The 62,684-nt window shown below is 30.8% G+C and overlaps 7 protein-coding genes across 10 annotated transcripts; 3 read left to right on the top strand and 4 right to left on the bottom strand.

Annotated features, from left to right (window-relative positions):
- Positions 1-3,067: 3,067 nt before the first annotated feature.
- On the top strand, positions 3,068-7,461 carry LOC113872907 (UDP-N-acetylglucosamine--dolichyl-phosphate N-acetylglucosaminephosphotransferase). The gene is made up of 11 exons (XM_027510787.1): positions 3,068-3,438; positions 4,414-4,501; positions 4,623-4,714; positions 4,820-4,938; positions 5,170-5,285; positions 5,359-5,486; positions 5,580-5,666; positions 6,277-6,337; positions 6,435-6,475; positions 6,565-6,685; positions 7,206-7,461. Exons 1-11 carry the CDS (start codon positions 3,086-3,088, stop codon positions 7,263-7,265), a joined length of 1,266 nt encoding a protein of 421 aa, XP_027366588.1. The 5' UTR covers positions 3,068-3,085; the 3' UTR covers positions 7,266-7,461.
- An 11,822-nt stretch (positions 7,462-19,283) lies between these two features.
- LOC113872547 (U4/U6 small nuclear ribonucleoprotein PRP4-like protein) lies at positions 19,284-25,308 on the bottom strand. Its single transcript, XM_027510176.1, has 6 exons — positions 25,125-25,308; positions 22,640-23,540; positions 22,080-22,533; positions 21,769-21,966; positions 21,571-21,652; positions 19,284-19,870 (listed from the first exon to the last, which is right to left on the bottom strand). The coding sequence occupies exons 2-6, from the start codon at positions 23,533-23,535 to the stop codon at positions 19,776-19,778; spliced, it is 1,725 nt and encodes a 574-aa protein (XP_027365977.1). The 5' UTR covers positions 23,536-23,540; positions 25,125-25,308; the 3' UTR covers positions 19,284-19,775.
- A 3,130-nt stretch (positions 25,309-28,438) lies between these two features.
- On the top strand, positions 28,439-34,607 carry LOC113872956 (probable inactive purple acid phosphatase 16). 3 transcript variants are annotated; one of them, XR_003505925.1, is made up of 5 exons: positions 28,439-28,813; positions 30,845-31,069; positions 31,913-32,186; positions 32,398-32,690; positions 34,298-34,410. XR_003505925.1 is itself a non-coding variant. In XM_027510865.1 (5 exons), the coding sequence occupies exons 1-5, from the start codon at positions 28,531-28,533 to the stop codon at positions 34,505-34,507; spliced, it is 1,155 nt and encodes a 384-aa protein (XP_027366666.1). In that variant the 5' UTR covers positions 28,439-28,530; the 3' UTR covers positions 34,508-34,607. The 3 variants fall into 3 exon arrangements, 2 of the variants coding, with proteins under 2 accessions (XP_027366666.1, XP_027366665.1); XM_027510865.1 differs by having other exon boundaries at positions 30,845-31,057; positions 32,398-32,572; positions 34,298-34,607; XM_027510864.1 differs by having other exon boundaries at positions 32,398-32,572; positions 34,298-34,604.
- Positions 34,608-39,394: 4,787 nt separating this feature from the next.
- LOC113871433 (protein IQ-DOMAIN 14) lies at positions 39,395-42,370 on the top strand. Its single transcript, XM_027508530.1, has 6 exons — positions 39,395-39,406; positions 39,784-39,912; positions 40,010-40,294; positions 41,015-41,245; positions 41,511-41,642; positions 41,906-42,370. Exons 2-6 carry the CDS (start codon positions 39,847-39,849, stop codon positions 42,368-42,370), a joined length of 1,179 nt encoding a protein of 392 aa, XP_027364331.1. The 5' UTR covers positions 39,395-39,406; positions 39,784-39,846.
- A 753-nt stretch (positions 42,371-43,123) lies between these two features.
- On the bottom strand, positions 43,124-48,120 carry LOC113873886 (eukaryotic translation initiation factor 3 subunit E). 2 transcript variants are annotated; one of them, XM_027512245.1, is made up of 9 exons: positions 47,915-48,120; positions 46,999-47,411; positions 45,896-46,123; positions 45,672-45,793; positions 45,237-45,456; positions 44,951-45,093; positions 44,436-44,573; positions 44,168-44,275; positions 43,124-43,166 (listed from the first exon to the last, which is right to left on the bottom strand). In XM_027512245.1, the coding sequence occupies exons 2-8, from the start codon at positions 47,359-47,361 to the stop codon at positions 44,176-44,178; spliced, it is 1,314 nt and encodes a 437-aa protein (XP_027368046.1). In that variant the 5' UTR covers positions 47,362-47,411; positions 47,915-48,120; the 3' UTR covers positions 43,124-43,166; positions 44,168-44,175. The 2 variants fall into 2 exon arrangements, with proteins under 2 accessions (XP_027368046.1, XP_027368045.1); XM_027512244.1 differs by lacking the exon at positions 43,124-43,166 and having other exon boundaries at positions 43,904-44,275.
- A 1,984-nt stretch (positions 48,121-50,104) lies between these two features.
- On the bottom strand, positions 50,105-54,206 carry LOC113873887 (eukaryotic translation initiation factor 3 subunit E-like). Its single transcript, XM_027512246.1, has 8 exons — positions 54,143-54,206; positions 53,503-53,899; positions 52,103-52,330; positions 51,879-52,000; positions 51,459-51,678; positions 51,174-51,316; positions 50,651-50,788; positions 50,105-50,511 (listed from the first exon to the last, which is right to left on the bottom strand). Exons 2-8 carry the CDS (start codon positions 53,863-53,865, stop codon positions 50,412-50,414), a joined length of 1,314 nt encoding a protein of 437 aa, XP_027368047.1. The 5' UTR covers positions 53,866-53,899; positions 54,143-54,206; the 3' UTR covers positions 50,105-50,411.
- Positions 54,207-56,289: 2,083 nt separating this feature from the next.
- Positions 56,290-61,828, bottom strand: LOC113871432 (probable calcium-binding protein CML49). Its single transcript, XM_027508529.1, has 5 exons — positions 61,567-61,828; positions 57,716-57,762; positions 57,442-57,617; positions 56,972-56,990; positions 56,290-56,394 (listed from the first exon to the last, which is right to left on the bottom strand). The coding sequence occupies exons 1-5, from the start codon at positions 61,826-61,828 to the stop codon at positions 56,290-56,292; spliced, it is 609 nt and encodes a 202-aa protein (XP_027364330.1).
- Between the last annotated feature and the right edge of the window lie 856 nt (positions 61,829-62,684).

The raw sequence follows: 62,684 nt of genomic DNA, 5'->3' as shown, positions 1-62,684 counted from the left end.
GGCCTTCTTTGAACATCTGTCCATCCATCAGAAACCAATGTAACTCCTTTTATAAGCCATAAAGATTTTATAGGTTGGAGCAATATTTCAATATGAGATCTCTCTTGTTATAAAAGACTAGTTCTTAAAGCATTATAACTAGGAGGAAAGAAACCACGAAGTTTATGGTTTGTAGCAAATGAATAAGAGCTAACATAGTAAGGATTTCTAGCAAGATGAAATGATAAGTCAGCTGAATAAAACATTCTTGCTATCTTTGCTCTAAGTTGATTTCTTTCATCCAAATTGAAAGCCCTTTCTAGTGTACCACTTCCTATTTTTTTTCTTTTCTAGGATAAAGTTGTTGAAGCTGCTGAAGGTAGTGGAATAGTTTTGGGCTTAATTTTATTCTTAGCTTCTTCACAAATTCTCTTTAAATCAGCCAAGTATTCAGGAGTGACCTTAGGACAAAAAGCAACACCAGCACTAGATATTCTAAGTAAATATGTTTTCACTCTTAAGTATGAACTTTTGACCACTTTGTCACAAAAATTACAACTCCATAACTTGTTGCCTCCTCCATCTCCTAGCTTATCCTTTATAGTGACAAATGCCCAAAGTGGAGCATGATCATCTTGAAGTTCTAATGAACCAAAGTTACTTGGAATTCTAAAATTTGAGCCAGAACTAAAACTTATTTTTTGTCATCAAACACAACTGTGAAAAAATGCAAGAATAACAATTTTACTTTATTGCTATAAAATGAATAGAAAAGAGGAGATTATGAAAGAGGAAGTTTGTGAGATTTTACTGCCACACCAATGGAGAAAGAATGTTAAAATTGTTGAAATCTAGAGAAGAGAGAAGAGGAACAAAGTTTAGAACAATGAGAACACACCCACTGTGACTTGAAGCTCGAAAATCTCCTTTACGAGAATGAGGAACTCAAGGTCTCCAACTTTTCCCTCCCTACCTTGCCGGAGCAGCGAAGATCCAACAGGATGCTCCTCACGCCATACGGAATGTCAGCTTACGTGGCGCCGGAGGTGTTGAAGAAGAAAGGATACGATGGGTCGAAGGTACCTAGTTGTGTGGGGTTATCCTCTTCTCTTTACTTTTTGGGTACCTTCCATTTCAACGCTAATATACGGCTCCAAAGTTCAGGAACTGTGAAGCCCGGAATCGAACCTCAAAACAATGACAGAAATGGGGAAATTGATGAGTTCTGAACCCTATCTGATTTTTTATTTTTCGATAAGTTTTGGTTTCATTCCTAACTCATGAATAATAACGGAAATGGAGAAATGAAAGACGGATTGAAACTCTCCATTTCAATATTGTTAATTCACTCAAGCTGACCATTGTTTTTAGTCAAGCCGATTTGGAGTCGTTTCTGAGTCATATCAGACTATTTATAGCTGTATCCCAACCGTATCGAGTTTAAATTTAATTTTTAAAAATAAATTTAATTTTTGATACTTCTTAAATATATATCTAAGTGTATCTGACACGTAATAGTATTTTCAATAATAAAAATATAGTATAATTATTTTTAAATTTAATATATTTTATTAATTTAAAATTAAATATTTTAATTTTTAACAAGACATATATTATTATATTAAATAAGATTAAATTAAAAATATGAAGATTTTAAATTAAAAATTAAATTTAAAATTTAAATTAAGATCGAATTTACAAGATAAATGATGTAAAAAAAACATAATTATTAGAGAGAGATAATTAGCTTTTAAAATTAGAGTTAGAATTTATTGACATTTAATGTCAAATTTGGACAATTATGGATTATTTAATAATTTTTTATAAATGTGAGATTAATTAATTTAAATATAAAATCATCCTGATTTAATTTTATCATGTATATCAAATTTTATATAATTTAATATTTAATTATATTTTAAAAAATATTACATGCAAAAATAAACTAATATGATTAAATATGTATTTATTTTGTTTTTGAATGGAATAAAAAAAATATTAATGAGTAGATCTTAACTCTTAAAATTACTTATATTTAAGATAACTCATGAAAATACTTTTGCTTAAAAATTTAGATTCACACACACACACACACACACACATATATATATATATATATTAGTTTTTTAAAAATTTTGAGCTTTTACCTTTTAGCTAACCTTTTAATCTTTAGTGAACATGTTCTTAATCTGTTTCCAAAATTTCCTGTTAACAAATAAAGGTCATTATAGTCATTCTCATCTACACACACACAAGCAAATTGATTCGAAAGGCTTTTCTTTAATGGCTTAAAGTTTGATTCTTTTAGTTAAATTTTTTTAAGAAGTGAATCCTTACCATATTTTATATAAACATGTTAATAATATGTCTAGGACATTTGCTAATTTTTAGGTTTCCAATCATTAAATGATATATATTTTTTATATAGTATACATTTCTAGATTTTTTTTAACAAATGTTTTTAAAATATTTAAAATATTCTTTTACGATTTCCATTAAACAAAATTTAGGTATGGGAAAATTTTAACACGGACCACAACATATAATTATTTAATTAATTGGCTGTATAGATAGTTTATCAAATAATTTTAATAATATAAACAACTTTTTTTATAAGTTCATAACTTACTTTCAGTTAATTTCATAGTTAAATTAAAACTTAACTTATAAACAATTTTATAAATTTGCAACTTTTAACTGGTTTTATCAAACATAACTTAAGTTATTAATTAAATAATTAAAAATTAAAAATTTTAATAAAAAAGTTGTTCATGCACCTCAATTATGATTTTTAATATACATTAACATTATTTATACAAAATTACTTATAACTTTTCGAACATCTATTAACAGGACACTAATTAAAGTAACCATGCTAACTTACTAAAAATATAAAGTAAAATTTTAAAAACAAATATTGCTCATGCATATGTATAAATTTATGTTTAATTTAAAAAGAATAAAGTTTCCACGTTGATCACTCTCGATGAAATGGCATCACCCAATTGGTTCTATGACGACCGTAAATGAAGAAAAGAAAAGAGAGAAGAATCAAAAGCAGTCCTCAAATAAAATTGAAGGTCACTCCAACCTCTGCAAAACAACAATGGCAGCACGAAAGAGACTCTCATCAACAGAACCTTCTTCTGCTGCGAGCGAAAACACACAGCGCAAACCCGACGAAAAGCCAATTACTTCTGACCCCCCAATTGCACCTGCCAAATGGGGTCTTCTTCTGAAGCTCTCTCTCTTCTCTCTCCCTTACTTGTATCTCATCTTCTACCACTACGCCATAGAACCCGAACTTCGAAGATCCATCATCATCAACGCCGTAATGAGCCTAGCAGCGCTATTCATCACTATCAGAATGATCCCCGTGGCATCCAGATACGTTCTCAAACGAAACCTCTTTGGATTTGATATTAACAAAAAGGGTACCCCTCAGGGAAATGTCAAAGTGTGAGTTTTTCTCTCAATGCTCCATTGCTTTTTATTATTATTATTTTATGAAATGGATTTGCGTTGGATTTTGTTTTGAAGATCTGGTTTTTTTTTTTTTTTAATATTTATAATATGGGTTAGCTGTTTTTTTTTTAATTATTATTATTTATATAAATTGAAGTCATAGATTGAGCATTTGGTTGGATTTTTATTTTTATTTTTTTTGGGGGGGGGGGGGGGGGATGTTTGATGTATATTTTTTTCTTTCTTTTGTGATTGAGCTCTGTTCTAAAATATTAGACATATGCTATTCCATATGATCGTTAAGTTTCTTTTTAATTCTATGCATGTTGTTCATGGATTGTTCATCACATCTTTCGAATTATTTATTTATTTATTTTTGTATGTTGATGCTGAGTAGCATGAGGTTCTCTGGTTGGAAACTTTTAACCTTTATGATATGATTATATGCCAGACTTATACGTACATTTGATAAAGTTGTAAATATGGATGTATAAATTGTAGCCATACGGATTGTTTTCTTAGTTCTACATTTTGAGTTGTTGAATTGATTTTATGTTATTTATATCCTTTGCTTATTTCCTTTATTCCTTTGTTAATGGATACTAGAATTTGACATTTTCAGTTTAGATTTTAGGTGGTGTGTGTGATAAGAATGAGGATGTTACAAGTTGCAAATGGGTAGTTCTGCTGATGATTTAATTTAACAAGCAGCATATAGAGATTAAATTTTTCAGTGTACAAAAGTGACAAGAAAAGGTTAAATTGAATAGAGTAAGAAGACTATTGCTGTACCGTATTTAAAGTTATGAAACATTCATTTACAAATTTTAAGTGGAAAATAAAACCTTGGAAAGGATTTATTTGGTATTATATGAATTATGCAAGTAGGTATGTCATGTATGCATAGGAAGGATTCTGATCTGCTATCATAAAATTACTGGCTTTTCACTGCTACAATTTTCTGTGCAGGCCTGAGTCATTAGGTATAGTTGTTGGTATTGTCTTCTTGGTTGTGGCAATCTTATTTCAGTATTTTAACTTCAAGGCAGATTCAAATGTAAGTATATGTTTCAAGTTATTAGTATGGTAATTTGACTCATTGATTCAAACTAATAACCTGGGACTGATATCAATAGAAGAATGGAGCACTTTATTTATGAACACTTTGGATTTTGCAGTGGCTTGTTGAGTACAATGCAGCATTAGCATGCATCTGTTTCATGACATTGCTTGGATTTGTTGATGATGTCCTTGATGTTCCATGGAGAGTGTGAGTATACAGGTTTTCATTATTTACCTCTTAAGTCTTGTGCATGCCAACTAATGTAGACTTAGAATAATATCTTTTTTGATATTATGTCCTTGTGAAGAACAGAAAATTACTACTCCCGTCAATTGCTGCACTTCCTTTGTTAATGGCATATGCTGGACACACTACTATAGTTATCCCAAAGCCACTTGTCCCACATATTGGGATAGAAGTTTTGGATCTTGGTAAGCTTTTCATACCTTTATGCAAATGATAAAGAGGAGTGTTAACAATACACTTTAATATTGGTTGAAATTTATTGGAAACTATGAAATTATGAATGGTGCAAATTTAATTAGGAGTAAGATGCACATAATTTTGTAATTCTCAATAAATTTTAACCAATAATAGAGAGTATATTGCTAACATTTCTCTACTGTAAATAATCACTATTTTGACTACATTTTATGAGGCAGGATGGATATATAAACTGTATATGGGGCTATTGGCTGTTTTCTGCACAAATTCCATCAATATACATGCTGGAATAAATGGCCTTGAAGTTGGGCAGACAGTGGTTATCTCTTCAGCTGTACGTATCAAAGCTTGTAAAAGTTAACCCAGTCCACTTTGGTCATGAAATTTACAGTACTGTGGATGTGCAGATCCTAATACACAATATTATGCAAATTGGAGCATCAACAGATCCTGAATATAAGCAAGCACATGCATTCTCTATTTACTTAGTTCAGCCCTTGCTAGCTACCTCTTTGGCTTTACTTTCTTACAACTGGTATTGAATGATTTATCTATATCATTTTGTTTCAAACCCTTTTTTTGCATCATCAAGAGCAGTTTTACTAACAGTCATGCGTTCTTATTATAGGTATCCCTCTTCAGTTTTTGTTGGTGATACATATACATATTTTGCTGGTATGACTATGGCCGTGGTTGGCATTTTAGGTCATTTTAGGTAGGTATATCCTTACTTTTATCTGACAAAAAAATTAATATAGGGTAAATTTTGCACCCCTAGTCTTGCTATCTGTTCTAAATGATCAATTGTCGTCATGTTGTGTAGACAAATCTATGGTCAATCTTCATTTCATAAGTTGAAACTTGCTGATAAATGTTTCTTTTTTCTGGTCTCACTTCAATCTTTCCAATTCTGTACAAAGTAATTGGGTGAGTGATTTTGCCTAATTTTATTAGAAAACCTACCATTTTTCAGTTTTTCATCAAGGAATATTCCTTTCCGTCCTTAGTGAAACTACTTCATTTTTCCCTGGGGACTCCTCTTTGCCTTCCCGTCATACTTCAACCTTTTCTCCTTCCATGAAGTATTTGTAAATATGGTTCGTGATTAACATGACTTTCTGAGCTTTGTCTCAAACTTTGCAATGTAAGCCTTTAGCAGATGACTTGATTGGTCATCTGCTAGGATTTGGAAAGAGAGAAACAGAAGTATAATGCTGAATGCTAACGCATTTGTGTGCATTCTTTCCACTGAGATTTAAGAACTCGCATTATTGTGATTATTGATTGCCTTGTAATAATTTTATCTCTTTTACTTTTTGCTTCAGTGAAACTCTCTTGATTTTCTTCCTGCCTCAAGTTTTGAACTTTCTCTTGTCACTCCCCCAGGTTTGATACTTGACAGAATCACTCCATTCACTTTTTGAATTTGTGAGATATTTAAACTCTTCCAAATATGTCTAATATAGAATACGTTTTCCTCCAGCTTTCTGGCTACATTCCATGTCCACGTCATCGTCTGCCAAGGTAGGCTTTGAGAGATGTATTCTGGTAATGTTTCAGCATCTTGCATATATTTGTTTGGTTGAAATCTTGTGTATCATCTACCCATTCAGGTTTGACCCTCAAACTGGACTCCTGACCGGGACAAATGATGGGACACTTGTTAACTTCTTCTTAAGAAATTTAGGCCGGAAGTCAGAAAAGACTCTTTGTATTTATCTTCTTGTTTTCCAGGTGATTTATTTTTTTTTACTTTTTTTCTTGTAGTCCCTGTATCTTTTTAAATTTTTCTTTTATTTTTTTGTATTCTATTTCCAAATTGAACTTCTGTAAGGGTTAAGTTCAACATATGTTTGTGTGATTCAAGCAAACCAGTAGTGGTTCATTAGTCTTCCTAATCCGGGGTGAACTGCTTTATTTTTTATTTATTTTTTTGGATTTGGCTCTTTAAATGTGAGGAGTACACTTTAGAAGAGAATGCAGGGTTATAAATATTGATTAAAAAGATCTAGGGAGTAAATTTTAACACCATAATTTGTTGTATCTGTACATATATTTTATTGCAAACTCAATCATAATATTTCTGATTTTGGATTGGATGATTGGTTGAAATGATGAAAAATTTTAACCAGTTTTAACCTATTTTTGTGATATGGATACATTATGCATGGATTTTCAGAGGATACTACTTCAGTTGGAACATTGATATGATATGATGTATTAGGCTTATATCCTTTTACCTTTCTTTGGACAGGCTTTTGCGTGTGGTTTTTGTTTCATGCTGAGGCATTTCCTTGCTGGTTGGTACAAATAAAAGCACGAAGCTGGTAAAAGTAGGATATGGATGAGAACCCCCCGAGAGGCTAAATTTGTTGTATAATCATTTTTGTAGAAAAACTGTTTCTAGCGTGAATATAGGGATATAGCTTTTGATGGCGAAGGGATTTCTTTTTTGTTATTTGAATTTTTGTACTAACTCAGAAATACACCAATTTAATTTCGTCTCGGACCTTGAACAACTAACATTTTTTATATGTCATCCCTTAACAAGATAATTGTTTATTGGGATAAGTTATGTTTTAATCCTTATATAAGACCAATACCAATTTTTGTAATTGAATCTTTATTGGTAAAAAATTTATATATTAGTTTCTATATAAAAATTTATTTTCAATTTTGTCTTTATTGTTATGATATATTATAATGTCGTTTAATTCTCTCATTTATGTATGTAGCAAACAATTATGAAATGTGGTATATAAATTATTTTTTAGTTTTTGTACACAATCTAATTTTATAATTTCGTTTCTATAAAAAAAAAAAAAATTGTATATCAATTCTTATACGAAAGTTATTTTTAATTTTGTTTATATTGTTACGGTGACATTTTTAAATTAATATTAAATGATATTTTTTAAAATATTTTTAGAAGAGTATACTAAATTCATCAAAAAAATTTGTTTTATTTCATATATTTTTAATTTATAACATCAAGTTTCATTATAAAAGCTAATATTTTTTTGCTTTAAATCTGTGTTAGAATCATATAGAGAAGATTTCATATCTCTGTTTCATCAAATATCATGATTTATTTATTTTATAATAATCTTATAATAATTCTTATTTTTTTCTCTTATTATCCTATTGCTATTTTTTTAACATAATTAACATGTGGTTGCTGAAATCAATCAATAAAAATGATAATGGTAATTTAAACAATAATTTTGATTTTTTTACATATGAAATTGTCACTATAATGATAGACGAAATTAAAAATAAGTTTTCATACAAAGGTTTATATACAAATTATAAAATGTGATATAATTTTATTTTTTTTTACCTTTAGGACTAAATTATATATTAAAAAAAAAGTCTTGTATAAAAATTAAAAGATAATTTAAATTTATCACATTAGATAGTCATTTATCATGTAAGAGTTAATATTGTTATATTAAATTAAAAATTAATTTTTTTACATGGATTAATATATAAATTTTTTAATTATAAAAATTAAATAACAAACAAGAGTCAGAGACTAAAAGATCATTTATCTTAAACTAAATTTTAGTAACAAATATCTTTAAAATATTACTAACAATAAATTAGGCCAGAACATGGTCCAACCTTCCATTGTAAATAAATTTTAACCTACTTGAATAATAGCTAGTTCCAACCCAAGATATAAACATGTAAGTTAAACTTAATTTTGACATTCGACCAAAAAGAAATATTCTTTTGAGCAAAAATAAAACTTTATCCATTACTTCTTTCACAGAGTTCTAACATTACCTTTCACTCTCAAAGTAACCATCAGCACCAACCACCAACTGGAGTCTGTGAAACTATCCATAAACTTCTTCAAATCAAATTGGGTATCTCAACCTTCTCTCATTCTTATGAAATTATTCTCCAATTTCCCTCTCCATTCTCGACCAGCACCTTATTAGGTGTAGTAAAGAAAAATAATCACATGATATGATATGAATATATTCACCTGATTGCAATTTTGTTGTGACAATGTTCACACTGCCCTTCCATAATAAGAATCAACTTTTCAATTCATGTTAGATAGGGAGAATTCTTTGATATTTTACAACGCTATTTTCACAAGATGAAACAAATGTGTGTGTGAGCATAATCTATACTAGCATAAGGCATAAAATCCTGAAGGTCTATTCTAACTAGTGTATTTAGTACATTAATTTGCCTGTTTACATACGTAGGCAAATCTTACAAACTAAATAGATTTTAGAGTATTCCTAATAGAATTGATCACGTGAAAAAGAGGATGAAAACAATTCTAGATATTTAGAATCAAAGAAAGTGCATCCTTATAGTCCCTCTCAAATCTAATATTACAAATACCATTATGAACAATAAGTTTAACTCCAAAATAAATACCCCGTTGTTCAACTATCAAAGGAGAACAAAATCAAGTTTACTTATAAACGCAGTAATATTGTGGCCTTGATCATCACGAAGCAATCCTCCACAAGAAGCGGTTTTACTGGTAGAGGAAGAGGAATCGTCCTCATTCTAAGGGTTATTAAAAGTATTTTGAATAAATTTAAACAAAAAGGGAGGCATAAAACTCTATTGATTGTTTTAAAACATCACAAAAGTCGTTAGGTCTGAGTGATTTGAAATTATTGACACTGAACAATACGGCCTTAATTTTATCCACAGAGAAGTCAGAATATAACAATTCCCTTTCTCTATCCCTAAGAGGAAGAATAGTATTCGGATTAGGATCATGATACAAATTTTTAAAGTAAGTTAAGAGCAATCACTTTAATTTTAGCAAGATCATACTCCTAATTACGATTCTCAACCTTCAAGGCTTCAATTGTATTTTTATGTATATGAAACACAAGTCTATGCAACAATTTAGTCTTCCTATCCCCTAAGGTTATCCATTGAGCCCTGTTATGGTACCAGTAGGTTTTCACCAAAAGTCTCCTAAGATTGCCTTATGCTAGGAAAAGTACGTTCCTTAAACCCCAAGTTTTGCAAGCCATATTGATCTTAACACAGCAAATTTCTGAAAGGAAAACTAGTTAACAAGACCTCCCATCTCCCCTATTTTTTTCCAGATTCTTAGAGGACTGAGTTAAAGTCCTCAGCCGTGTACCCTGAACTATTTATGAAATTACTGAACTCAATTAACTCTTTCCAACATTAAGTTTTAGAACAATCTTGATAACTAACATATACTATAGATAGAACCCCAATCCTCTTAACCAACCTTATTGATTTTCAGATGAATAACAATTTTAGTTTTCAAAAAGAATAGAGGCTATAATTTCATTAGAATCCAGAAGACACCAAATCCGTCCTAGAAATCCTATTACATTTACTTTCTCAACCTCATTTAAATTGATTTTTCTAATTATACTATCATCTTTTTTCGTACTAACTCTAGATTTATACGTAATAAACAAATCATTAACTAACCTAAAAAAAATTTACTTTCTACACCCCTAGAATTCGAGAGAAAAAAACAATTCATAAAAAAATAAAAAAGATCAGGTTGCATCTTGAGGATGCAAGGTGTTCATAGGACTATCATTCTTATACATAATTTCATCAAAAGATACAACTTGCTTATTACACATAACACCCTTGTCCAAGTTAATATCAATATCCATATTAAGCTTAATTAGCATTTGGTGGTCTGTTAGTAAGTTCATTTACTAGACTAGATTAGGCCTGTCATTCATTACCAAAATCCATTCCTAACAGTTCTTTAAAATAGGCTCCCTCATCTAGTTGATTTTTTATATCATAATGTAATCTACTCATTAGAAAAATTATTTCTTTATCCTTCTGCCTACCTATAACATAACCATTCCACTCATATTAAGAGTATCATTACGGCATAAAAGAGTTTATGGAGTCCAAACTTGGAGAGCAGTTGGACTTTTTTGCCCGCATGGGGTTAAAGGAGAAACAATTTCTCCATGTAGAGTGGTTTCATAACAAATGTCGTGTCTAGGGTAGTATAAAAGTGTCGTAAAATGGCCTGACGAAACAATATAAAGTGTCGGCCACAAAATTACTGACACTAAATTTAAATATTGTCACGTATTATATGTGTCCGGTCGTTTTAATCTGACACGTGTGTCGGTTTTGTTTTTGGCGACACTTATGTGTCGGCTAATAGAATGCCGACACGTATGTTGTGTCAGTTGCTTTGACGCCGACACTTCTACTTTCCACCCCATTATCCTTTAGACAAAACAAGAGACAGTTTTTTATCCCGCTGTTTTTATCCAATTAAAATGCATATATAAAGGTAGACAAATATGCATTGTTTGCAAAAAATTTGAAAGAAGCTGTCGAGTATAGAAGAATCTGAAGGTTAGAATGTTATTAATTTATTGTTTTAATTTTTTAATTATCGCAATTAAGTTTAAATTAATAATTTTAATATTATTATGAATTAATGAAATTAAAAATATTTGTAGTAATTAATTAAATTATTTAATGTTAATAATATTATTAAAAATAGAAATGTAAAAAATTTTTATTTTAATATTTTTGTAATATTTTTTGTTACTATTTATGTAGGTATACTTTCGTAATTTTTTTACTATATTTTTTAATTTGATATACAGAATGACTGAAATTGTGATTATTTTATACTGGAATGGAAGAGTGTACGAAGGAAATGAGGGTATCATATTTGAAGAAAATAAGAAAATGATTAAAATAGAACATGAAATTACTTTTGAGATATTAAAAAAATGAATACATACAAAATTGAGATTGTGCAATAGTAATGTAATTTGTAGACTGATTTCATGAATTTTAGTTAATGTAAGAAGTGGAAACTACACAATTTTAGATGTATGTGATGATGAAGATATTGATTGTATGATAAATGCTTGTCAAGAACGACATCAAAGAAATGTAATTGAGTTATATGTGGATATTGCGGTTGGTGAAACTTCTCATGTAGGTGAAACTTCATTATGTTTAAATTTATCACTCCCAACTGTTGTTAGTGACAATGAAGAAGAATATGCAATTGGAAGAGGTAATGTATAATATGTATTTAAATTATATGATGTTTAAAATTTTATAATTTATTAATAAATATTTTGCTGCTGCATCTACAGATGAAGAAAATGAGTACAATGATGACTATGAAGATGAAGGAGAAATTCCTTTAGATAGTTCTTCTGATACTGATTTGGATGATGGTTTCGATTCAATGATAAATCTTCCAAACACTGAAAGAAATAACGATATGCAAGGACAATCTACAAGTACAATTTTATATAATACAATAATTGTAAACTATTTTTAACTAACATTAGTTGAGTTTAATAAAGATTCTATAACACCTTTTTGGAACATAAGTTCACACTACATTGCTATTAATTGGGAACATCCTGATCAAGAATTGGGTTTTTCTGAGTTGCATTCATCAAAATCATGGGTACAAGGTGATACATTATTGGTTGGACAACTCTTTGACTCTAAAGAGGAGGTAAAAATGGCAATAAAACATTATACAATGAAGAAATATCAAATATTTTTTGTGGTTGAGTCAAAAGCATCAACTCATTTTGTGAAGTGTGTGAATCATAATTTTGGATATCCTTGGAAAGTAAGAGCATTGCTACCCAAAAATTCAAATAAGTGAAAAATTATGAGATGGGGTGGTATGCATACCTGCATAAATACTATGATTTTTCAATACCACAAAAAGTTAGATTCAAATTTTATTTGTTCATACATTCTTTTTTCTTTTTTTTTGTTTATGGTAAAATGTTTTGAAATGATCATTAGTTGAGACTTATTGTTTAATTTTATTGACAGACATGGTCAAAGAAGAACCTTCAGTTCCTGTTTCATTAATCCAAGAGAGAATAAGTGGACAATTTGGGTATTCAATTTCATACAAAAAAGCATGGAAAGCAAAGCAAAAAGCAATTGTGCCAATATTTAGTGATTGGGATGAATCTTATGCAACATTACCAAGATGGTTAGAATACATGCAATTACATGCTATGTATTATGTGAGAGGTAATGTAATGGATAATAGATTTAGAGTCTTTCATCAATTATTTTGGTCGTTTAGGCAATGTCGTGAAGCCTTCCAGTTTTGTAAGTGTAATGCCCTAAATTTTGGTGATATTAATTATATATATATTCATATGTGTGTTGATTTACTTAATAATGATGTTTATGTTTATTAAGTACATGGATGTGTGTAATTATGTGTATGCATGATTGGATAGGGCTAAAAGTGGGTTCAGTGCCTAAGTGCAAGGTGTAATACTAGGTTGTTCTCGCTATAGCAAGAAGGCCCTAGGAGGAAGGACCGAAACTGTCGCCTTCTCGCTGTAGCGACAGAGCAACAGTTTGGAGTACATTTCTTGGTGCAGTCTTGCTGTAGCGAGAGGGTCTCGCTGTAGCAAGGTTCTGCAGAAATTAGGATGCAATTTCGTCTGAGATTTTCGCTGTGGCGACAGAGGGCGTTACTGCAGTGAGAATTTCTCACTGTTAATTCTCGCTGCAGCGAGAATGTCACGATCTAAGGGGTTTTAAAAGGGGGTTTAGTGTTTGAGAAATCATTTCTCAAAATCCCTTTGAATCCCTCAACCCTTAACTCTTTTCTACCAATTACACTGCCTCCAAAGCCGTTCGGGAGCTTGATTAAAGGTTGGATCCGTGTGGGGAACGCTTGGAGGTGAGTTTTAATGATTAGAGTTTTCATTTTCATTCCCTTTCTTTATTTTTGCAGTTTTCTTGAGTTCTCATGGAGTTTCTCCATGTGTTTAGGACGAAATCCGTGAAGGGGAACATTTCTTGGTGGATTTAGCGTGTGGATCTTCAATCCAAAGTAAAGGAGGACTCTATCCTACTCTTTTTATATGTAATTGATTGAATATGGAGTTATGGCTGAGTTAGAAAGTAGAAAACATGCAGAGAATGAAAGTTGATTGAGAAATGAAATGTGGGTCATGTGCATTGATATGTGAACATTGTGTGTGTTTACCCGAAATGGATGAATGTAAATTGTATGCTAGATGTTGCATGATAGAATGAATATTGTGAATAAATGTGGGCCCGAGGGCCGTGTAATGTGAAATGAATGTGGGCCTAGTGCCGTGTATTTAAATGCAATGTGGGTTGTGTGCTGTGTGTGAGCATGATCATTGCATGCGTGAATGAAATATGTGTGAATGAGCATGTTAGCGCCGTTGTAATGTGTTGTGGATGCTTTAGCGATACACTGGGGGTGTGAAAAATGAGGACGGTAGAAATACCTTGGGGAAAAGGGAGTGGTGGTGACGCCGACTGTGGAACAGGTGCATCACAGGCCACACACTCTCTTCCTGACTAGACCTCTGACCACTATCTTTGTTGAGCGACCCGTGACTGCCCACGTGGTATTCGTGAGGCGGGAGTAACCGGCGACTATTCATAGTGAAAATCTGTTATCACAGTGCCACAGTGAGTGTGGCTGGTGTGCGTATGCACAAGTTTGTGTGTTGTACTTATAGATGTGAAATGCTACCGATGCCGTGAGTGCATCAGTGTTAAATTGACATGAACTGTGTGATAATATTGTTTGTGTATATGTTTAATGTATTGGAAGTATGCTGGAGGTGAAACTCTATGTTGACTGTGTGTTTTTTGGTAATGTAGAGTACTCACCCTTACATTCATTTTTCAGGTAATCAAGACGATCAACACCGAACTCAGTGAAGGGGTGGATGGAACTACTATAGGACTTAGGATATTATTTTGAAAATTGTTGTGTTTGAATAAGTCCTGTAGCAACTGTTTGATGTAATTTGTAACCCCTTTCTTTATTTGAAATGATTGATGAAACATGAATTGAAAATGAAAATTTTATTATTTCAAAAATTTGCGAAGTTCCTTATTTATTGAAATTAAATTTAAGGTGTTACAGTAAGCCTATAATATAGGTAGACGGTACATTTTTGTATGATAAGTATAAGCAAACATTGCTAATTGCTACAAGTCAAGATGGCAATAACAGTGTGCTACCTATAGCATTTGTCATTATTGAAGGAGAAACATTATCAGTATAGGAATGGTTCTTAGCTATGATCCGTCTAAATGTTACTGATAAAACTGGAATTTGTTTGATATCTGATTGTCATCAAAGTATTAAAGGTGTTGTGTCTAACCCACACATTGGGTGACAACCTCCTAATGCTTACCATGTTTATTGGATTCGTCACATTGCAAGCAATTTCAATAGAAGATTCAAAAATTCCACCTTGAAGAGTATGCTTATGAAGTTAGGTAAGTACAACATAACTATTAAATTTTACATTATCAATGAATATATACTTATTTTTTACCATAAGCCTTCTTAATTTAAATGTAGCATATACACCCTGCAAGCAAAGATTTGAAGCAAAGCTTAATACATTTTGTTCGCATTCTCCTAAAGTTCAAACATGGATTGACAACATATCAAAAGAAAAGTAGAGTTTGGCTTATGATGATGAAGGGCAGAGGTATGGTCACATGACGACTAATTTGTCAGAGTCAGTGAATAAAATTTTAAAAAGGGTAAGAAATCTCCTAATTACTGCCCTTGTCAAAGCAACCTATAGTAGATTGGTCGAATATTTTGTGAAGCGAGGTGAAAGCGCAATTAATGACATGAACAATGGTAAAAGGTATTTAACTTAAAACTTTATATATTTATTTTTTTTTACTTAATTCCTTATTCTTTTACTCTAAATTTTTTTCAAATTAATTCATTTTATAATTAAGTGATGAATAACTATATTTTTTTCTTCCATAATTTTAAATTATTTAAAATTTCTTAATTATGTGACATAATATTTATTTAAATATTATTACAAATTTAACAACTTCATTCTTTTAAATGTAAATTTATTAATTAACATATTTCTTTCTTATTATTTCAATTTTATTTTGTTTTAATTATTTTTTTTATTTTAGTAACATTCTAATAATCACATATAATTCTTCCTCATATATTTATCTAATTTAATTATTTTTTATTTTTTATTTTATTTATATTTCTCAATTAATTTATATTTATATATGTTAAAAATTTTGTTATTTTAACATAATAATATTTGTATAACTAAATAATATCATCATTATTTTTACTTTTAAATACAATTTCTACATTAAAAAAAAATATTCTAAATTTTAATTTAAATATTTCCTATTTTTCTATTTTTATCTTTTTCTTATTTTCTTATTTTTTACATGCACAAAACAACAAAATAAATTATAATCCTCATTTTCACTAACCTTTTAACATGAATGGAAATGGTGGACCACCCGAAAGCCCCTTTCAATTTTGCAATCTTCCTGAAATGGATTCTGCAACAAAAACCAATAAAAGAAATTATTTTAAAAAAATATATATTTATATTTATATCTAATATATGAAAAAGTCATTTATTCTTACCTTACAAAATTTAAAAATAGCAAAACTTCCACCCCTCTGCATTTTCATTTTTGCTTTCTTGTCAATTTTTTTTAAGCTCTTCAATTACTGAACGAAGAAGATGAAGAACCACAGACCAGAAGCACCAAGGGAGAGAGAGGGATGGACGAGCGACAATGACCTCCTGCAGCAATGGCACGTGGACTAATCATATGTGTGTCGGTCCAGAACATATCAGCACTTGTGTCGCCAAATGCAGTACCGACACTAAAGTCAGATCTGAGCCATCCGACACACTGGACAACATCCACGTCTTTGGTTTAACACTGTAGATCAATATTTTAAAAATCTGTCTGTTAACTTTGTAATAGTGTCAATTACAATTTGACGACACTATTAATTTTTTTAAAAAAAATTATGTCGGCTATATATCTTCCAACACTATTTCCACGTAAGCCCTAGAGACAGCATTTGTTATGAAACAACCTTATTTGGAAAAATTGTTTAGAGAGCAGTTAGCGTAGTAAGAAAGGGAACATTTTTTTCAACCAAAGAATTAAACAGGAAAGAAAAATTAAAAAAAAATACTAAGAATTCAAAAACGTCAAAGAGATCTATCAAAACATAATGGATTCAGGTTAGTACTCTCTAAACTTTTAACTATATAAAAACCTATAAATTATGTGAGAATCATGTAATTCAAGATCAATAAAAAGAAATTCATAATAGTTATAGCAAAAATAAAAAATTACAGGACATAATAAAATTTAACAGTCATATCGTTAGAATAAAATCTAATTGTCACATCATTGGAATAACTAAAATTTTATTTATAATAAAAATTAACTTAAATGAGTCATCACATGTAAAAGCCTTTTCACCATTGCACTTTTTTGTTCGTTCCTTTCAAAATTTTCTTTCAAGAATACTCATATGATTTCTAAATTTATAAAATCCCTCCCGCCCCCGCTTATTTAATCTTTTGGTTCTAATGCAATTAAGTTACGTTCGTCTAAATTTTTTTTTCCTATGAATCTTCCTAGGTGTCTTGAAGCATCAAATTGATGCTTTATTTATAATCCTTTCAGGTGGTGTATAATCTATATTTGTGGGGAACTTGCCTGCTTCTGTCTCACTGAAGCTGAGATTGGATGGGTGTTTAAGAAATTTGGCAGAATTAGCCTGGTGGTGTATCTATTAAGGCCCAGGTAAGCTTCTTTCTTATATAGATTGAATGCCTATATAGTCAGGGAATTGGAGTTGCCTATGCTTTTGTGGAATTCATACACACTTTCTAAATTCAATTAAGGTTTGAAGTTATTTTATTTACTGTTAATTTTCACATTAGACTTGTTCTTCTTGTTTGATGATCTAAATGTTCAATGGAAAAAAAAAAAGTTTCAGAATTTGATGTTATATTTGTACTTTGTAATTTCATATTATTTTCTTATATTTTATGCTTCAATTCCGTCGTTAATATTCCGAATAACCAGGTATTAAAATTCCACTACAAGTGAAGCAAAGTATGATATCTTATGTTTTGTAATTTTCATATGCAAACTCAAGCATCATCAATTTTCATTATATGTTTTAGTAATTCATGCCTTCAGATTATTTTCATTTTGTATAAATATAAAAATGTGTATGTCATTGTAGGCTTCTCCCTTTCCATTTGCTGGAAGACGAGTATATATAGAGGAACGAAAAATAAGAAAGTGACTTGGCACCTAAGAGTATCATCACCACTCTTTGATTCAAAGAATAAAGAGATTGCACTTATTTCATGTCTGCCACTACAAAATTGAGTGTCATCACACGTCCATGGATTTCCTGCACTGTACAAAACAAGTGCATATCAGTTAAGACCCATATCATCATATAATAGGAAGACAGGTAGAAATTGATACAAACACAACATGTTAAACATAAACGATAATCAATAAAGTATATACAGGGAACTCTGAGAAAAACAATATAACGTTAAGGCAAATTGTACACCTTGTTTTGTTTACTGAAATGACCAAATAAATTGGGACATTAATTTTTACGCTTTTGCTCCTACTCTCACTGTATCCATATTATTATGATCACTGCGTCCAGACACAAGTCCAATATTTTTGAGATTGCATCTTATTACGAACTTGTAATAGTTTATACATCAAAAACAAAATTTCTTATGCTATTTACTTATTTCTCCACGCGACTGACACTCCTATCAATGGTCTATCTAATGTCCATTTAATGATTTTATACTTTATTAAGAATATTGTGAGAATTGACCAAAATCACATTGCATCGATTATTGTTTGACTTTCTTAAGTTTCATAAAAAATCAATTCGTACCATCTAAGCAACTTTTAGAGGATAAAAGATAAAAATAAAATTTAAAATATTAAATCATAACACATTAAAATTTAAAATATTAATTTTATTTAAATCTAAAAAATAACATTTAATAATATATTTCCTTAGACTTCTTTTATATGACACATCTATCTAAAGGCATTGGATCTAAATCCACTATCAATATTTATTTTTTGTTAGTATTTATTTAAATTTTTATCAATTCTATTTTTTTCTAGTCAACTTGGCTTAGCAGTCCCAAAACAAAACCAACTCAAACTCCTAAGAGTCTAAATGTCAAGAGCTTATAAACTTAAATGAGAGTACAAAATTTGGGAGCCGAATCTAAACTAATTTATTAGCACATTAATTTGCCTCCATACATATGTAGACAAATCTTACAAACTAGCCCGATTTCAAAGTATTGTTAAACTTGGTCATGCAAAGCAAAAATATTTACAGTAACACATATTCCTTTGTTGAAGAAAAATAGAAAAACTAAGAATTAAGGAAATGCATAAAAATAGCAACAACAAAAAATTGAGCGGAACAAAAACTTTCGAACAGGAACTAAAATACAAATATTTTACTTATAAAGACAAAATCCGTTGTTTATTCTATTACTACTGGTTGGATGACAAGAAATTAATGTCAATGAAGATTAACTGCTATTCAAATTATGCCACGGCCTTGTTTCTCCTTTTGGTAGTGGGAGGGTATCACCAACCAAAGCAATACCCTCAGTTGAATCATCTAAATTTAAACATGCTAGTGTAACAAGGATTTAGAAAATAAATAAAAGGGGAAAACAAAAATAAAGCACCAGAAATACAGGATGCCCCAGAAAAAAGAATTTTAAAAAGATCCATTTACTCAATTGTGAAATCAGTTGGGGAACTTGACGTGATACAACAGGCAAATAGCATCTTTTCAATCTAATATATAGTTACTATAAATCCAACCTACTGAGTCAAGCTAGGCTGTTGTTTCTAACAAAAATGATTAATCTATTTTGCACCACCAAGGTCCTTTCAGAAATCGCATCCCATCAAAGATGGCTTAGTCCACATCCATAGCAGCTTCTTCACTAGTCATATTACTAGACCACAGCTTTATGGTGCGATCATGAGAGACAGTAACGATATAACCGCCATCTGCAGCCAATAACAAGATATGCCAAAATCAGAAAAGATTGACAAGGTAGACAAATAATATTGACACAACCAACAATGCTAATTTCTAAACAATGGACAAGTTACTGCACTGTTGTTTTAACTTCAAAGCTTTTACACCATATTAAAGGAAACCCGGTATCTTGGTAACAGCTTATTTTATGGAAACATCATATTTAGCAATCATTATTCTTTGGAGAAATAATTGCTCAAGTTTCAAAATCTCTCTAAGAAAGCTGATAAACAAAAGTGATTATTTTTTTTAAAATAAGCTGCACCAAGCATGTTATACATTAAAGCATGCAAATCATGCTATATAACAGTTCACAAGCAACTAAACGTGCACAAAACAAATATATTTGGAATATATTTTCTTTGCTAACTGTTCTAATTTCTTCCTTTGGTAATGTTAAGAAACTTAAACCTAACTTACTCTCAAAAGCTAGCTCTTAAGAGGAGGACTGCCCTAACTTTTATAAGGAGTATTCTGATTCTATTCCTAACCAATGTAGGACATCTTAACACACTCCCCTCACGTTCAGGACTGGACATCTGGTGCGTAAAATTTGCAGGACTGAACATCTGTACGGGTAGACCCAACAGGATTGGACATTTGTGAACAACCTAATATTTAAACTGAATAGGCTCTGATACCATGTTAATAAACTTGGGCCTAACTTACTCTCAAAAGCTAGCTCATAAGAGGACTGCCCTAACCCTTATAAGGAATATTCTGACTCTATTCCTAACCAATGTGAACATCTTAACACACCTTCCTTAGGAAAAAGACTACCCTAGTCCTTATAAGAAGTATTCTAACTATATTTCTTACCATGTTAAGATATCCTACATTGGTTAAGAATAGAGTCAGAATACTCCTTATAAAGACTAGGGCAGTCCTCCTCTTGTGAATTAGCTTTTGGGAGTGAGTTAGGTCCAAGTTTTTTAACATGGTATCAAAGCCTATTCAGTTTAAATATTGAGCTGCCCACAAATGTCCAATAAAATCAGAATATTCCTTATAAGGGCTAGGGCAGTCCTCCTCTTATGAGCTAACTTTTGGGAGTTAGGTCCAAATTTCTTAACAGGTTATGAAAATGTTTCAAAACATTTATTCTCAAACTTATATGCCCTGTGAGAAGGCTGCTATTTGTAAATAAAGATTGACAAGTCTTCATCTTTCAATATTTGACCAAATATAAAAGGCAAAGAAAATGAAATATCAACCATTTTCATTCATTTCCTTTAATTTTGGCAACACATTGTATAAGAAGGAAGGAAATGAATACACAAGGAAAATCTAAGAAGCAAATAACAAAAATATTTGCAGGATTAAATCTCAGCAAAGTGTGAATAAGGTTTACATTTGAGGAGTTCCATTGAAATTTCTACAAAATTAGGGGTTTTTGTTATCTACTTATGGCAATTGCTCAAAGCATGTGCCCAAAAAACTCATTGCCGCACATCATTTGCTTATCAATTCATAACAACTATTCAGAGATATTCATTATCATTTCAAAACACTCACTAGCTACTTTTTATCATTTACAATTTGAGGGAAGGACATAGCCAGAGTGAAACTGACATATCAATTACATAATGGAATCACACATAAAGAAGCAAAAAGAGATTTTCAATCAGAGCCTTTGATGTATAATTCCTTTCTAAGATAGAAATCCTACCTCCAAGAACATCCACAGAAGTAACTTTTGCTTCATGGCCAGAAAGTGTTTTCACAGGCTTAAAGTCACGGGCTGACCAAACCTAAAGTTAAACCATATATATAAATAAGTATACTGACACGAAAATAAATTACTAAAGAATCTCAATACTTGTCTACAAAAAACCATTGTTGTTTTAGGTAAAACTACTATATATACCTTAGCTGTCATGTCATATGAGGCAGTTACCAAAAAGTAACCCTCTTGTGGCTCAAATTTAACTTGTGATATTAAATTAGAGTGAGCAGGAATTGTATAAAAGGATTTCTTCTTCCTCAAATCCCAAATGCGACAAGTATTGTCTTCACCGCCTGTGGCTAGATGATATCCATTTGGTGAAAAATTGATGCCAAGAACCTTAAAATGAAATACAATCAAAGTCAACCTTATGAATTTTCATTCTAAAATTGTGATTTTGATTGAGAAAGAGAAAGAGAGAGGGAGGGAGGAGGGAGTCTTCAATGTCTTACCGGCTTAACATGACCTTCCAATGCAAGAATACTTCTACCAGTTCGGAGGTCCCAAACACGAGCCAGAGCATCCAGTCCACAAGATGCAGCTAATGATCCATCATGGTGGAAAGCTAAACCATATACACTTCTACTATGACCTTCTTGAAGAAGCAACTCCTCTCCTGTTTCTATGTCCCATAATCTCCATGTCTTGTCAAAGCTAGCAGTGCCCAGGTACTTCCCTGATGGATGGAAGGCAATGCGTGCAAGACGGTCAAGATGACCCTCAAATGTCTTCAAAAGAGATCCTTGATCATTCCAATACCTTGCTGTCCGATCAGCAGAGGCAGTTGCTAAATGATTATGCTTAGGAGAATAAGCAACATCAGTAGCACGTTCTGTGTGCCCCTTAAAAGTGGAATACTTCTTTATTTTGGGCATGCTCCACATCTTGGCAGCCCCAGTCAGAGAACTACAAAATCAAAACAATCAATAGTAGATTAGACAAGAATGGTTTCACAAAGCAATGAAGGGTAAAACGTAAGGCTTAAGCTGCACAACTTGCAACAACAAGATACCAGGTAGCAAGCCATTTTCCATCTCTTGAGAAGGAGCAACCAGAAAGCGGCCGATCATCTCCAATTTCACTGAATTCAAGACTTAAATTCCCAGCCTGCTTCAATGCCCAATCCATCTCTGCATCCATGTCTTCATCTGGATCATCCCTTCTTCTCTGTGCACGTTGAAGCCGTGATGCCGCCCTCGACAAAGAATATTTAGCAATATCAATTCTGGCATCCAGAAGAGACTTTGACCCTTCAGTGTAAAATGGATACTGCAGTTCTTCCTCAGCCTCATCCATTGGAACAGAAGCTGCAGCCTCTTCATCCTCATGAGCTTTCATCAGCTTCTCTAGCTGGCCTTCAGCATCCAGCTTTGCCATTATCATCCTCAACCTGTCCCGCCTCTCCATCTCTCTCTCACCAAACAGAGTTATTGGTTCGCCAAGATGGCGGAGCCGAGCTCGCACAGCCATATCATTTGTAGGGACAGCAAGAGCAGCAGCACGCCTCTTCATCATGAGTTCCTGCATTGCCTTTTCCTGCCGCTCTCTTACCAGTCTACTCTCTTCAGATATCTCATACTCCCCAGCACCCTGGTTGATTCTTGCATTCGATTCATCATTATCTGAATCGGAGTCACTTGATCCAACCTCGCCATTTTGTGGTACAGGAGGCCTAATGACTGGTGGCCGAACTGGGAGTGGTGCCAGTGGGCGAGGCGGAGGAATTGCAGGAATTGGAGCTAAAGTAGGTACAGCAGAAGGAGCAACAGCTTGTGGAATAGCAGGTTGTATTGGAGGGGTAAGAGATGCACTAGCAGAAGAAACAGGGTTTGGACCATCAGAGGCAGGTACAGAGGGTTCTGTAGTAACAGTTGAGGTTGAGGGTGTATTTTCCTTCTCCACTTCCATGATTCCTAGGCAAAAATGGGGAAAAAAAAAAAAAACAATACTTGAAAATTTTAGACAGAAAAATCAAATTCAAATAATCATCATTACAAAGAAAAATAATATAGCTACACACAAATGTTAAATGTAATTGTCAATTTGCCATGTTTTTAAAAGAAACACAAGAACAAATGTGCTGAGGGCATATAATAAAACTAAAAATAAAGCATCTAAGAATAAAAGAACTCAAATATCATAGACATAGAATTTATAGGTAAGGGAGTGCATGGATAGGTTCAGCACAAAATCAAACCAAATCTATTTATAAACCAATTATAAGGATTGGATTTCAAACCAATCCACTTCATTACAAAAGTGGATTGGTCAAAACTAATCCAGTCTTGAACTGGTTTTAAAACCATTTTTCTTTAAACATGAATACAATCCAGTAAGCCTTTTTCCTTAAAAATTCCAATTATAAAACCAGTTTTGATTATTGTGATATACGGACAAAGGCATTTGTTGATTATCGCTTGCATCCTAAAACTAAAATAACCAAGAGATCAAAACACATTTTTACCTATTGATCATATTTAAGATAATTCAAGACATGATGCTGATCAATGCATAATAAACAAGTGGTTTTTTGTATTTTAGACAATTTACTCAGTCTTTGATTTTCCTTCAGTCCAAATGGTCAAGTCTCAGCCGGAGAGCCTAATCAAAAGGCATTTTATTCACTGGTATTCGTGGTCTTCTTATCATTATAAAAGTTGACGGTCCTAATTACTTTTTATGGTCTACCACTGTTAAACAGAGGTTTGTGGGACAAGGTAATGAGGAGCATCTATCTAGGTCAAGTGATAAGGCTGAAAAAGCCCTAATTATTTTTAATGTTCTGTCTCATATAATTTCCCTTCCTCTTAAAGTCAATTTTTGTATAGAAAGATGGTTTCTACTTTTCCCTGAATTATTTAAACGGCGCTTGTGGGTAGAGACGTAGTGTTATATTCAACAGATGTTGGCAAGTTACAACATTGCTTGATTACTTTGAGCCTTATCAGAGTCAGACCAGAACATAGTTCAGATATCAGAATAACAAGAATCAAGCACTATATAGCTTAGCTGACTTCAACTCCATTTAAATTATAGAAATTAGAAAATCCTATTTGTTAAAAAAAAAAAACTACCTCTGTCTTTAAATAAAGGCACGCCCTTAAATAAAGAACCAGCAACGAACAATCTTAAGCAATCAAAACTAACATTGAAAGTAAACAAACAAATCACATGGTATGAGACCTAGCTCAGTGCAAAGTCTTTCAAGCTTTTTATCAAACACGTTGTGTGCAGTGGAAGGAGTACCGAACAACATGCCACAGCCTCAGCCTCAGTTATCAATTTACCACTTGAAGTTTATATTTAAATTAATAATGTGCCGCGTGCAACAATAATAGTTGTGAGTTTATCACACATTTTTCGAACGGGATCTTATTTATCAAAGCACGAACACAATTATAGGGAGCTTAGTGAGGCTGTAGGGTATCAGAAGAAAGAAAGAGAAATCGGAGTGAAATATGAAATGGATAGAGCAATTGAGAGGGTAGAGAAAATACCTGAATCGTTATTGGGTTGTGGAGTACTCAACAGATTGAAGAAAAATTGGAACCTGTGTTGTTCGCTATTCACTGATATAAAACATGCAAAGAAAGAAAGCTTCGAAATGCTGCTCGTTGCTTTTCCTCACTCCGCTGCGTCTTGAACCCCAAAATATTTTACAAGAGTCCGGCGGAGTAACATGTTTTTTTTTTTTTTTAAGGTTTAAGAAATTTATAATAATATCTTTTTATCGAAAAAAATTATTTATTATATTTTTATCATTTTAATATAACAAATATTTTGTAATAAAAAATATATTATTTTTACATATTTAAATTCAGTCTTAAAATTTGAAGTTAATAAATTTCTATTTTTAATTAAGATTGAAGTTCCAATGACTCATGAAAAAAATGTTAAAAAAATATCACTATATAACACTGAAATTTTACTCAATATTTTATTTAGTATAATATATTATTTAGCATTTATTTTTATTTTTTCAAACTATTAATTATTTTATTTTTTATTTTTTTCTCAATTTTTTTATATTTTACTGTTTCTTTTCTATTTATATTGATTTTTTTCATTTTGACATTTTAGTTACTTATATTCAAATCAATTAGTTTCAAACTTGTTTAAAGATTTGCTCTTTATAAAGTGTTTTTCACTTAGATTTAAGTTACTTATTTTTTTTTAATTATTTACCAAATTAACTGTGTATATTTTTTAAATATTTTTTGTTTAGTTAATTATTAATTAAAACAATATATTGAACAAATAGATATTTGCTAATACATGTAAGGTTTAAATACTATTTTGATGCCTATATAAAATCTATCTTTTTATTTGGTATTTATTATAAAAAAAATTAAATAAATTATTAAATAAAAAATCTTTTAAAATCTTTTTTATTTTTATTATTTGTTTGATAATATTATTCGTAATTAAACATTTTTATTTTTATTTTTATATGTATCACATTTTTTCATTATAGTCATTACACATTTTGATCTTTATTGTTTAAAATAGATTATATAATCTATCATAAATTATTATAATATTTTATAATTTGTATTTTGTGATAAAAATTGTTTAAATTTATATACAAATTTTTTTATTTTAGTCCATTTATGAGACATATTTTTCTTTTAATTTTGATCTCTAAATTGAATTGTTTTTGTCTAAGGACTATAATAAAAATTACATTATATATGACAACTACGATAACAAAAATATTATGTACATGAATTATAATAAAATATATATAAATATAACATGATAATTTTGTAATAAAAAATAATATAAAAACCTATTTTAAAAATATTATTTCATTCAGAGACATATACAAACTTTCTGTGTATAAAACCTAAATAAAAAAATAAAGTTGGTATAAAAATCAAAATAGCATTCAAACCAAAAATATATTTAACCTTATGAGAAGCACATAAAGATTATATTCCAGCATATTTTGAACTCTCTTTTCTTATTCGCAGTGCAAATGTGCAATTACAAGAAGCGGCAATTGCAATGTGATACGTTTTCTTCATTTCGTTTGTACACATGCCAATTCAAAAATGCTTCATACCTGCACTTGCTTGTTTTTCGTACTTTGTAAACTTCATTCTCGTATTTTCCTTTCTCTGCTACAACAGAAAATGTGTCCAAGTCAGTGGATGACGATTTTACCCTTCTTTCTTCTTTTTCTCTTCACCGTTGGATTGAGTTTGACGCCAAATGCAGGGGCAGTGAGGCAGATTCAGATGCGGGCAGGTGCACCATTCAAGATGGCTATGTTTGCGGACTTGCATTTTGGGGAGGCTGAGTCCATGGACTGGTGCCCACTCCAAGATGTAAACTCCACTAGGGTCATCAACACAGTGCTCAACCATGAAATCCCAGGCATGTTCATCAACCTCCCTCTCTTTTATTCTTTTTATGTTTACTTCTTCATTAGAAAAAGGAAATTATTTTCTGATCTTTAAAACGCAAAATTAATAAATGTAATATATGATATGATGTATTTAGAAGAGAGAGAATGCTAAATGATGTTAACTTCAATTTTTAAATCTGAGTAAAGTTTAACAAAACCAATAAATAAAATTAAAAAATAGTGAGATAGATTATCGTGGTGATTGATCCAATAAGTTAAGAGAGAGAGTGCAGGCAACGTCTTCTTGAAGTTTGCCCTTTCAAATAGTAATTTTAAAAAATTTAAAGTACAAGGACATTAATATGATTTTTAAATAACACAAATAAATACTATCAATTTTAATAATTTTTTGTGAAAAAATATATTATAAAAGAATTTAACAAATTTATATTACTTTTTATTATAAACAAGCTAAATATTTAAATTTAATCTTTAAAATTATTAATCAAATTAATCTCAAACTTTAATTTGTGTCGAATAAGTTAAATATTTTTTTTTAATTCACAGGATAAATTTAAACTTTAAATACACCACTGGTTCATTTATACCTCCAGGTGATGCAAAGAAACCTTAAACTTCACCATTTTAAAGGATAATATTTCTTGATTCTACTTTCCATTATCTCCCATCGAAGATAACGAGGAATATGCCAACCTAAATTTTAAAATATTAACGTGATTTTCTAATAATTTATGGAATATACTGTGGGATCTTCTCGAATGTTGTTGTTGTTTTATGTGACACTGACACCAGAGCTATAATCCATTGCATAATTATTTTGAGTAAAACTTTTTTCTGTATTTATTTCTTTATTCACAAAAATTAATTTTAAAATTTATTTAAAAGACAAAATTATTTATTTTGTATTATTAAAATTCTTTAATAATGTTCTAATTATATAGATTTTCAATTACAATAAAATTATATATTTTTTACGAACCATCAATACAGTTCAAATTACAATAATTAAGAAAATAATTATTGTAAGGTACATATTACGTAAAACTCACTTTTACGGATATAACAATTCACATGATTGTTATTACCGTCAAATTATCTTACTCTCATAAGTATTTTTATAAGATATTTTAAATTAAACTATACATATTAATAAAATAATTTTCATTTTTAAAAAATATCATAACATTATTTTTTTTTAATACCATTAAATAATCCACATTTAAATTATTAATTTTAACTTAAGTCTGAGATTCTTAGAAAAATAAACAAATGGAGTACAAAATTAGGGAAGGGAGAAAATTGCTACGGTGATGCTGACAAGAAAGTAAATGAATTCAACTCACGAACGGCGAAACCAATCAACGAGCAAGGGTGTTTCCGTCACTTCAACATTGGCACCAACAAAATTCCTCACGACGATACCATAATAATGCAGTGGGTGCTATGCACTATGGTGATCAGTGCTCACCCTCTTTCTTTCTAATCAATTCCTCAAACTCAGTGGTTTTGTTGAGTTTTTCGTCCTCCCGCAAATGGAAATGTACACAAGGCAGTGGAAGACGTTATTACCCCTACTGTTTCTCTCTGCGTTCTCCACCGTCGGATCATCGTCCCATCTTGGACGATCTGCCATACGATTCAGATTGGCGCGAGATGCGGCGGAGAGGCAGATTCCGACGCGGGCAGGTGCACCGTTCAAGATTGCGCTGTTGGCGGACCTGCATTTTGGAGAGAACGCGTGGTCGGATTGGGGCCCCCTACAAGATGTAAACTCTGTTAAGGTGATGAATACGGTGCTCCACCATGAAAACCCAGGTTTGTACGTAGCGTCGTTAAATTAGTTATTAGCTTTCTGTAATGCTTAAGCAAAGCCCTAACTATATCCTAATGCCTGTTATTATATTAATAGAGAAAAGTGCAGCCCCCTTATTTTAAGGATAAACTTCTGTCTTAATGTCAGGTAAACTTCAACAGAAGCAGTAATAGTATAAAAAATAATAATTTTTTCTTATAAATTAAAATTAATTTATTACTTTTAATATATTGATTTTTTTTTTCTTATAAATACTCTTCTAAAAATTTGTCAAAACTGGACCAAAGTAAACTTACAGCACTGAGATTTAATTAAATTTTATTTCATATTACTCTTTTTTTAAATTTCTCCTGATTTATAAAATACAAAAATATGCAATATTATTTTATTGCATAAATTAAGAAAAAATTATGTAAAGTGAAAAAAAAAAAAGAGAAATATCTGATAAAAATTTATTAAATTTTAAGGAATGAGAATGTAGGTTACCTTATTTTTTATTATACTATAAATTTTATACGACTCTTATCTTACTTGGCAGTGGCAGCAATTTAAGTGAAGTTTATTCAATAATAAATAGAGAGGAATATAAAAACACATACAAGAGGGTAAATTAAATAAATCTTAAAATAATATTTTTATCTCTATAATTGACTCTTATCGATTAATTAATCTTTATATGTAACAAATTTGTAAATCAATTCTTGTAATATATTAGTCTCTATATTTAAACTAAATGAGCGTTGAATAAACTTTTTACGTGACTAATGCTAAAAAAAAATAAATGAAAGATGAATTGAGTCAATGAATCTAAGAAATAGCAAGAAATTTTTATCCCTTTCAATATCTCTCTCAATTCGAAAATTTAGGATTTGAATTCATGTACTTTTTCCATCATCCTCTTAAATTGCATTATTGAGATTGTTGAGAGGTCGATAATAAAGGTAAGTTGAAGTCTTTCACGGGGCTAGTTGTCAGTGTTCATTTTCCTTTTCAATTTCCATTTTAAGCGCTTACATTGTCTCCACTAGTGCCAGTTTATGTTGAAAGATGAACGACCAAAAACTATATGAAGGTTTTTTAATGAATGTATTATGAAACTCTGCAGATCTTCTTCATGAAAAACTCGTTTTATTTAGATTTAGAAAATCGTATAGCTATATGAAATCATGTGCTATTGCACTAATCTGTTATCATACCTATTTCTAATAGAAGTAGTTGACAATTGAATCCTTTTCTTCTTCTTTTTTCTCATAATTTGAGTATCCATAGTAGTGTGAAAAGAAAAGAATTAGTCAATTTAAATTTACGTTTATTTAATGAATTATTTGTTTTTTTCCCTTAAATGATCTTTAGGCTTATAATTTATGTTGAAGTTAAGATATCCTGTATTGATATAGAATAAAACCAAAGTGCTCTTTATAAGACTTGGTAATCCTCACCTTTAGCTAACTTTTGGATTGAGTTATACTCACTTTAGTTCTAATAATTTATTTTGTTCCTATGGTAATAAACAATCTGGTGATGGATTCAGTCTGAATGTTGGAGCAATATGACACACAAGAAAATGAAAAGGATAAACACTAGGAAGAAACTTTCTAACACTATCTTTTTAACAAATTTAGTTATGGGCTAAAATTTATTGAAAACTACAAAAGTATAAGAAAGAATAATTAAATTAGAAGTGAAAAAGCGTGAAATCTACATAATTTTTTTTGTTTTTAATAAATTTTAATCTATAACTAAGAGTGTGTTGCTAACAATTTTCAATAAGAAATTAGTGCATGTGATCAGAGTTAGTTACATAAATAACAAATCAGAAACTATAAGCATACATCAAGATAATTTTCCTTTTAATAACAGAAGGGATGAATGAGAAATGTTCACAAGATATAAAAATTTCAACAAATTTCAATGACTTTATATGTGATTCACTCTTTATATACAGTACTTCATGTTTATACTTATGTAATACAAAAACGTCATGATCATTAAATTTCATGAATACCAAATACTAATGAGGTACTGTATGACAGATTTTGTAATATATCTTGGTGATGTCATTACGGCTAACAATATAATGATTGCAAATGCAAGCTTGTATTGGGATCTGGCAACCTCTCCAGCAAGAAATAGGGGCATACCTTGGACTAGTGTATTTGGAAACCATGATGATGCTGCATTCGAGTGGCCACTGCAGTGGTTCTCTTCACCTGGAATTCCTCAAATTCACTGCCCTCAAACCGGAAGTTCATATTCAGGTACTAAACTACCAAGTAATATAGTAATAGATGAAGATATTATAATTGTTATGATTACATATACGTTCGGTGTAGAGCACAAAATTTAGTCGGAGAATTGAAGATACCAGATCTTTGATGTATTCCTAGCAGCAGGTTGTCAGTTATCTACTGGATAGTGAAGGTTTCTTTGAATATTTATATGAATAGCTTGTTTGAAACTAATAATTATGTTTCATTGTTCTTGGACCAACTATATATCAACTTCCCTTGTTTTTGGGTGTTCTTATCTCCATCAAACAGCAAGCATAGATGACGTAAGGAAGATTAATATCCTTTGTAATGTCCCTGCAAATAAGAGAGAGAGAGAGAGAGAAGCAAAGCCTATGTACATATTACTGACTAGGTAGCTAGCGATATATGGATTACCAAACTAAAATGAGATTAATTTCTAGTCAATTGTGAAATCTCTACACAGAGTTATCTATGACTCCCTAGTCCTTGGACAATTAGAGGTAGTTTAACTTGGGAAATAAAGTTGGAAGAGATTCATGAAGAAGCATGCGGCAAACCACACGAACCTTTGTTCATTAGTTAGAAAACTTATTCAGTTAAATAAATAGCATTTAATTGCTATTAGTTACTGTTCCTATTTTGTAAAATAGAGACATATTTTATTTCACGTTTATTGTTGTATTATTGTCCTTTAAAATGGCACTTTTATCTAGCAATTTTGCTGACTATATTTTTCGCTTCAGTGTCCACTATTTGTAGTTCTAGAATAATTGGTGCTTCAAAATCTCTCTCACTGTTCTCATAAGACAGTGTTTGAAATATCTTCAGTGCATATTTGATAAATTTCAGTAGAAGAAGAATGTAGCTTCAAAGGAACAGGACGATTGGGTTTGATGGAAAACGAGATCAAGCACAATTTGTCATTTTCCAGTTATGGTCCTAGAAATCTTTGGCCAAGTGTATCAAATTATGTCCTTGAGGTTTCATCGCCGGATGAACCACAATCACCAGTTGCTTTCCTTTACTTCCTTGATTCTGGCGGTGGTTCCTATCCAGAAGTCATATCTAGTGGCCAGGCGGAATGGTTTCTGCAGAAAGCTCAAGAAATTAACACTGACTCAAGGTAGAATGAGAATGCATAAAATCAGAAGCTATTTTTCCTTAAATCTAAATGCATCCCATATAGCAAGGAATTATGGGTATATAAACAACCTTGTTGATTTCTTATGTGTTGTAAATTAAGCAACTAAAATATGTTTCAAAGGAAAATATAGTATATTCTTATTTTTCTCCCCTCCTTTCTGCATAATCCAAACAAACGTATTGCATGACAGGGTTCCGGAGATTATTTTCTGGCATATTCCAAGTACGGCCTATAAGGTGGTGGCTCCCAAACCGAAGTCTGGCATACAAATGCCTTGCGTAGGTTCAATCAACAAGGAAAGTGTAGCTGCTCAAGAAGCTGAAACGGGTATTATGGATCTTCTTGTCAACAGAACTTCTGTTAAGGTGAGGTCAAAACCAGCATGCTATATTTGTCCAATACTTGAGAACCTGCAATGCAAAAATTAAATCCACAAGGACACAATTGTAAGGTTTTGAACCACCACATATGTTTAGTTGATGAGTAAGTTGTTGACTTCCATGGTTGCAAGGATACTGTGTCAAAAAATCTTTTGGGGTAGAAATATGTTTATTGGGAAATTATTAGAAGAATGAGAAATTTTCAAAAGAATTTATGATAGTATTCTATTAGTGGGTTAGATTAGACCCTTATAATGTAGTTAGAGATTTAGGAATAATGATGACATGATGAGTTTGTACCCAGACATTTAACCTGTGGTCTATAATGATATTATCAATGGATTCCTTCCACCCATGGATATAGATATAGCCAATTGTCAAACAATATAAAGCTTTATGTTCCTTTTGTTTGATTATTGATTTTACTCTGCGGCAGGTTTATTTTTAAAGATGAGATAGGGTGGAAACAAGTTAGATTTAGCAATTAACCTGAATGCATAGGTGCCCATCATAAGTGTATTGCATAACTAAAAGTAGTAGAGATGAATGCTACTTTGGTTTTTAATGTAAAAGTAGTTTTAGTTGTGAAAAAATGCCTAGTTTCATGTCTCTGCGTAATCTGCGGTTGTGGCAATTAAGCGTTGGAATGTGGTAGCGAGAGCTTGAGCACATAAAAGCTAGAGATGTATGCATGTAACCTTTATATTTTTATAAGTTAATTAAAAATATGCATAGATCAGTAAAAAGTTTTGTCCATCAAATGGATAAAACTCGTGGAAACATTTAACGTTTACTAGCATTTCCCTCAAGATTTTTATTGTAACTTTTGGTTATTGGTTGTTTGATTAGTATGTCTATATTCCAAGCGTTCAAATAATGAGAATACTGGGCATACGGTGACTGTATTTTTCTTCATTATATAGGGCCCTACAAAGTAGAAAGCAATTAAACGAGTACTTTTTTGAGGCATTAAATATTAGGTTTGGAGTTGTATTTTAGTTTCTACTTTCAGCTCACCATGGAAATTGAGTTCTCACTATGTTTGTAGATGGAAACAGCTGAATTTTATGGAGACACGTCACGCATTGTATTTCTGTTAAATGACTTTAATTTTACTATATTTTGGACGTGAATATTCATCAATAAGATTGCTAGCTTTACCTGGTTGGTTTGTCAAGAATATATTACAATATTTGTTGTTTCATTTGATCATCCATTAAATACGAGAAACTACACTTGATTTCTTAATTTTCATATGTTTAGTCTCCCAAGTGTTCATTTGTTAGGGAATTTGATTCTTAGCAGCAGAAAGAGTGGGTGCATCTAACATGCATGGGTAATTAGGACTTGCGGTTGAGGTTTAGATACAATATGGTGAGCCATACCGACATATAGAAAGAGGATTACGCTTTGGAATTTGAAGGAAAAAGTTTCAATTTTCATCCCATCTTCTCCCCCATATTTCTCACTTATTGCATGCATGTTGTAAAAGCAACAAAATGTCAAAGCAAAAAGTTTGGTTTTTCTTGTTTTTTCTCCCCTTTCTATGGGTTGAGATTTTTATTTTTTATCACCTGAGTACCCAGAAAAATCATCTTCAAGTTCATCAAATGGGATTTCTAAAAATTGAATATTGAATGATACAATGGACTTTGTTTGATGGAAATGCAAATGGGACCATGTTGAGTTGTTTTTCTTTTCACACCACAGGCAATATTTGTTGGACACAATCATGGATTGGATTGGTGCTGCCCATACAAGAAACTATGGTTATGCTATGCTAGACACACTGGCTATGGTGGCTATGGAGATTGGCCTAGAGGAGCACGGATTTTAGAGATCACTCAGAAACCCTTTTCTCTTCGATCTTGGATAAGGATGGAGGATGGCCAAGTGCACAGTGATGTTGTCTTGAGTTGAAAATAATTTCCTCTAAAGCCTAAACAAGAGAAAATACATACGGAAAGTATAGTTGTTACATGATTGTTTAGTTTCAGAAAAAAAAATTTAATTATGAAAATGTCACATTATTTTTATTTTATTTTATTTTATATTTTTGAAAATTTGCATAAGAAATAGTGAAAATAATTCTTTAATTATTTTTTCTATTTTTATATAAATTTTTAAAAATAGAAAATGAAATAAAAATAAAACTTTTTCTATAATCAAACCCTCTTAATTTTCTAAATTTATTCTCTGTAATTATAAAGTGTAGCGTATGTAATAAAGGTGCTCAAGATATGCTCATTGTCAATTATTGCATTCATTTGGGGAATTCTATTCCTGAGCTTAGAATCTCACTTGCGTCCCAAAAATTAAATGAACCAGCTGATGCATTAGTTCTTTAGCCTTTTCTTTTAATAATTCATTATGGTTTGGACATGTCCCAAACGATATCTAGCATCACTGTAATTTGGATTTAGCTGTTACCTAATGAATTTCTGTTCCTGGTTCTGCCTCCAAAATTAATTTTAGAAAGTCCAGGAAACAATCATTTAATTTTAGTTCTAACTATAAATTCATTCATACAATTCTTAATAAAAATTGTATTTAAATAATATTTATTGAATTTAATTTTTATGTATTTCATTAATAATACTAAAATTTTATTTATATGCATAATGTTAATTTAAGGTGAGTCCAAATCTTGCAAGTTTTTAAAAAATGAATACTAATTTTTAATTTCACTGACAATAGAATTGAAATTTATTTATAAAAAAAACATCAAATTTTTTATATATAAATACTCAGAACTTTCAAATTGAGATTTTCCTTATAGTTCGACTATTTTTATTTTTATTTTATTTTGAAAATTTTATTCTATTTCAGCAAGGAAAATTTCTTCATTTCATCTTCTAATAAGAAAATATTTATAAATGTGGTATTCTCCTTAGCTTTTGCATTAAATTGAGAATTTTAAATTTCCTTCCAAACTTGTTTGTGAGATAAAAGTTTCTCAACAATCTCATTTTTCCAGCTCAGTTTTTACTAAAATCAATTTTATAATCAAAATTAATTCTGTAAATGTTCATTTAAACACAATAATAAAATTAGACTATGAACTCTATTTCAACAAGGAATAGTTAAGAAACAAAATTTAAAACTCATTCATCAAAATTATCAAATATATTGTAAGTATAACAAAAATATTATGATATATTCTCCAATATTATTCCTTTTCTTTGTTCTTTTTGAATTTCACTTCTTGTTTTACAATTGTTCTTTATCAAAACTAGGCTGGATTTATAACAACGTGTGACTCCTAAGAGCTAGGGAAGTTGCTAGAACGTATGGCTATCGATTTTAATAGTATTATTCAACATACTTAAGTTGTCATTTTTCTTTTGACTGAAGATTATGATTGGTTGACCCCTACACTTTGATCTATTTTATGCATACTCTCATTATGAGAGCTGAAGCAAAGTTCCTTACCATGATCTATACTGATATCAGGCCTAAGAGAATAATGCAAAAAGAAGTGTTTTATTAAACTAAGACCAGTATAAAATGCATGATGGCCAAATGATCTTTAGTTAGCTGAGAATATAATTTAGAGAGTTCAATGAACTTTACTATATAATAATACTCTAAAATAAGTTGCATAAGTTATTAGATATTATTGTTATTATGGAATGACATAATTCATGAACTTTAACTATGAATGAAGCCATTGCATTAATGAGGGATTGCTTTTAAAAAAAATTATGGTTCAATTGACATGTTTGCTATGTCCCAGTACAAAGAAACGCACAACTCAGCAGGTAACACAGATAAAGCAAAGGATGCAAGACTTTTCTTATGATGATTACCTTGTTGGGACATTGAAACAACACCAAAGTCACTTTTTCTCATTTTGTTAGACAACTCGTTGAAAAGAAAAAGGTTTTCATTAGAATTTTTTGCATTCATGACTTTTATTTGAGGGTACCAAACAGCTCTAAAGTCTCCTTATTAGCACCCCATGCTCATGGACCACTCTGGTTAGGCTTTTAAATTTCCAATACTGAAGTCAAAAACGTGCTCACATCAAGTACCATAGAGAAGATTGGGACCAAATTTATATATAAAAACACAATTTTATTAATCTCGATACTTAAAGTTGAGTTTAAAATTTAATAACAGTAAATTTTTATTAACAAATAAAATTGTTACTATGCTTTTATTTTACCAATATAATCAACATTTTCTTTATAAAATCTTTCTACAGTTAAATACTACCCTCTATCCTATTTTCAAAAACAACTGTCAAAATTTGTTAGTCCTAATTATAAAAAAAATAAAACTTATTTTTAAATATATTAATTACTAAATTTCTTTTCTTAATTTATTACATGCAAGCCACTAACGTAATAATTTATTTATAGATATTTTTTAAATAATATTAATATTATAGTATATAATAACAGCAATTAACAAAATGAATGAAAAAAATGTCTTAAAATATTTTGAAAAGTCAAAACATGAAGTATAGCCATAACCAAATTCACTGTTTCTATGTTAAATCGATGCATTCCATGGTGGTTCGGATATGACGATAATTGATGTGCCAACTCTATGGCTAGCATTGCATGAATAGGTGAATTCGTCATTGTCTTTGATTTTGATAGGACACTGTCACGTGCCATTATTATTTCTAAAAATTTCACTTGAAAGTAAATTTTAACCCTTTTCACAACTTAATGCAAATGGATAATGCCCCCTCAGCCGAAAGCATGAGTTATGATATCAAAGCCTATGATTGAAAATAGAAAGCTTACAAAGAAACTCCAAATAGTACACTCCACACACAATTCTGACTGTCAGAGCTACCTCATTATGCATCATCTGAATTAAATGAATCCATAACGAGTAAACCTTCAAGTTATTCTTTGAGATTGCACAAGTATTACCCTAATTTAGTCAAAATTTTTAAAAATGATTATTAGTTCGTACTCTATAAAATGATATTTATTCAAACTTTTTTAGTATAAAATAAAAATAAATTATCTTTTATAAACTCAGGACTAACAAACGTTTTAAAATATTAAAAATTAAAACTAAAATGCGTGACTTATCATCTTAAAAATTTAATCAAGTGATAATATTGTACGCAGAAATTTTAATGTTTGAGTTACCAAAAAATGAATTTAATATTTACGAATAGAGTGAGAATTTTAAATTACAATTAAATAATTACAAAAAACGATAAAGATGACACTTTATAAAACACAGATGCCATGTTTTTATATTTAATAACGGAAACTCCCATTTGCCCTAAGACCACAAATTAAAAGAAACATTTGTTTAACTGAAGAAAAGAGGGGGCAGAAAACATCCTTTTTTTCAATGTTGCCATATCTCTACGAAAGTATCTATGTTTTCATGCTTGATTTGGTTGTGTTGTGACCACCATAATTTTCTTTATGTAACAAAAAAAATCCTTTTCATTAAAAAATGTTTGAGGGTGAGGATTATCCATTTTTAGTTCAATTAATACTAATTCAAATCTTTATAAATTTGAGCTTTATTTTTTTTTTCAAAGCACCTTATATTTATAACTACTTTAAACCTTAAGTAATTTGAGTCAAAATGGATAAAGTTAAGAAATAAAACTCTTCAAATGTTTATTTTTTACCAGATTATTTTTTGTCTTTCCCTGCCTGCATAGATAACAATCATGATGAGTTATTGTTGAATTCAAATATTAGGTCACAATCTGCTTTCAATTACTTAAATATTCTACAAATTACATAATTTAGTACTTGTAAACTCAAGAGACTATTGTATATTTTTTTAAAATTGATAGTTGTGATTTTTTAATATCTTAAAAATGTTTATTTTTTCAAAATAAATCACTAATCCCATCATATATTCATTTAAAATTAATTGTAATAATGGTATCACGTGTGATAATGTCTTCTTAATTTACAAGATACAATAAAAATTATTAAATAATTTTAGTCTAATGAATTATAGCCTTAAAGATATTAGTTAAAAAAATAAGGCACAAATATTTTTTATTTACATTACAGTGTATTAAAAGTCACAATGAGAGTATTAATAACACCTTTTACAAAATTTATGATTGTTTATTTTTTTTCTAAGGATAATTGTTAGCATCTACTTTTAAAATAAAAAACAGGTTTATATTAATGAAAGACTGGCCAACTTAAAGGGTATAGCATGTTATAAGTTTCCCAATTGTCCATTACTTTATAGAGATGCTTTGTGATAAAGTAACATTATAAATAATACTTTATTATTTATTTAACAATTCAAATTGTCCCATTTCATTTTCAGTTGTAACTGACAGAGCCAGTTCCCCTGCCCCTTCCGGAGGGAAAGGAAGGTAGAAAATCAAATGGTGATTTTAGTAAGTTTGACAAAAAAACAAAACATTTGAAATGGACCATAGCAGTTGATAAAATTGACAGTTGAAGAGAAGAGGGACAAGAGAGACCCCATTATTTTGAATGGAGTTTGCCTTTTGAGTAACCATAAGTCATCTTAGGAGACTAACTCCATTGGCCACATCATTACAAGAGTCATAGTTATGGCTTTCCCAATGTAGACCCCTATCACTTTATGACCATATATTATACATTATGCCTAGTGTCAATATAAAGCAACAAATTTTGATGACACACCCAAAGGACAAGGTATCCCACTTGGGAAATCATCAACATTGTTAAAAGTTTGCAACATCAAAAGGGTGTATGGATGTCAGTGGGATTTCATCTGCTTACAATCACTGTTCTCTCTGCTTTGGATAACTTCATCATTTTGTTTCTTCATCTCCATGCAACATAAATCACTGGGTGTCACATGCTTTATGAAAAGGTTAGTTTCTTGAAGTGGAACTTTTAGTACTGATGTATGACCAAGCTAGAAACATATTCTTGGGGTACCCTTTGTGTGTGTGTATGTGTGGTGTTTGTTTACTTTTTGTTTATTTATTTTAATTTAAAACATATCTACTGTTCATGTAAAATTTCAGTCCTATAGAGCAAATAAATGTAGTTACTGAAAATAAAAGTTTTTGTCGGTCCTATTGGTATAAGTTTCTTTCATGTTGGAAAATGAACAGAACAGCTAAGTGAGCAATTAAAGTAGAATGAAGATGATTGGAGCATCTTAATTATATATTAGGAATTATGAAATCATGTGCATTAAACTCTCTGAATTTAACTCTAGTCTTTCTTCAAGATCAAGTGTAGAATGTGCTTGAGGAAGAGAGATGTTGTGTGAAGAATTTGGTTTGAATGATGACATAAATCTTCATGGCAAAGAGAAAGAGCTGGTTTGGATGGGTGAAAAGGCTATTCACTTCTGAGTCAAAGGACAAAGTAAGAGGTGTTTAAGAATGCATGAAGCATGCTTTTTATATGTCACAACAATAAAGTAGTACTCATATTGGTTAACATTTCCTTTGTGTAATCTCAGAAGACAAAGAAATGGGAGTGGAGTTTTGGAAGGATTAAACAAAAACAATATCCAACAATTACAGCTCCAAATAGGACATTGGTTGAAGCAAATGCTGAGCAGAGAAAGCATGCTTTGACTGTGGCTATTGCAACAGCAGCTGCTGCTGAGGCTGCAGTTGCTGCTGCACATGCTGCTGCTGAGGTTGTCAAGCTCACTGGTGCTTCTCGTTCTTACTCATTTCTTTCCAAAGGAGATAGAAGCTTAGCTGCCATCAAGATCCAAAGCGCATACCGTGCACATCTTGTGAGCTTCCTCAAAACCTTGTTCTTCATCTTCTGTATTAATCACTCAATTGCTACTATGTTTCAGTTTGTAGTTTGCAAGAGATTTACATGGACAAAATACCATGTATTAGGATACTGATATGACAATATATATTAACTAAAATAGACTTATATTTATGTATGCAAATTGAATATTTTATGATAACCTTGATCAAATCTTAGTCAAATAAAAATTTTAAAAGAAAAAAATTCCTAAAAATAAGAAAATATTTCAATAAATTTTATAAAATATTAAAATTATTACTAATAATTAAATATCAGCAGATACGCCTAAGATACGAATGTAGACGTATTGCATGCGAATTGGTATCCAACATGAATATAACCTGCATACGCAGTAATTAAGAGTGAAGTCACTCCTACCTTTTGCTTATGTATACTTTGTAGCAAAGTCTAGTGAACATTGGTTTTAGAACTTTTGAAATACTCAATAAATAATCCAGTTAAATCATATAAAAAGATATTGTAATGATGCTTTTTAATTGATATTAGTTTACTTTTTGTTTTTATACTGAGAAATTGTGTGGTGAGTTTGAGTTTTTTTCCTTCCATCAATTTAATTCTATATTCTGAAATTCATTCACTCGAAGCAAACTAATCCAAATGGACTCAAAAGTGTTAATTACTTAAACACTTCTACACTCATTTGAACTTGATCTCTAAACTGGGAATGAAACAGGCTAGGAAAGCATTAAGAGCATTGAAAGGAGTTATAAGATTGCAAGCCATAATTCGCGGTCAAGCTGTGAGGCGTCAAGTGTCTGTTTCTTTGAAAAATATTCACTACAGTGCAAGAAATCAGGTAGAAATTCAGGAAGGAAGCAGCAATGGCGTGGATGGAAACTACAAAAATGACCAGATCAAGAATTTTTCAAAGCAAAAGAAAAAGTTAGAAGAGAAGGAAATAAGGGTAAGCATGTAACATTTATGTAATTAGACGAGGAAGTGTGGAAAACACAACCCAAAAGAATGAGAACATGGGTGAAAAATTTATGAAACAGTGATTTCCCCATTCCATTTGCCAAACTTCAGGATGTCCACCCAATTTATTTGACTTGGTCCCATATGTTTAGTTCAGTAGTTTTGACTTTTGATATCATAAGCATTTATTGTCATAGTAATTGAGTTTGAACAACTAATTCCCTTGTCTAATCCAATTAAGAATTTTGTTGCAGTCTGAATGTCATAGTCAAAGAAATTGGGATTGTAGCTTGCTCTCGAGAGAGGACATTGAAGCCATATGGTTAAGAAAGCAAGAGGCCATTGTCAAAAGAGAGCGCATGAAGCAGTACTCTTCTTCACAAAGGGTATTCTCATTTGATTTGACATTATAACTCACCATTTTTAATCATAAATTAATTGAGAGAGAGAGAGAGAGAGAGAGAGAAACAAATCAAAGATTAAAAAGAAGTCAAATTGTTTGAAAAATTAATACCCCTTTTCAAACATTGGAACTAACCACTAACATAGTATTATTTTTCCTTAATTGCCTTGTATTATTTTCTTATTTTTCTTGAACAGTATTATCATGTCATGCATCTAATAATAGCCATGTATTTATCTTTTCTAGGAGAGAAAAAATCCTCAAATGGTGGAAGAATCTCTGCACAATAAGGACTTCGGAAGAGAGAGCTGCCGTACACTTGGAGAGTGGCTACATAAAGAAACATACAATTGGGATGTGCTTTACAAACAAACACTCCCTTCAAACTTGATCACAATGAAAAGAGAATTGCAAGAAGATGGATTGAGTTCACAAATTTCGATCCCGCGGAAATCATTTTCTCTAGTGAAAAGAACTTCAATTGGTGATGAGAGTTCGATGCCAAATTCTCCAGTTTTTCCTACTTTCATGGCTGTAACTGAATCCAGCAAAGCAAAGGTGAGATCTATGAGCACACCAAGGCAAAGAACAGCATTTATGGATAATCAAAATGAGCCTCACAAGGAGAGCATTTCCTTGTGCTCTTATTATGGTGCTACTACTAGCACCAATGAAAGATGCCAAAGTGCAAATAGCCTTTATTATCATTAGAGGATGTAAAATTTGGTTCATTGCGTGAATTAATCAGTAGGATGTTTGGCCCTTCCCATTTTGCAAATACTCACATGCATACGTGAAGTGCTTTTTGTCTAACCATTATGTTTTCTCTGAAGAAATTTTTCTTCCTGGTTTTGGAGATGAGAAACGTGATTATTTGGTACATAATACATATCCAAAGTACATACATCTTTTATTCTATCTTTTCCTGTAGTATTCCTTATTTATTTATCTGAGTTTTCTGTCACAGAAAATTTCAGGTGATGATCTGCTCAAATAATTACGGGTTGTAATTAAATTAAACTATTCATGCACTACAATAATTTATTTTGAAAATCTGAAAGCTAATCAATAGAATTTGACTACACTATCAAGGAAGCATCTCCACAACTACTACACATTTGCGGTCACTTTCACATTGCAATTCCTGACTATGCGGATTCGTATTTGAATCAATGAACTAAGGATTTAAGCAAACCAATAAGATTGAAATGAGTTTAGGCTTATTGACCATAAAAAGGAAAACTTATGGAAGGCATATAGGGAGAGATAGAGTCATGACCTTCTAACATTTCGTTTTTGGTTGTTACTTAATTGGCCATGAGTGAATGCTTCCCCCCTTTTGGACTATATATATATAGCATAAATAATAAGAAATTCTTAAAATTGTAAGCAAATCAGCTTCCTTGAGTGCTATGAAATGGTGCAAGTTTCAATTTGGATTTTGAACCTGCGTCCACAGCAAAAGGGGAGGGCTCCTCTGCCACAAACAGACAGATGAATTTAACCATTGGTAAACCATTAGACAGTATATCAATACCCCCATCTGATTCAATGATTGTCCAATTTTTAAAATATTGAATTACCTAAATCAATTATTATAAGCACTACCTGTGTAATTAAAATTGTCGGTTACAGTAGAAAAGTTCCGATTCTAGCAACATTATGTTCAACGAAATAAATCACTTGGCGTTAATTATTTATAATTAACTATGCTTTCTCATATTATTCTCGGTATCAAGAGTTCTCCCCAACACCACAAACCAGTTTCACATAATCGCACTAAATTTTTGCCAGTACCAATCATTTCAGTTGAACCAAATGTAAGCTCAGTTGAACCCATTATAGACTACGTGCTGTCGTTTCTCCACCTCCGTATTTCAAAATACAATTGGAACACACCGCATACAATGCTTATGCTACATCGCCGCGTGAATTGCTCCAGACATTAGCCAACCAATATATACATTTAGCACCCAACATAATCCATTTAAAGTTGATATAATTAATTTTGAACGTTAAATATTATTAAAATATAAATTCAAATGAATATCAATTATATATTTTACATTAGAACAAGTAATTGATTTTGTGGGTTAGTCAGACATTCAAGATGTAGCCGCAACGATTATTTGAAAATTCCAGAAAACATACTCCGTAGAAGTGCGACAAAAAAGTTCAGAATTTCACTTTTTTGCATAGCCAACGTTGAATACTAGTAGTAGTTGAAAAAGAAAGACAGATGGAAAAGGAAAAAACAAGATAATTTCTAAATAGAAGATGAAGGTCAAATATGCCAAGAGCTGCAATGCCCAATGATAAAGTTTGTGGCAAACATATTAAGGAAAATGGTTATCAATACTACTTGTCTGGATCAAACACTTAACATCAAAAGAACCTATTCCAAGAGGTATACAGCCCGTAAATCTGAATGTGATTTCTAAATCCCAGAAAACCAAAATCAAATGATGCATCCGAAAAGATAAAAATAAAATACTCTCATCGATTTATCTAGACGGTTATCGAGCTGCCTGAGCTTGTGCATGTTCCAGAAGTTGACTGACCAACTTGTAAGTACGCCCATTAAGGGCCTTGGTATGGTCTATCAGCTGCTCATGCCTGTGGATGTAGCAAATCAAAGATTAAGGGTCTTGAAAAAGGAAGGATGACACATAACATGAAGGAAAAAGGCGGTCAAACTAGCTAAGGCAGAATGTTACAATTCAATAGGAAGTACAAAGCCCTAATCTATCAAGTTAGTAATCTATGTTAAACTTACACATTTGGATGATTAGGTTCCATGATAACTGTTCCTGTTTGAGAATCAATCTTGGCATCAAGCTTCGAGCTACGGATGAGATTAACAATCCATCTCTCAGCCTCGTCATAATTCAAATTTAACTTCTCAGCAAGAACTCTGAAAAATATCAGAATTGAACAATTCCATCTTAGAAGATTCAATTACCACTAAATCCTCGGTATATCATTTAGTTGGGTTGTATGAAAGGTAGATCACAGGGAATCAACAAAAGGAACAAATACAAACAGAAAATATAGCATTACATAACAAAAACCCCGTAAAAATGGGAAATAAAGAGAAGAGTATCTGCAAAACCTTTCAAGGCCACAAAATAAAAATAAAAAAACAACTCTTATTGTGTGCCTTTGGTTTTGACAGACTGATCCAGATCAATGGCACAGAGGCTACAATATGTTTTTTTAGGGTGTTAAATTGTGGCATATCAAAAAAATTGGTGGAGCTACCACATCTTGTATTAGAAAGAAGGTGCATACCTCATGTCAATGCGCTGGTGTATTCTACAGTATGTCTCAAAGATAAATAGCCTAGCGTTTTCAAGGAACTCGTCCCTCAATGGCACAGCTGAAAAGTTGCTTTCTTCAACCCGTTTGCCAAGGAAAGGATCATTGAGAATGACCTGTATTATTGCAAATTGGTAAGTAAAGTAATCAACACATGAAGGGGTAGTTCGTAACTAACATGGACAAAAATGTTATGAGAAAAAGGAAAAACTGAATAAACTATATTAGTTCACTCCTCAACAGAAAAAAGCACACTTACTTCTTCGCATTCTCTCATCTTCTTTTGTGCTCCATCAAAGTCATAGTTGACATAAACACAAGCCAAAAACTCGGTGATGGGGTCCTTATATGAATGCTGCTCTTGTTGAATAACTTTTATAAAATCTTTGAATTGAGGTCTCCTGCGCTTGTTAACAATGAATGCTGTGGCCAAGTATCTTAAAAGGTGTGGAGCACTGGTTTGGATTGCATTTAGATACCTAAAATTTATACACGTCTTAGATGAAGCAATATCACAAATACGAAGCTCAGAATATGCAAGAAAAAAGTTATCTCAGAGTAAGGAAGTTATTGACCAGTTTGATGTTGGATGAATGATGACAATTAACAAGAAAGATAAGATATACAAAATATGATCCCACTACAGGTAAGCCAAGGTGACCAAGGAAAGTAGAGACAAGTCAACAAGTCTTACTTGTCTTGATTAAACAGATCAATTATCTGTGTTCTCCCATTGTCATGATTGAAAAAGATGAACAGACTCCAGTGCATCAACCATATTCGGCTTTGCACCTGATTCAAAGGAGATGCAAAATTCTGCAACAGAGTTCACTGCTAGTAGTTAGTCTATTAATATAATAAGCATAACAAACAAGTACATGCAGCTACTCCAAAGATCAACTGACAGACAAGAACAACCTTTGAGTCGATGCTTTCCTTCAAACGATTGAGCTCTTCAAGAGCAATGTCCCAGTTCTGCATCAATATTTCAGCTGCCAGCTTTCCCCACAATGCACTTAAACTCCTTTCACTATTTGTGCATAAGGTTCTGTACTGATAAAGATAGTCAGCAGCACCAGAGTAGTTTCCACACTCAAACTGAAATTTGGCATATTGGTACAAGGCCTCGATTTGTGCAGGACCAATCTGTCACAGCAGAATCATCATTTAAGTAGTCAGTAAGAACTAAAAATCTCAAATACAATTTAAACTTTTAAAACCTCTAAAATACAGCAGCAAACAACAACCAAATAGACAGAAAAAAAGCTTGCAATAAAAATGAAGAAATAAAGATGTAATAGGATTACTAGGATACTATCTAACTTAAAAGTGGGATTTTTTTAAGAACAAAGTGCAGTCTAATTGCCCCAAGATCCAAGTCAATAGTTTTAGATCCTTATTAGCAAGAGACATTTTCCTAAGCTTACTAGCATAATAACAGCACCTTGAACCTTTTAAGCAATTAGTATCTCCCACTCCTAGCTCTCACAACTGACCAATAACTGCCGAAGAACAAACTATATTTGGTTTGAGAAAAAGATTTCTATTTCCTTTCTCTGTTTTCACAACTAATCACACCTTGTTTTCATTTTATTTCCTGCTTTCTCAACTCAACCAGACCCTTAGGCGGCATCTAGTATTAGGAATGTTTTAACAGTCCCAGGAAAGTGACATGGGAAACTTCTATTCCTGTGTTTCATACAAAGAAAATATAAATATTTCCAGGTCATGGGAATTTTAACTTGTGAATAAGTGGAAACAACTTTCCCAACTTCATAGGTGGAAATAAAACTTTCCTGTGATAATTGACCATAAACATTATTTCCCAATACCCAGCTCCACATTAAACTCAAGATTCCATTCCTAACCTACCAACACCTAAACAGAAAAATAAATAAGCAAATTTATGCAAACTCTGTATTACCCTAAACCTACCTAGCAGGATAAGGATTTTGGTTATTTCTGCCACACTGCATCAATTAAAGGAAGCTATAGTTTATTTTTGAAAAACAGTGAAAAACCTGGTATCTGTCGTTGAGCATCTGTAGATTATACTGCTTATCAGCCCTCAATTCCTGGACAGCAGCAGCATTCTGGAGGAATGCAACAAGGGGGGCAGCACCCTCCTCAAGTGACTTGAGTCTGGCAACAACTTCAGCACGGCGTTCAATCATGTCTTGAGGGACATCCTCAGTGTGGTAGAGGCTCTTGTGAATGTCCATAGCATAATCAACCATGTTAGTGTTATTGAGAAGGTCAATCTTCGCCTTCAGAATGTCATCATCGTTGTACAGCTGGCGCTCCTGCAGGAACTCCAGAAGAGGGAACACCAAGTGCCTATCCAGATTTGGCGCCATCCTTGGGGTTAAATCATACTCAGCCATTGCCACAGCCCACGCTGCACTTCGCAGTGTAAGATTATAAATACTTTTACCTAGAAAGACAAAGATTATATCAAATAATTGGTTATCTATTATTAAATCATTTAGGTTATCTAATCTCACATCTTTTATGAATTGAAATAATACATTTTTCAAACATAACTCCATGTGTTACCCGAAAGTTTATTCATAAAAAATTACAAAAAAAGACAGTCCATGTTCATATAGGTTCACGAGTTAAAGATTACATTGCTGCAGTGCAAAAGGAACTTGAACACACAACAAAAGAAACTCGTAATATAGAAAAGGATCTAGAACTATGAATCTCTGATTATGCGCCATCACCGAAACAATTAATAATGAATGATGTGCCTAGTATAATTACAGAGAAGGTTTCAGCTACAGGTAGCAATTAACAAACAAACAGCTTAGAATAATAGATAAAATAAATGTTAGTGTATGTATAATATGTAATATACAAAGAGCTCAGTCAGACTCTTGTACTTTTGGCAATATATAAAAGGAAGCAGAAACAGACGCAGGTAATGCTACTCACGAAGATGCTGGAACGTTGCTAGCTGCTCACTGCTCTGAATGAATAATCGATGAAGACGAAGCAGAAGAAATTACACAGAGCAATTGCTATACCCACACACAGGAAAATGCACAGAGCAGAGATGCCCACGATACGTAACGCACACACACCAAAACGCTTGGGCTGCTATGCACACTCGCAGAGTTAGGGCTCCAATTGGGATCTTTTTCAACTTTAGATAAAAAAAACAAAGTTTTGTTAAGATTCAATTCATAAATTCAGTTCCCAGGCGCTTTTTCAATTTAATGTCCGCATAAAGAAAAAAAAGTTGCAATTTAATTTTATGTTTGATTTTTATTTTAAAAATAATTTTTTCGTTTTAAAAAATAAAATTTATATAAAAATTTATTTTTAAAATAGAAAATAATTTTTAAAACAAAAATTAAATATGCTCTAAGTATTGTTTTTATTAACTTTAAAAATACGTTAATAATGTTGGATAAAAAAGAACAAAAGGTAAAAAAATCAAGAACTAAAAAATAAATGTTAATTATAGAAATTAATTTATAAATAAATATTATACCTTTATAATTTTAAAAATAATAGAAAAAATCAAGAATTGAAACATAAATGTTAATTATAGAAATTAATTTATAAATAAATATTTTATCTTTAAAATTTATAAAATTTTTAAAATCATAAAATTTTTAAAATTAAAAATTATATATTTAAACAAATTTATATTCAGTATAGTTTTATATATTTTAAAGATGATAACTTAAAAAATAGTTTAAAATATTTTATAAAAATTAATACAGAATAAAAATTATAACAAATTTATTAATATTAATACGTTATTCATTTGAATGTATAATATGAGATAAATATATAAAATAAAAAAATTATTGATTTAAGTTCTTATAGTTAAGTTTTGTTAATCTTATATTTAAGACATACTTTATTATTGACTAATAACAAAAATTATTTTATTTTATAGAAACGTGCTCATCTCAATTTCTTAGGTCGAATTTAAACATTTAAATATAAAAAATATTATTAAAAATTAATACATGCATTATATTAAAGTTATAAAAGTATAAATAATTACTTTTATTTTGATAAAATTTTACTATAATTAATTACTTAAAGTTATTTTTAAGAATTGACAGTAACTTTTTTTAATTTTATATTTTTATATTTTATCTTACCTTTAAATGAATAGATACAGTATTAATTTTAAATTTTTATGATTTATTGTATATCAGTTTTTATAGAATATTTGAAAATGATTTTTTATAAAAAGAAAAAAAATATTATTTTTAATATGTGAAACTTCACTAGATATAAGTTTAGTCCCTTAAAATTTTGTAAATTTTTTATTTAGTATCTTGTTTATTTTTCTAAACAAGTCTATAATTTATTTGTTATTATTTTTTATAATACACATTTAGTTTCTATAATTAATACTTATTTACAAATTAATTTTTATAGTTTATATATACATTTTAGTTTTATAAGAATATTTTATGTTTTATGTTTTGGTCTTTCTCATTTAATATTATTAACATATTTTTAATGAAAAAATTAATATAAAAATGTTTACTTATATAAAAATTAAATTATAATCTTTTTATATGTAATGACCAAGTTTAAAAAGTGTATCAACTATAAGGATTAAATTTATAATTTAACCTTAAAAGTTTAATAACAAAAAACTAAAAAAATTGAGCATAGTAATCCTAAACTTGAATACTGTAATTCACACTAACTTTGACCGATTTATGTTCTTTTTCCAAAAGACAACAATCTTGCTAACTTGAGAGCAATTATAAAATTAAATAATATTATATTTCCATTTTGTAAGATGATTTTGCAAATTTTTTAATAAATTTTTTTATTTTTTTAATATTATATACCACTCTTCTTATAGTACATTTCCTCTCCTAAATTGCAAGCATTGATGTAAAAAATTATTGTATTAGAGTAGAATCGTCCTGTAAAATATAGAAAATTCCATTCCACCATAGGTATTTAAGTACAAGGTATATCAATTGTTGAAAGAATATAAACAATATCCATTTCCTTACAGTAACGTGCTTCCTTATAGTTTTGTTTTTACAAAGATAAATACTAGGTAATAAATAGTATTTGCAACTCTCCAGGTATAGTTTATCGTAACTCTATCAATTAGAAAGAAGACAATGAAGTTATATCCAAACAAGCTTGTTTATTGCGTTGAGTTTTACGATTTATTTCTTGAATATGAGAGATTATTCTAACAATCGAGAGCGATTATAGTTGAACTATTAATGCTTTCTGAATTCAGAAGGTTCAACAAATTATGCAAAATGGTTACAAACACTAATTGTCCGGATAAAACATTTATCATCAGGAGAACCTACTCCAAGAGGTATACACCCCACAAATCTGAATGTGATTCTAAATCCCAGAAAACAATAAACAAAATGATGCATCCGAAAAGATAAAAATAACTACTCTCGTCGATCTACCTAGACAGTTATCGAGCTGCTTGAGCTTGTGCATGTTCCAGAAGTTGACTAACCAACTTGTAAGTACGCCCATTAAGGGCCTTGGTATGGTCTATCAGCTGCTCATACCTGTGAATATAGCACTTCAAAGATTGAGGGTCTTAAAAAGGAAAGAATGGGTCAACCTATCTGAGGCAGAATGGTACAATAAGAAATAGGAAGTAATAAAACCCGTATCTATCAAGTTAGTTATCTATGCTAAACTTACACATTTGGATGATTAGGTTCCATGATAACTGTTCCTGTTTGAGAATCAATCTTGGCATCAAGCTTCGAGCTACGGATGAGATTAACAATCCATCTCTCAGCCTCGTCATAATTCAAATTTAACTTCTCAGCAAGAACTCTGAAAAATATCAGAATTGAACAATTCCATCTTAGAAGTTTCAATTACCTCTAATAATCCTCTGTATATCATTTAGTTGTATTGTATAAAAACTAGTAGACCAGAGGAAATCATCAACAAACAAATACAGAGAGAAAATATAGCATTTATATATTAAAAAACCTCATAAAAATGAAAAATAAAGAGAAGTGCAAGTGCAAAACCTTTCAAGGCCACAAAATAAAAGGCACAACTCTTATTTTGTGCCTTTGCTATTGAGAAACTGACCCAGATCAATGGCACAGAGCTAGATTGTGTTTTATGTGGGTGCAAAATTGTGGCATATCATAAATATTATGAACCCAAGGGGAGCTACCACATCTTATATTAGAAAGAAGGTGCATACCCCATGTCAATGCGCTGGTGTATTCTACAGTATGTCTCAAAGATAAATAGCCTAGCATTTTCAAGGAACTCGTCCCTCAATGGCACAGCTGAAAAGTTGCTTTCTTCAACCCGTTTGCCAAGGAAAGGATCATTGAGAATGACCTGTATTATTGCAAATTGGTAAGTAAAGTAATCAACACATGAAGGGTAGTTCGTAACTAGCATGGACAAAAATGTTATGAGAAAAAGGAAAAACTGAATAAACTGTATTAGTTCACTCCTCAACAGACAAAAGCACACTTACTTCTTCGCATTCTCTCATCTTCTTTTGTGCTCCATCAAAGTCATAGTTGACATAAACACAAGCCAAAAACTCAGTGATGGGGTCCTTATATGAATGTTGCTCTTGTTGAATAACTTTTATAAAATCTTTGAATTGAGGTCTCCTGCGCTTGTTAACAATGAACGCTGTGGCCAAGTATCGTAAAAGATGCGGAGCACTGGTTTGGATTGCATTTAGATACCTGAAAATTATACACATCTTAGATGAAGCAACATTACAAATACGAAGCTCTGAATATGCAAGAATAAAGTGACCTAAGAGAAAGCAGTAATTAACCAGTTTGAGAAGGATTAACAGCAAAGATAAAATATTAAAAATACACCCCAACTACAAGTAAGCTAAGGTATCCAAGGAAGGGAGAGATGAGTTAACAAGTCTTACTTGTCTTGATAAAACAGATCAATTATCTGCGTTCTCCCATTGTCATGATTGAAAAAGATGAACAGACTCCAGTGCATCAACCATATTCGGCTTTGCACCTGATTCAAAGGTGATGCAAAATTCTGCAAGAGAGTTCACTGCTAGTAATTAGTCTCCTAATATAATAAGCATAACAAACAAGTACATGCAGCTACTCCAAAGATCAACTGACAGACAAGAACAACCTTTGAGTCAATGCTTTCCTTCAAACGATTGAGCTCTTCAAGTGCAATGTCCCAGTTCTGCATCAATATTTCAGCTGCCAGCTTTCCCCACAATGCACTTAAACTCCTTTCATTATTTGTGCATAAAGCTCTGTACTGATAAAGATAGTCAGCAGCGCCAGAGTAGTTTCCACACTCAAACTGAAACTTGGCATAGTGGTATAACGCCTCTATTTGTGCAGGACCAATCTGTTACAGCAAAATCATCATTTAAGTAGTCAGTAAGAACTCAAATACAACAAAATTCAAAATTTTTAAAAATACTGCAGCAAACAACAATCAAAATAGACAGACAAAATGTATGTAAAAAAATTTTAAGAAATAAACATGTATGACATTACTAGGATACTATTGCACTTAGAAGTGGGATTTTATTAAGGACAAGGTGCAGTCTAATAGTGATCGACCCCTGCATGAATACATGTAAGGGGATCAGCAGCATCAGCTGATGGATGCAGCTCCACAGGGCCCACTATTTGGTAGGTCTAGTCAAGGAGAAAGAGCGCCAATGAGGCAGGTAGTTAGAGGGGGGAGAAGAATTCTGTTATGCAGCAGTGAGAGGACTATAGGAATAGGAAAAGTTGAGAAACCGAGAAAGAGACAGGTAGGCAAGTATTTGTTGACTTAATATAATGTAGCTCTGGAGGAGTTGTGCCTTGCGTACAATTTCACACTCTCGTTTGTGTTAATCCATTTCTATTTTCTGTCAATTTCTATCAAATCACCCCAAGGTCCAAGTCAATAGCTTTAGATCCTTATTGGCAAGTGACATTTTCTAAAGTTTACTAGTATAATCAATAACATCACCCAGAACCTTTTGAGTAATTAGTATCTCCTACTTCTACTACTTAAATCTTACCAATAACTGCCAATAAACAACCTTATTCGGTCTGAGAAAAAAATTTTCCATTTCCACTTTCTGTTTCCACAACTAACCACACCTTGTTTTTATTCCATCTACTGCTTTCTCAAGTCAATTAGACCCTTAGGTCGCATTAAGGAATGTTTTAACAGTCCCAGGAAAGTGACATGAGAAACTTCTACTCCCATGTTTCATAGAATAAAATATAAATATTTTCCATGCATTAAAGAGTGAGGGAATTTTAACTTGTGAACCACCTTCATAGGTGGAAATAAACTTTCCATGATAATTGATCATAAACATATTTCCCAATACCATACACTACCTTAATCTCAATATTCTATTCCTAACCTACCAAAACCTATCCAGAAAAATAAATAAACAAATTTATGCAAACACTGTATATAACTATATATTACCCTAAACCTTATTTTTGCAAACACTACATCTACATCAATTAAAGGAAACTATAATTTAATTTTGAAAAACAGTAAAAAACCTGGTATCTATCATTGAGCATCTGTAGATTATACTGCTTATCAGCCCTCAATTCCTGGACAGCAGCAGCATTCTGGAGGAACGCGACGAGGGGGGCGGCGGCCTCCTCAAGGGACTTGAGTCTGGCAACGACTTCAGCACGGCGCTCGACCATGTCCTGAGGGACATCCTCAGTGTGGTAGAGGCTCTTGTGAATGTCCATAGCATAATCAACCATGTTAGTGTTATTGAGAAGGTCAATCTTCGCCTTTAGAATGTCATCGTCATTGTACAGCTGGCGCTCCTGCAGGAACTCCAGAAGAGGGAACACCAAATGCCTATCCAGATTCGGTGCCATCCTTGGGGTTAAATCGTACCCAGCCATTGCCACACTCCTCGCTTCAGATAACGATATTGTTCTAAGGTAAACACAAACAGTTCGATTAAAACCTCAATGGATAACAACATAAACGGATTTTCCATGACAAAAATAACAAAGCAAAACACAACAGAAACGAATTGAGAAATTGCTATGAAACTGAAAAATCTATGTACGTAGTTAGGGGGCAAATTGAATTTGCAATTAAGCAATTTAGGTTTTGAGTGAGATGGGATCCGACTGCGCTTGCGAGTGGGAGAAAACGAGATAGAGTAAGGGATACCTGCGGCGTCGTGTGGCAATAGCAGCTTCTCCGCTTCCTATGCCCTAGAGAGGGTTGAAAATGCAGAGAGGAAGTTTACACTAATAGGGTTTTTTTTTTTTTGTCTAAACAGAAATAGGGTTTAAAAATTTTAAAACGATGTTCTTTAACTTTTTATTTTAACAAAGAAATATTAAAAATAGCCTTATATATTAATATATTCACCTTTTTGAAAAACAAAATTAACAATATCTATCAAATATTACTAAGCTTATCATTGGCTTTATTGATTTTTTGGGCTCCTTTGTAATCAATTATAATTTATATCTTTCATTTAAGTTTATTGATAAAAAAAATAATTTATCTTCTTCTTTTTTGTATTACATCTATATTTTTTTGGTAAAGTATTTAATTTATGTTGTTTTTTCATGTCACGTCTATTTTATTTTTTGGAGAAATATTACATCTATTTTTTTATATTTTATTTTGTCACTTAAATTTTTTGTTTGTTTGTATCAATGTCTTTTATTATTTAGCTTAATTTAGTTTTTAAAAAAAAAATTGTCAATGTTTTTTTTTCCTAACTCTGCTCCATCTTTTTTTTTTTACTTTTTTTTTTTGCTTAAATTTTTTTAACTTTTATTGATTCAAGTGATTTTGTATCAATAAAAAAATTATCCGAGATGGATTTAATGAAATTTGGTCAATAATTGTAGCTTTACAATAATCTTAAGTCTATAATCAATATCTATTTATAATTTATTTTCATATAACACACATACATATATATTTTTAGCTTTATAACTTTTTATTTATGTAAAAATAAATAAGTTTTCGTTCTCTTATTAAAATGTAATTAATATTAGAATATCTCCAAAACTATTTATAAAATTTATTAAATTAATAATCATAATAAAATAAATTTAAATCATGTTATAATTTTAATTTGTTAAATATTATTTTGATATGATACTTAATTATAAATTATATATAATTTCACTTTCTCATACGAGACAAACTACATCTATTATAAAAAAATTACATCATGAAATTAAATATATTTATTTAAATTAAATTAAATTAAAAATATAATCAAATCATAGTATGGTATTTTTATAAATAAATTATTTAGATATAACAAAATTTGTCTTCATGATTTTAATGAAGTAATAGCTATAAAATGTTAAAATCAAGTATAAATGAAGAAATTTTATATTAAATACAAATTATGATTTGTAATGAACTAATCGCTATAAAATATTGAGATAAGTATAAATAAAAAATTATATTAAATAAAAATAAAAAAGTTAAACAATATATAAGTGAGAAGAATTCATATTTCAAAAGTTTTAGTATTTTTGAGTTGAGTACAATAATAAATTATAATTATATGATTGTTCTCTGTTAACGAAGATGTCTGCTAATACGTAGGCAACTTCTTTATTGCTAAAAAAATGAAGAGATTCCAATATTTGAAAGTTGTTTAAAACTCTACGTCAATAGATTAAAAAATAGTCATAATATCCTAAAATAAAATATTATGAAAAAAATATAAATTAACCGATAAGAACCTCATCTATCTTATACTTTTTCGGTGAAGGCTTCTACAAGTGCTTCATCCAAACACACCTATACATTTGTTTGCTCGACATAACTAAAAAGTTGTATCTTTACTTGCACTGCAAATAAAAATTTTCTTTTCTTGCAACATATATCACCTTTTCACTGTAAAATTCTTGAAGTTTAGATCCATTTCTTTTGTAAAGTATTCCTAATCTCGGGCAAATATTATAAAGGTGGTAGAATGAGTTCCATCAACAATCCTTAGTTGAATGTTATATTTCTTGACATGATATTAACATGGTAAAAGTAAGACATCTTTAAGATTCAATCAACATAATCCAAATACACAAAGAATTAATATATATTAATTTTAACTTCTAAAATAAGTCAATAATTTTTTTTTCAAAGTATATAAATATAAAGTGACGTAGTTATGCTAATAGAACCAACATCAATTTAATGCATGTATTTAAACATTAACATAAATAGTACTTATGTTATAAGATAAATTTAAAATAGATGAAGCACTCTTAAAAGGACATAAAAGTTATTAGATAACATGCATAGTACAACAAAATATATTTAAAGTATTAACTATTATTTTCTTAAGCTACTAAAAATGGTAGGACTGTGAGCATAAAAGACTCGTAAGTAAATGTTGCAGAATCCATAAACTCATTATCCTTTTCTTTGAACTTGTGAGTTAATCCCTGTAATACACAATTAAAAACTCAGATATTTTCATAAGCAAAAATAGAAATGTGTCATTTTTATTTTAATATAATATAAATTGTTTCATTAGAATTTAAGTTTTGGTTCGTTCTATGAAATAAATCATTCATGAATTACTAAAATTTCACTAAAGAAACATCATGTGTTTTTAATATTATTGTTATAGTCAACTATCTAAAAACAACTATGTGTATGGTTAAATTCATGTGGAATAGATTGTTATTTTAGTCTTTATATAATAATGTAATCAATCTCTGATGTTAAAACATTGTCACTTCAATTATGACTCTATAAATTAACATTTATTTTAATTTTTTATATATATGTACAAAACGTCAATGTAGTAGAAGAAAAAAAAAACTATTATGAATAACTTTTTATAAAATTAAAAATGAAAATAGAAATTTTATAAACTCACATATTAATATCACTGACACTAACAATCTTAAAAAACTCTCTAAAATTGTCATTTTGCTTTTTTACTTTTCATACTCCCCACAATATAATTTAAATTATAAAAATAAAAGTATAAATAAGAGTAACGTCATTACTCACCTTAACAATGATGCAACATCTGCATATGCATGAGCAAACAAAAATAGAGAATTAATTAATATATACATTTACAACCAAAATAAAAACAGTATATATATTGCTGGTATAAACTGAAATTTTCAATTTTATTGAGAGATTTTTTTGTCTCCCATTTTAAAAATATGAGTGTCTTAGCTTTTGTAATTATTATATATATAAGGACAAATTTTAATTATTTTCTTTTTTGTTATAACAAAAGAAAAAACTTTTTTATTATTATAATGTAATAAATTTTCAGTTTTGTTTTAAGCATGAGGTTAAATATCCATATAATAAACGTTCATTGAAAAAGAAAATATATTTATTACACTTTTATATTTTTAATGTAATAAATTCTTAATTTTTCAATAAATTTTTGTTATTTTTAAATGCAAAAAGCAAATAGTAAATTTTTATCCCGTAAAAGATAAAGAAATTAAGCAAAGGCATACTCGATGAAATTGTCATATTCTATAGCCCTGTTTAATCCACCAGTTTTGTCAAACTTGGAGACGAGCAAATCCAACACCAAAGGAGAAACAGCATAACCCAAACTCAGCAGAGCATCACGCAATTCAGATGAGTCCATTTTGCCACTCCTATCATTATCAAACCTCTCAAAAATTCCCTGCAATAATAATATTATTAAATCAGAATAATATGTTCCAATAAAGAGAGGGTAATTTGTCAAGTTAATAATCTAAATTAACGAAGAAAAGGAAATACCCTCCAATTCTGTAGACTCTGAAACAGAGAGGTGAATTCAAGGGGTCCTGCGTTACAAAGTCGAAGAGAACCAACAATGAAACAGCACGTTAATATTTGAAATCTTAGGACAAATATCACCTAAAATAAAATTAACTCACACACAAGATTAAGTTAAATCTCTTTTGTGAATTTCTGTCATGTTAATTAACCTTATGGTTTTATTAACACCCTCACCTTCAAATCTAATCTTTATTAAAAAAAAATGGCTTAAATATGTTGGTCCTTATAAATGATAAATTCTTATAAATATTTTTGTTAAGAAATAATTACTGAATAATTAGACATTTAGGATTTAGTATATATTGTTAACTTTTTTTCCATTAAACACTAGACTAGCTTTTTCTGTGACACCACATGACATGTTAAGTCATTTGTTTTTTTATTTAAAATTAAAATTTACAAATAAATTTTCAAACTTATTTTATATAATTGTATAAAAGTTCTTTCTCCTTACTCACTTTTTTCTCTTCCCTATACTCCCTTCCCCACCACTGCTCTCCTCCACCCACTCTCATTCTTCCATTAGCACCTCTCACTTTCCTTTCTCTATCACTCATTTCCTCCATCCCTTCCCCACATCCTTCTCCCTCTAACACTCACACTTGTTCCTCACATTGGCACTATTCTTTTTCTTTTCCCAAGTCCCTTTCTCTCTAACACTTACACTCCTACCATCATCCACACCACCCCCTCTTCTACCCCTTTCCTTTCTCTTATCCACGCCATCCCCACACCTCCACCCTTTCTCCACATCTTTCTCCATCCGACACTCACACTTCTATCTCCCTTTAACACCCACACCCATTCCTCACATATGCATTACCCTTCTCCCTTCCTCACATCCTTTTCTCTCCAACACCCACATTTCTACTACCATCTTAACTATCTCTTCCTTTTCTCCTATCCGCGCCATTCTCGCATCCTTCTCCCTTCAACACCTACACTATCTTGCCTCCAACACCCACACTTCTGCCACCATATGCATCACCCCTCTCCCACCCCTTTCCTTTCTCCTATCTGTGCATTCTCCACACCTGCACCACATCTTTCTCCCTTTGACACCTACATTTCTATTTCCCTTTAACATTCATACCCATTCCTCACATCCGCATTACCCTTCTCTCTTCCCTATATCTCTTTCTCTCTAACACCCACACTCCTACCACTATCTGATTCTCCTTTTCCTTTCTCCTATTTGCAACATCCCTATACCCCCACCCCTTCCCCACATTCTTCTCTCTCTAACACCCACACTCATTTCTCACATCACCACCCTTCTCCCTTGTTGCAATTAGGCGATCGCAAGGGTACGGCAAAAAAAATTTCAAAAATATCAGATGACTAAAATTTCGTAGCAAAGTGACTTACAGATGTGCTATTTGGCTAAAAATGAAAAGAAAGTCCTAATAACAATAAGTAACAAAATAAAATAAGAAAAGAGAATAAAAAAAAAAGAAATCATGGACTGTAGATGGAATTGATGGATGCATGTTACTAGTTCCCAGGCCATTATTCTAGCGTACAAAATTTATATTAAATGATATCAAATCATTACTTTGTTTTGACAATAAAATAATAATAACCTATTAATAAAATAAATGAATAAACAATAGAAATGATGGAATCTTCCTATTCTTTATCTGTCGACTTCCTACCCCTTAACTTCTATTTCAACAAACCACAAAAATTCAAAATATGGATACAAAGAGGAAATGATTTTATATGTACAGACACAAAAATATTTTGAATGCAATATATGAACCAGTGAATGTTTTGGACCTAAACAATGAACAAACAAATATTTTAGATTTGAGCAACAAATGAAGACGGTGGAAGGGCTAAAATGGTGTGGCTTTTTCTTCTTTTAGCTTCTAAAATTTTGTATTCTTCTTACTTAATATTCCTCTCCTCCTTCGAAATACTTATTCTTCATTTTGCATCTCATTTCATCATGTTTTCTTCTTCAAAACAATTTTTTTTGCCCCTAAAATTTTACTTTCTTCGAAAAAACCCTATTAACTCCTTTAAAATCTCCTTAAAAAAAACTAGTTCTTCCTCCTCTTAGATCTTTCTAAAAAAAATTTTAAAATAATCTGCCGCTCTTTAAATTTTTTCGTTTCTCTCCAAAACCCCTCTCAAATCTTTTACTTGTATTTATACGAGTCCAGTTTTTCTCATTTTAGGGTTTCATATGAAAACAAGCTTCTGAACATTTCCCTTTCTTCTGTATGGAATTTACTCTGTGAGCTAGGTGTAAGCCTGCCTGCCTGATGCAAGATTTTCGTTTATAGGAGTCAAATCTCTTTTTTCAAAATTTTCTATTTTTTATGTAAAATAATTTTATTTTTATATATATTTAAAAAAAAATTGGAGGCAATCTCCTGGAGGCAAACAAAAATTAGTATTCACATCCCTTCCCTACATCTCTTTCTCTCCAACACCCACACTCCTACCAACATCCACACCACTTCCTCTCCACTCCAAACAAAATTCGATACATTGAACTTCTCTGCCAACTCAACAGTGTCCACAACCATCTTCCTCACATCTGCCACATCACCATCATTCTCGTGGCAAGTTGGTGATTTTCGAGGTTGAAACAACGATACAATAGAGGAAACCAAGGGAGAGTTGAACGACGAAACCATAGTAAGTAGAGAAAGCGTGAAAGCTTTGATAGGATAAGTAAGAGATGAGGGAAGGGGGGAAGAAGGGGTGCTGGAAGGGAGTTGTGAGAGAAGGGGAGGGAAAGGGAGGAATTGCGAAGAAGAAAGAAAGAAATTTAAAGAGACTTTTATGTAGTTATATAAAATATATTTAGGGACTTATTTATAAATATTAATTTTAAATAATAAATAATATGAAATGCCATGTAAGCTGTGACTAAACCTCGAAATGACTATATGATGTAATGTGAAGTGTTGAATTAGCTCAACACTTAACATAGAAGAGATTAACTGCAGACACTAAATCATAAATTTCTAACTTTCTAAGACTTTTTAACAAAAATATTTATAGGACTTTTCAAAAAATGACCTACATTTATAAAGACTAATAACATATTTAAACCTTAAAAAAACATATTCATTATATAAATAATAAATTTTCTTCATCTTTAAATTCTTAAAATTAGTTTTAATCATAAATGTTAATATTTTTTTAATTATATATAAATTATGATATTCATTAGTTTTTGAAAAGGATTGATATAACTTACGTTTATAATTATTAAAGACTAAAGTGAGAACTTCACAACAAATATGAAAAACGTCCAAAATTTTCAGGGAAAAACTTGGAGTTATTCTATTTACTCAACAAATTTATCTGAATAGCTCACAAGCAGACCAACGGAAAACAAGCAACAAATTGAGTTAGGAGTCATGAAGACGCGTTTTTTTATTTTTCAGAGCAGTTACATGCAAAGTTGCTACATTTAATATCTTTTTATTCAATAATTTTAAATATATATATATATAATGTAAAAAAATAAAATTACTAAAAAATACTTAAAAATATTTTTTATCTCTGATTTTTTTTAAATTTTAGTCATTCAAAATGATTTTTTTATTTGATTTGAGTCTCCATTTTTATAAATTTAATAATTTAAATCTGGGTGGTAACACAACACGACAAAAAATATAATGTGTAAGAACTTTAAAATCGGTCATATAAATTATGGTTAAAAGATCGAAGTGTTAAAAAATTGAAGAATAAAATATTAGAAAAACATAAAGATTAAAAAAAGATTTAAACGAAAAAAGAAAAAGCAATGAGGAAGAAGAGCATGCAGCAGTGATGGAGAAGAGTACCAATTTTGTTGAGATTGGTGTCAGTGAAGTGAAACATGAGGAGATGAACGGTCCTTAAGCTGAAGCTTTGGTCGTGAGAAGAGAGTGCTCTCTGCATTTCGACGTCATCGATGAAACCACTTCCGTCTTGGTCTGCGAGCTGGAAGCAGGCCACGACGGTCGGGTCGGTGCCGGGAGCGAATGTCGACGGCAGAAGCGAGGCGAAGGGGCTCGCCGGCGGTGGGTAGCCGTAACCGGAAGGGTGGTTAGGATAGGCAGACATGTTGAAATGAGAAGAGATGAGTTTGCGATGCTTAGTGCTTGAGTCAGCCTCTCCATTTATACACAAATGCTGTTGTCCTGTTGTTAATGTATTTGTTGTTTACTGCTCCCAATGAATTTGATTTTTAATAATAATAATAATTTAAATATATTCAAAAAATAGAATCACTATATCAAACATGAAAATCAATTCATAAAAAAATTAGTTATAATATTTAATATTATTAATATATTTCTTTGATTTATAATACAAGTATTTTACTGAGGTAATTTATTTAAATTAAATAAAAAATTTTATTGAATATTTAATTAATTTACGTTAATTGAGACTTGAATTTAAAATTACAACTACATTTAATTTAATAATATAATATAAATTTTATTAAAAAATTATTATATATAAACTTTTATTATATATTATTAGATATATATAAAAATTAATAACAATAATAATATAATTTTTTTAATTTTCGTAATATTCTATAAGATAAAAAATTATATTATTAATTTTTTATTAAAAATTATAGCATTTAATTATATTAATATGTTATTTAAACAAAAAATAGTATTAATACATTAAATTACATTGACATGTATAATTTTTAATACAAAATTATTATATATAACTTTTTAAGCTGTACAATACAAAATAGGTTAAAAAATTTGACAAGAGTTTTATTTATTTCTGATAAAAGTAAAAAAAATATTAAAAAATGTTTATTTATTATATTAAAACTAAAAATAATAATAAATATGTATTTATCTCAAGATTATAAAAAACATTTAATGCATAATTATTTGTAGTAATTTAAAGTATGTGTTTAATATTTTATATAAGGTGTGAATGGACATTTTTT

This window comes from Abrus precatorius, unplaced genomic scaffold, assembly GCF_003935025.1.
Source record: "Abrus precatorius isolate BTA unplaced genomic scaffold, Abrus_2018 Scaffold7, whole genome shotgun sequence".
In the NCBI taxonomy this organism is placed as follows: Eukaryota; Viridiplantae; Streptophyta; class Magnoliopsida; order Fabales; family Fabaceae; genus Abrus; species Abrus precatorius.
Note: the sequence above shows the minus strand (reverse complement) of the source record. Positions and strands in the feature narration are given on the sequence as shown.

Excerpts from the sequence above, each read along its gene's own strand:
- LOC113872907 (XM_027510787.1), top strand. The coding sequence starts at position 3,086 with ATGGCAGCACGAAAGAGACTCTCATCAACAGAACCTTCTTCTGCTGCG. Across the intron at positions 5,286-5,358 it reads CAGTGGTTATCTCTTCAGCT|ATCCTAATACACAATATTAT; the intron begins GTACGTATCAAA and ends GTGGATGTGCAG. Across the intron at positions 5,667-6,276 it reads GGCATTTTAGGTCATTTTAG|TGAAACTCTCTTGATTTTCT; the intron begins GTAGGTATATCC and ends TTTTTGCTTCAG.
- LOC113872547 (XM_027510176.1), bottom strand. The coding sequence starts at position 23,535 with ATGGAAGTGGAGAAGGAAAATACACCCTCAACCTCAACTGTTACTACA. Across the intron at positions 21,653-21,768 it reads CATATGACATGACAGCTAAG|GTTTGGTCAGCCCGTGACTT; the intron begins GTATATATAGTA and ends GTTTAACTTTAG. Across the intron at positions 19,871-21,570 it reads TTCTGTGGATGTTCTTGGAG|ATGGCGGTTATATCGTTACT; the intron begins GTAGGATTTCTA and ends TATTGGCTGCAG.
- LOC113872956 (XM_027510864.1), top strand. The coding sequence starts at position 28,531 with ATGGAAATGTACACAAGGCAGTGGAAGACGTTATTACCCCTACTGTTT. Across the intron at positions 28,814-30,844 it reads GCTCCACCATGAAAACCCAG|ATTTTGTAATATATCTTGGT; the intron begins GTTTGTACGTAG and ends ACTGTATGACAG. Across the intron at positions 32,187-32,397 it reads GAAATTAACACTGACTCAAG|GGTTCCGGAGATTATTTTCT; the intron begins GTAGAATGAGAA and ends ATTGCATGACAG.
- LOC113871433 (XM_027508530.1), top strand. The coding sequence starts at position 39,847 with ATGGCAAAGAGAAAGAGCTGGTTTGGATGGGTGAAAAGGCTATTCACT. Across the intron at positions 40,295-41,014 it reads GCGCATACCGTGCACATCTT|GCTAGGAAAGCATTAAGAGC; the intron begins GTGAGCTTCCTC and ends GGAATGAAACAG. Across the intron at positions 41,246-41,510 it reads TAGAAGAGAAGGAAATAAGG|TCTGAATGTCATAGTCAAAG; the intron begins GTAAGCATGTAA and ends ATTTTGTTGCAG.
- LOC113873886 (XM_027512245.1), bottom strand. The coding sequence starts at position 47,361 with ATGGCTGAGTATGATTTAACCCCAAGGATGGCGCCAAATCTGGATAGG. Across the intron at positions 46,124-46,998 it reads TGCTCAACGACAGATACCAG|ATTGGTCCTGCACAAATCGA; the intron begins GTTTTTCACTGT and ends CTGCTGTGACAG. Across the intron at positions 44,574-44,950 it reads CACCAGCGCATTGACATGAG|AGTTCTTGCTGAGAAGTTAA; the intron begins GTATGCACCTTC and ends GATATTTTTCAG.
- LOC113873887 (XM_027512246.1), bottom strand. The coding sequence starts at position 53,865 with ATGGCTGGGTACGATTTAACCCCAAGGATGGCACCGAATCTGGATAGG. Across the intron at positions 52,331-53,502 it reads TGCTCAATGATAGATACCAG|ATTGGTCCTGCACAAATAGA; the intron begins GTTTTTTACTGT and ends TTGCTGTAACAG. Across the intron at positions 52,001-52,102 it reads AGGAAAGCATTGACTCAAAG|AATTTTGCATCACCTTTGAA; the intron begins GTTGTTCTTGTC and ends ACTCTCTTGCAG.
- LOC113871432 (XM_027508529.1), bottom strand. The coding sequence starts at position 61,828 with ATGTCTGCCTATCCTAACCACCCTTCCGGTTACGGCTACCCACCGCCG. Across the intron at positions 57,763-61,566 it reads CACCAATCTCAACAAAATTG|GACCCCTTGAATTCACCTCT; the intron begins GTACTCTTCTCC and ends TTTGTAACGCAG. Across the intron at positions 57,618-57,715 it reads AGAGTCTACAGAATTGGAGG|GGAATTTTTGAGAGGTTTGA; the intron begins GTATTTCCTTTT and ends TTATTATTGCAG.